The sequence below is a fragment of the Pinus tabuliformis genome, chromosome 7 (genome assembly GCF_031772625.1).
Source record: "Pinus tabuliformis cultivar Carrire ecotype Pingquan chromosome 7, CPIR1, whole genome shotgun sequence".
Classification (NCBI taxonomy): Eukaryota; Viridiplantae; Streptophyta; class Pinopsida; order Pinales; family Pinaceae; genus Pinus; species Pinus tabuliformis.
This window is the reverse complement of record NC_142293.1, coordinates 1,588,338,308-1,588,410,396: the sequence shown is the minus strand read 5'-3', so window position 1 is coordinate 1,588,410,396 and position 72,089 is coordinate 1,588,338,308.

Below are 72,089 nucleotides of genomic sequence, written 5' to 3'. Positions count from 1 at the left end.
AAACTTGTATTATTTTTTTCATAATGTAGAAATCACATTAAATTAATTTTACTGGAAATAGTTTGAAACTTTATCCCTTAAATTAAGAAATAAAATTTAACATGGATAAAAAACCATATTTAATATTTTATTATTATATTAAATATATTATTTTTCAATATAAATAAACATGTATCATGGATAAGGTTTTAAATTAGTTGAAGCAATATTTATTATTAAAATGTTATTTTTATAATTTGGATGGAGTATTCATTTTTCTATTGAAATCCATGTATAATTTAAGTAATAAATAGTAAAATGAATTTTAAATAATATAAATTAAATTTATTAAAAATTGCAAAGAGATATCTTGATATATATATAAATATACAAAATAATCCTCAAGCATTTAGACCTTTTTGAAAAATAACTCAAAATTAAGTAGAAATAATATTTAAATTATATCATTCATAAGTTGTATATTAGTCAAGGTCTCAAGATTAAATATTTCAAAATTTTTAGGAAGCCATTGAGAAATCAACTTAATTTCATCTTAAATCCAAATACATTTAATATTAAAAAGATATACTTTCTACATATAAACATTAAGAAAGTACTATATTCCCCGATCGGGGTGTAAAACTATGCGCAGGAAGGTGGGAGAAGGGTGAAGAAAGGGGGCCTAACCTTAGCAGATATGGTGAAGTCTTAGCCTTGTGGTGGAGCCTTGGGCCAAGGCAATAGGGGTCGCAGACACCAAGAAGGCATAGACAAATAAGTTGGTTCATCTTTCAGATTGATTGTGTGGAAGAGGGGTTGGAAAACGAACAATGAGATTCTTCAAGCCATGGTTTAGGCATACTACAAAGGGACCTCGATTTAAGTGAAACAATTAATCACAACTTGGGAGGCAGAGTTAAACTTGAAACCTGAGCTTGAATCACCAGTCGAAGATTGGGGACAGCTAATCATAGACCTTGGGTACACTCATGGCCATCTCACCCTCTTTAGATAGTCCATCTAGTTCTACTAGGTAATGAAATGCATAGTGGCCAAAGCAATGATTGTGACCACCAACACAAAAACACAAAGTGAGGCTGAGATGAGTCTCTGAGACATTAAAAAAGAGCTCTAGCTTATTCAACTTCAGTTGTAGAATCAGAATGCTCGCCTAAGCCACATCGAGTGGCGTATCCCATGTCCACCACAACCTGAATTGCCAGGATCAAATGCTAAAGATCCTACTCTAGTGGAATCGTCAGATGATTAGTTGGTCGAAGTTACGCCTATTAAATTTGGATTAATTTTGGTCATATATGTTGGGTAGAATTTATGTTTTCAGTGTTATTCTTACAAGTTGGTTTCCAGACTATCAACCTTATAAGGCTTGGTTAAATAGACTCAAACTATTTATGTTTTGGATGGCTTATAATATGATTCGGTGGCCAACAACCCTGGTTTCCCATTAGGTAGGTTGAGGCCATCGAACGACTTATATATTTGTAACTTTCCTGTTTGTAGATGAATGAATAAAAGATACTACTAAGCTTACAAAAAAAATACTATATGAAAATCATTTTTAAAGTGCAAAATCCTAATGAATCCAAATTAGCATCAACTTTAATTAATTTATTATATTCCTATATTGATAAAAATTACTTTTCAAACATTTATATTACTGCTTGGTTGATGGAAATGAGGAAGGAATTGTAGACGAAACTTGAAAGCATAGGTTTACTAGATCAAATCCACCTCTGTTATTTCCTGCCAGCTTCCCGCAGAGCGCCATGGTGTTCAGTTGCCAGGGACTGACCCTCACCTCTCAAGCTTCCATGGAGGAGTCAGAAGATGGCCCCAAGTCCCCCTCCTTCTGTGACATGGTTTCCGGTCGACGGAGGGATTGGGTGTCTTCTTTTTTCACAAAGATATCTTCAAGCATTGCTTTTCATTCGTCCAAAATGAGCCCTGAAGTGAGGGAAAATGGAAGGAAAAATGGAAAAATGTAGAGGCCCAACCAACTATAGGCACTACCTCTACAAATGCTTCAGTAATCCAAATGGAAACCAAAGGGAGAAATCAAACTACAACTTCACTCAAAGGGGTTTTCCACAATCATCTTTGATCTCTTAGACGATAGAGACATGATATTTGAGGGAGTCCCCTACTTCTTCAACTCTGCAGGACTTTATATGAGATTTTGGAAAGAAAACTTCCCTCCATAGAAAGAGGAATTCACTAGGGTCTCGGTCTGGGTACGATTCTACTCTCTGCCAACTTATTACTCAGCTCCATTAATCCTATAAGTCATTCGACACCATCTAGGAGAATACATAAAAATTTCTAAGGGCACACGAAATGGACATTATGTTTCACCAGAATATGCATTTACATAGATGTCTCAGGAGCCCTTCCAGACACCATAAAATTGATATCGAGGGATGATTTTTGCCTCTAGAGTATTGATTACGAACACATCCCATTCCACTATAGGAAATGCCATGAGCATGAACACCTCTTTAGGGAATGTCCACAAAATAAAGATCCTCAAAGCAATGAGAAAGTTCACAAGAAAAATGATTAATGGGGTTTCACTAGAGTAGGCACAAGGAACAAAAATAGTAAGAAGACACAGACAAAGAAAGAGAAGCAGCAAGAAGACAACCTAAACAAATTTAAAGCTATGAACAAAATGCAATAACACCAACTCTCAAACAACTCAAATGACGAGGCCAAAGAAGATACAGAAAATGCAGCAAACCAAAGGCAAGAGGATTAATACTTGGAACAAAAAAATACTAAAGATGAGAATATACAAGAAGACATTGAAATGGAACAATTTTTGGTGGACTCCACCCCAGAGGAAAACACAATAGAAGAAGAATTGGAAGGACTTGAATTCATATCTCTCGCAGAGGAATAGAAGAAAAACAATCCAACTATGATTCTAGAAGACCAAATCCAAAAAATAAAAGGAGTCTGCCCCCAATAGGAGGAATTGAAACAGAGTACAAATAAAGCACCACCTGGAAACAACAAAGTCAATAACATTTTGGCGAATATGGCAGTAGGAAAATACAACCGAAAAAGCCCAGGAAGGAAAAGAGGAAGGGAAATAATTGGTCAGCATATTCAAGAACTCGAGGCTAGACTCATTAATGAAGGAAAGGTAAAGGCCCTAGCCTTAATTCCCACTCTTTATCAATGAATTGCATATATTGGAACATTGGAGGACTCAATGGTCCTGGAAAGAAGAGAGTCTTGAAAAAAAAACCCATAATTGACAAAATGGATATCCTATTAATCCAAGAAACCAAACTTGACATGGCTAATCTTATTCTTCTCCAAAAAAATCGTTTCAAGCATTACAACTATATAGTGAACACTGCCACTGGATCAGCAGGGGGAATCATGACTCTATGGAAAAGCTCTCAATATGATCAAACCTCTTGAGTAGCCAAAGAAACACTCCATCAAAACTGTTCTAAAAATTGTTGGCACCAATGATAGTATTTGTGTCGCCAATATCTATGTTCCATGCAGAGCTGTTGAAAGAATTAGAGTGTTGGAAAGCATAAGTTATCTCCTAGACTCTATCCACCAACCTTTCAAAATTGTTGTTGGTGACTTTAACATGGTGCTAAACCTCAAGGAAAAAAAGGTTGACATCAAAAAACTTGATAAAGACTTCGAAGCCTTCCAATCAACCATCAAGGGACTTAGTCTAATTGACATCCCTACGAACAATGGAATCTTCTCTTGGATTAATAAATGAGGGTGAGATCGGAAAATTACTTCCACGCTAGAACATTTCCTTCTATGAAAACGAACTTCCCTCCTAGGAAACGGAGGCCAGAATCCTCCCTCAATTAGGATCCAACCATTGGCCTATATCCTTGAAGTTTCACATTTCCTCTGGCCCGAAGAAAAGAACCTTTAGATTTGAATCCTTCTGGATGGAGCACCTCGATTTGATGGAAAAAATGAAAGAATGGTGGATTACCCCGATGTCCCAAACCAAAAACAAGATGTATAAATTCCAAAAAAAATAGAAGCTCATAAAAAATGAGATCAAACTCTGGAACAAGGAAACTTTTGGCAACATTACCACGAATAAAAGGAACCTGGAACTTAGAATGGAAATCCTCCAACATCAAATCATTAGCGAGGGCATCAATGAACAAAGGAATCGGGAAGATCTTAATCTCCAAAAATGTTTGGAGGAAAGGGTCTCTCAAAAGGAAAAGTTATGGCATCAAAAATCCTACATTAACTTGCTTAAGTGTGGTGAAAGTAATTCAGTATTCTTTCACCATTCAATTATACAATACAGAAGACATAATAGGGTTTTGGGCCTAAAAAATACAGAGGGAAACCTTATCCACTCTCATGATGACATTGTTGCCGAACTAAATAAGTTCTTCAACAATCTCGTAACTGAGCCTAGAACAGATAGGGCAAGGGTTATTCACGAAATAACCAACAACAATCTGATTATCCTCACCGAGCATCACAATAAAATGCTCTTGAGAAAAGTCTATATGCAAGAGGTGTAGGAATTAGTAATGAATATGTGTAATGGTAAAGCATCAGGTCTGGATGGTTTCACCATAGATTTCTATAAAGCCTATTGGCCCCTAATAAAAGATAAGGTTCATGCCTTAAGGGAGGAGTCTAGAATTAAAAAATCTATTTTAAAAGCCCTAAATGACACTTTTCTAACCTTAATTCCCAATGATGAAGGTGCTGACTCCAAATTTGTCCCTATCACCCTTTGCAACGTCATCTACAAGATCATCTCAAAAGTCTTGGCCAATAGAATAAAAACCATCTTGCCTCTTTTGATTTCCTCTCACCAATCAAGTTATGTGGAAGGAAGTAAAACCTTGTATAGCATCATACCTTCCCATGAATTGATTCATTCCCTTAAAGCTTAGATAAAGCCTGAAATGTTGATGCAATTGGATATGTCCAAAGCCTTTGATAAAATCAGTTGGGAGTATATGAAAGGTGTCTTAGCAACTTTTGGTTTTCACAAGGACTACATAAAATTGATCATGGAAATGGTTTCTAGGGCATTTTCTTGATTCTCCTAAATGGCTCCCCATCTCAACCCTTCTGCCCTTCCAAAGGTATCATACAGGGGGATCCTATTTCTCCTTTCCTCTTTGTCATTATGGTCAAGTGCCTTAGTAGTTCCATCATGGTCTCCTCTTCCAGTAATGCCCTATTTGGCCTCAAGCTTTATGCCTTTGCTCCTCCCTCCACTCATCAAAAATTTGTTGATGATACCCTGTTAATGGGCCTCCCCACTATCAAAGAAACCTTATCCTTCAGATCCATCCTCTCCGATTTTTCTAAAGCTTTTGACACCTATTTTTCTTCAATGCTCCTCTAGCTATCCAAAGGAAAAGTTGCTAGAATCATAGAATTTCAGAGATGCAACCACCCTTCCAAATACTTGGGAGTCCTACTCACTGATAAGAACCTGACTCATTCAATATGGGAATATCTTATCACCAAAATGGAAAAAATACTAGCTAACAAGACCTTCAGAACTCTCAATTCAGCAAGTCATTTGGTTTTAGTCAAGTTTGTACTGCAAGCCATTCCCGAATATATGTACTCCACTCCTGCGACCCCCAAATCCATCTCCAACATTATTAGAAACCTCCAGAGAAACTTCATTTGGAGGGGCTCGGATAAAAATCAGAAGTGGGCACTTCTGGCTTGGGACAAGTTGTGCAAACCTAAAAAAGTAGGAGGTCTTGGTTTGAGGGACCTTGAGCTCTTAGCACAATCCCTTAGAGCCAAAATGTGGTCAAGATGGATTCCAAACCCAAACTCCTCCTGGGGCATTGTTACACAAAAATATTGTCACCATGATTATTTGCAGTCAGTATGGGTCTATCATCACTTGTACTGTCCTCCTAAGCAAGTCTAAGACCTCAGCTCTTCAAATCAAGCTTTAGAAGTGGGAGAAAGACATTAAATATCAATGTAACTCTGGTTCCGCACTTTCTCTCATGGTCACCTGCGGTCCCGCACCTTCTGTGTACAAAAGCTGCGTACCTACCTGCTCTGCTCCTAACAGTGTAGGTGCAGACCCCTGTGAAAGTCAAAAGGCGCAAGTTTTATCTTAAAAAACTCACTTTGGGTTAATTCTAGAGTTTTCTAGAAGGAATTTTGACGTGGATTGTTCGCTCTGAGGTGTTTCATGCATCCCAAAAGAGAAGGAGCTAATCCCTTGACTAAAGGAGCTATCCCTTTGAAGGAGGGCTTTATCCCTTTGAAGGAGGACCTAGTAACTTCCCTCCATTGCACTATAAATACAGGCATTGGGGTGAGGACTAGGGAGGTTAGAAGCTGAACATTTTGAGGGTAAATGCTGGTGAAATTAAGACTCTTTGGTTGAGCTTGAGAGGAGAGATCACATACCTCTTGGTTCTATTGGAGAGTGAGTGAAACTTGTCAAAGTAGAGAAGACATCTTGTTGGACCCTAGGAGGAGCTTGTACAACGTCAAGGAAAAGGTTGTAAGGTTCTTCTTCTTTTGAATTAATACAATCAAACTCATTTTTCTCAACAAGTATCTTATGTTATTTGTTTCATGGACTCCTTGACTTTCATGTTAAATATGTTTTATGCAATTGGCTTTTCAGGTGCTATTTAATTTGTTTGCCTTGTTTGTGTTTGCAGATTCACGAAAAGGAGCTCATTTGGATCAAAGGAGCGAGGGCATCCACAAGCTTGCGTTGGACCAAAGGTAGGCCCTAAAAAACCCTTGTTTGCTATTGCTTATTGAAGCATATTTAGAGAAAGATAGTGTCTGGTTGGTTTGCTTGTTGTTAGGTCTTCTTTAGATTCTAGGAAGGTCTATCTTGTCCGCAAGATCGACACTTTCCGTGCGACAAAATGGCGACTCCGCTGGGGACTTGATTGTTTTCTTTGTCTATACTTTGACCTGAGAAACTGTATTTTCTGTTTCTGTTTTTGACTTGATGATTGTGGGATTGGGTGAATTTAGTTAATTTTGAGTTAGTTTTCATTTTTCATAGTTTTGGGAGAGGTACACACCCTCTGAGTTAAGAACAGTGCGTACCTGTACGCACTTTTTCTTTGTGCACAAAGCGTGGACGCACCTGTGTAAACAGGTTGCCTGCGTACCCTGTCAAAAATTTGAAAAATTTTAAATTTTTTCTCTTTTTTATCAGTTTAGAATTTGTTTATAGGTTTTAGCCATTGCCCAGACCTTCTTGTTCCTTGTCAAAAACTTTCCTTGGTTTAATTTCATTAGCATTAGGGTTTTAGGTGGAATTCCTAGGAATTTTGCTTGTTGGGTTTGTTTTTCGTTTTTGGTTGTGTAGTGGCTCTGAGCTTAGAAGCCGTAGGGACCTCAAATTACCTTGGTGTCTACCAGTCTTCTTATGAGTCTGACCATTTATGAAATCTCCCCTTGTTGAGGAATCCGCTTTGAGTTTTCTCATTTCAAAATTTCGAAAAGCTTGTAGTTGAAAGTTTGGAATTTTCATTTTTAAAAAAGAAAACGAAAGATTGGTTGTTTTTTGACTAATTGTGATTCTGCATAAATTAGTCCTTAGCTCACATTTAGCTAAGTAAAACATCCTCAAAAAGACTTTTAGTAGGCTTTGACTTCAAGTAGCTTTTTATATAGTTTGTAGCTCTCAAAGTTAGTCATTTCCATTAGTTTTGAGTGTTTTATTTACAAAATATAAAAGAAATATCTTTTGGAAAAGTTTGTTTTTTATAGTGATTGAGTGCTTTGAAAAGAAAAGGGAAATTTGTGTGAAATAGCTCGTTGTCTCGTTTTGAGTGCTTTGGAAGGGAAAATCTCTTCTTTTAATTTGTTTAATTGAGAAAGATTTGTGTTTACAAAGTATTTGCATTCTCAAACTCTTTCTTAGTTTAGAAGTTCATCGAAGAGAAAAGATTGTTTAAATCATCTTAAGTGCATCATTTTAGTGATTTCGAGTCGAGTCTTTACACCACGAGTTTCATCTCCGCCACCTCTTGACTTAAACAACAACCACTAAAATTAACGCTTAAAGTAAAATTCACCTAGTAACATTTTCTTTCTAGGGCTCTGATACACCAACTTAGCTTAGGCTAGTGTCTTGGAGTAGGAGAGTAATTAACTCTCCAAGACAGTAAAGACAAACAAGTAGTTGTATCTTGTGGTAGGAAGAAATCCAATTGTTGCATTTATGCTCTGGGAAAGCTCCTCTTAAAGGAGAAGCACGAGATCGTGTCTGAACCAGTGTGGGAATCAATCCTTCCTCATTGGGAACGACGCCAGATATTCATGTATTAAAAACGGTAAACCTCGGATTAACCATTGTCGAGGAGCCTGGGGTCACTTGTTGGTAAACCTTGGATTATGTCAAGGAGCCTTCAAGGGGATTGAGCTTGCTACTCTGCCCTTGCGTGCGTATCGGATCGTAGACTGTTCCCCCAGGTGTATTTGTCTCAGTTGGTAGCCTTAGTGACCATATTCTTTAGGATTCTTCCTAAGGTGACAGTGGTGGGAAGATCCCACAGTACCTGGAGCAGACGTCGGCTAGACTCACTTGGATTTTCTGGGGGGTTCACTTCACTCGAGACGGTTAAGTGGAGGAACTTGGTCCAGTCTATTCATTAAGCAGGTTGCCGAGGTAACTGTTCCAACCGCCATTTCTGTACTGAATTCTGCGACGTTGGATTTCATCACCAACTAGTGTTTTCGGTTCGGAAAGTTACTGTTTGTGTGTGTTTGATCTCTAGATTCTTTAGGCGTGTGATTCAAATTTGTTTGGTTCTTTAGAGGCTTTAGGTGTTTTTCATTGAGATTTTACTTTGTTTGCGTGTGAAGTAGTTAAAAGTTTTTAACTGTGGCTGAATTACCAAGATAGTCCCGTAGACTTCGGGGCCAGTCTCCTGAGGTTGTAACCGTGGCTGATTTACTGAGGAAGTCCCGTAGACTTCGGGGCCAACCTCCTGAATAATTCCCAAGCCAGCTTGAAGGCTTGAAAGTCCTCGTAACTCCTAGTGGTAGTAAAGTTGGGTCACCTGAGGAAGGAGAGTCTTCATTGGTTGTACATCCTGATTACCATACTCTAGTAACAGGCTATAATCCTGAATCTATTTCGGTTTCCGAACTTGCTGGTAGCTTTTCATCTACTAGTGATATAGGTGAAGAACCTGAGATATCTGAACCTGTTACTCCAACATCGGGGTTTGTCTCTCCAACTTCTAGTGGTCCTAATTCACCTAGGGTAGAAAGACTAATCACCAAAAATCTTCCTTCTGGTTTGATAGCTATTGAAGAACTTGCTCTGGAAGAAGAAGTAGGCATCCCTATCCCTGAAAATCAACCTGTTATTGATCTAAGGGAGCGTGAATCAATTTTTTACAGTCCACCTAGAAGTACTACTTGGTATCTTTCTTTGATTAATTATTTGGAAAACCCAGTGTTAAGTTTTTCACCACCTCATGCTCCTTATCACCCTAGAGGTTTTTATACTCCCGTAAATATGTCAGGTCAGTCGTCCATGTTTACTCAATCACCTGAATCTTTTTTGTACGGTGGTCCTTCTGTTCCCTCTGGGTATCAGTCACTTTCTGGTACTTTTTCGGGAGCATCTCCTCAACCTATTGAACAAGGGTTATTCACTGGAAGCAATGGTGCAAAGCCGTTGAGCGTAGAAGACATTCTTATGATGTCAGGTTCTATTCCCATTTCTCAACCTCAAGGTGGCCACTTACCGCCTCGGGGGCAGCCTCAATTAACGCCTGGGGGGCAACCTCAAGGTACAAAATTTGCATCTGGGGGGCAACCTCAAGGACAGTACGTGCCTACGGTACAATACGTTCCTCAAGGTCAACCCCAGACTCAATATGTACCCCAAGGTCAACCCCAGTATCAATTTATACCTCAAGGTCAACCCCAGTATCAGTACGTGCCTCAGGGGTATCTACCCCAAGGTCAGTACTCGAACCAAGGTTTCCAACCACCCCAAGGTCAATCTTATGTTCAAGGAACGGGAAATATACCTTTCAATTATCAATCCTACCCTCAACCCGATTATAGTCCTCAATATTCTCAACCTGTTATGGGTCAGTACCCCGGAATGAACATAGTGTGGGATCCATCGCAAACTCAATAGTGTTGCAACCAAGTGTACAGTTGTCATCTCAAACTGGACAACCCTTAGTTTCTGGTTCACCCCAGCAACCAGTCCAGTCTAATATTCAAACTTCTGTACCTTCGGTAGTTTCTCAGTCTGGGCCTACTGCGCCTCATACTCCATCTCAAACGACTGCTCCAACTGCCGCAACATCTGTTCAATCTACCCCACCTACTTCTGGAGTATCGACAGCTCCGGTTTCTACTGTTCCTGTATCTACTCCTCAGACATCTTTACCACTGTCTGGATCCACGATTCAAACTATGGCTCAGATGCCTGTAGGACAACCTGGTTTAAGTACGTTTGTCACAAGTCAACCACAATTCACCTATCAACGGTACCAGGGACAGTACCAATTCGGTCCTGCTGTCCAGCAGCCAGTTTATCAGTATAAACCGTATCCTGGGTACACTTATCAACAACCTCAACAACCCCAGTACGGTCTGGTTAATCCTGGTTTCCCGGGAGGATACAATATCCCGAATGCGATTCCTATTCCTAGTTATCCTGGATATCCTCTTCCTGGGGCTGGTCTCATGACCCAGAGTTTTAGGGATCCTAATCGGCAGTTACCGTTTATCGCAACTTTGGACTTACCAGACTTGTCGCGCCTAACGAACGATCCAATTAATTATCTTCCGTTTTGGTCGCCAATACCGAATAAGTTGCCCAGTGACATTCCTAAGTTCGAAGGTAAATCTGGAGAGGACCCGTCGAACCATGTGATGACTTACCACCTCTGTTGTGCGTCCAACTCCATCACAGATGATTCGATCTGTCTTAGGCTTTTCCAGCGCACTCTAATTGGTCTTGCGGCCAAGTGGTACATTGAGTTACCGCGAGGCACTTTTTATAATTTTAGTCAGTTAGCTACCTCGTTTTTAACTCGTTTCCAGTTGCCAGTCCGATATGACAATGGCACGGAATTGTTAACTTCGCTAAAACAATCAACATCCACGTATGTTTCAGATCATATTCATGAGTGGAGACGTCGACGACGTTTAGTGAAGGTATTTATTCCGGATCAAATCTTGGCTGAGTGGTTTGTAAAATCTTTGTTGCCAAGGATCACTGAAGATGTTGCTAAAGCCGGAGTTGTTACTGAGGAGCAAGTGATTGCTCAAGCACAGTACCTTGACTTGGTCTATACTCAGTCAGGTACGTTACACGAAAAGATCCCCGATCTTCCCAAGTCAAATCAAATCACTGCAGCTCCTTCGGGATCTCATGCCATTGACGGTATGATTGGTACGGTTAACACTAAAAGTAACAAGAAGTCTTCCAAGAATTCTTCTCCTATCATAACCTTGCCTGATTCCCCGACAGGAGATTCTTCTACAGAGGTTTCTTCCGATATTCACGTTGTAGAATCATCTACAACTAAATCAAAATCCGGTGGGAAGAAGAAAGGAAAGAAGAAGAATAAAACAGACAAAAGTTCAAAGGAGAAACCTGAAAAGGCAGAATCCAATGATGAAAAGCGCAAACCTCGTTATCCATGTCTCATTTGTGACGAAGAACATTTTACAAGAGACTGCCCTCATCGAGCAGAGGTTGCGAAGATCGTCAAAGGTTCCCAAACTCCTGCTGTCTTGAAGGATCCATTTCCAAGTCAAGACAGTAAGATGATAGGTTCTTCCTCGAGTGCCAATGAAGAACCCATATTGATGATGTCCCATGTAAGGATTGCGACTCGATCGCAAGATTATGGTGGTAAAAGTCCTGTTGATGGCAAAGAAGCAGAATCTTCTCATTATAATCCATCAACCTCAGCTCCCGGTTCCGATCCACTACAGATCGAGAAACCTAATCCAGACTTAGTAATCAAACCGCCCGCCAAGGGTATACTTCGAAAGTCAGCTTTCAATCCACATGAGAGAGCGGCTCAGAATTATAACATTGTTGAGGATTTAGTTGTTTCACCCTCAGCAATGTCGGCTTTGGAAGTGCTACAATCATGCCCAGCACAGCGTAAATTACTTTTGTCAGCTATAGGAGCTGTTGATGTTCAGGACCCGAACCTAATAATCTTTGATCTAGAAAATAGTACACCACGTTTGCCTCATCAAATGGCTTTCCAGATCCCAGTGATAGTAAAAAACAGGCCTATTCATCGAACTGTAATTGATGAGGGATCCTCAACGTGTATTATGTCAATACAGTGTTGGAGATCGCTTGGTTCTCCTTCACTAAATCAATCCCCGACAATTCTTAAGGCCTTTGATGGCCGTGGGTTTCATCCTTTTGGCATTCTACAGGATTTGCCTATAGGGGTTGAAGGAAAAACCGTTAGTCTAGATGTGGAGGTGGTTGATGCCCCTCTAGACTACAACCTTCTCTTGGGTCAAAGTTGGTCTTATGCTATGACAATGGTCGTTTCAACGGTCTTTAGAGTCATAAAGTTTCCACATAATGGAAAGATCGTAACAATAGACCAGCTAGCTTACTTTTCATCCGACCCAGCCTCTTCGGAGAGTATTCAGCATGTCGGTAAAACGACTATCCCATATAAGGATGTTGGAGTAGGATTAGTTAAAGATGCCGGTTTACTGGGAACTTTTCCTTTTCCTCCAATCAACGCATCATCTTCATTTGCAACCATTCATATGATTACATCAGACACTATTTTTTATGACGATCCTTGGATCATTCCTTCTGAATCTGAAATAGACTCATTTGGTAATTCCATGCCTTTGAGTCCATATGGAATTGCCTATGAAGCTGTGCAGTCTTTTGCCGACCCGTGTTCAACCGAAAATGACTTAATGAATGTGGTCCATGAGGAATCACTTTTCACATCAACCTCGGATTTAACTACGTTTTCTGAACTTGTTCACTCTGATGAGCAAATTCGTGAAATCCTATGTGTAGATGATTTACCATGGGAAGATCTCCATCATAGATCTTCGTTTTTACCTGAGGATGATCGTTTTGAAAATGATTTCTCATCAATCTTTACGACTGAATATGTCAAGGAACCTCAGAATCCAATGAAACATCTCGATTCAGAGTTAAATTTGGGAAACATCTCTCGAACTATTCCCATTGACATTTCGGTTAAACCCAGAATTGTTGAGAACATTCATATAGGTGCCTCGTGTACAGATGACGAAATTCAATTATATAAGGCCCTATTTCAAGAATTTTGCGACGTGTTTGCCTGGTCCTATGAGGAAATGCCAGGAATTGATCCCGCGATTGTTGTTCATGAGATCAAGAATTACCCGGACGCTAAACCTGTCCGGCAACGTTTGCGTCAAATTCACCCACGAAAAGCTACTGCAATTAAAGCAGAAGTTGAAAAACTGTTGAAAGCAGGTTTCATTTATCCGATCCTGTTAACGGATTGGGTATCGAATATTGTTCCAGTTTACAAAATCAGGGGACAATAAGAATATGCATCGATTATAGGGACATTAATCGAGCTTGTCCAAAGGACAATTATCCAACTCCCTATATCGATCAAATCATTGATGATTGTGCCGGCAGCGAAATATTTTCCTTTATGGACGGTTTTTTCGGATACAATCAAATCAACATTCTACCTGCCGATCAACCAAAAACAGCTTTCATTTGTCCATGGGGGACATTTGCTTATTGTAAATTACCTTTTGGGCTTAAGAATGCCGGAGCAACTTTTCAGAGGGCGATGTCTTATGCGTTTCATGACATCAAGCACATTGTGCAACCCTATCTCGATGACTTGCCTGCTCATTCATTACATCGAGCTGATCACCTCGTCCACTTACGAGCAATCTTTATGAGGTGTAGGCATTATCGTATTTGGTTGAACCCACACAAATGTGTCTTCTGTATAGAAACGGGTCGATTGCTGTGATTTGTAGTTTCGAAAACTGGCATTCGCGTTGATCCCTCGAAGGTCGAAGATATCATCAATTTGCCTCCTCCTTCGAGTCTTCGCCAACTCCAAAGTTTGCAGGGGAAAGCAAACTTTTTACGACGATTCATTCCTAACTATGCCGAGGTTACAAAGGGTTTTACACGGTTGTTGAAACAGAACACTCAATTCTCTTGGGATGAGATAGCTCAGAAATCTTTTGATGCACTCAAACACGCATTAACCCATGCACCGTTGTTGCATCCTCCCAACTACAACCAGGATTACTTTTTGTATCTCGCCGCCTCCCATTCCACTATTGGAATGGTCTTAGTTCAGGAAGATGAATTTGAAACGGAACATGTGATATATTACCTTAGTCGCACATTAAATCCAACTGAGCTAAAATACTCACATGTGGAGAAATTGGCATTGGCAGCCGTTCAAGCTGTCCAACGTTTCCGTCACTACATTTTACTACGTAAAACTACGGTAATTTCGGATTGCAACCCTATGATCTACATTTTGACCAAATAATTGCTAGGGGGCAAGTACTCTAAATGGATCGTTATCCTGCAGGAGTTCGACTTGGAGTTTGAGAAATCTAAGTCTAAGAAATCTTTAGTTTTTGCAGAGTTAATGTGTGACTTCCCGCGTGCTGACACAGAAACTATGGCAAAGGAGCCCATTGCGGACGAATCTTTGTTTCTAATCAGCACTTTAGATCCGTGGTATGGGGATATCATCGTTTATCTCCAGACCCAATCCTTTCGGCCAGAAATTTCAAGGTCGGAACGTCGGAAAATTCGCTTCCAGTCCCAACAATTCAAAATTATTGGAGATACTCTTTATCGTCGTGGGCCGAACTCTATTTTTCGACGTTGCTTCTTTCACGAAGAAGCTGAAAGGGTTCTAAATGACTATCACTCTGGAGCATGTGGTGGTCATATGTCTGGGTATGCCACAACCCAAAATATATTGCGCGCTGGCTATTTCTGGCCGTCCTTGTTTAAAGATTGTATTAAGGTGGTCCGAAAATGCCACAACTGCCAGATTTTTTATCGTAAGATGCGCGCTCCACCTGCTCCTCTCCACCCTATAATTTCCGTTGGTCCTTTTGCCAAATGGGGTATCGATTTTATTACATGTAACCCTCACTCGGCCGGGGGGCATGCGTATATCATCCTTGTGGTAGATTATTTTACTAAGTGGGCCGAGGCGATGCCTACATTCGAGGCAGACGGCAAGACAGCTGCAATTTTTGTGTTCAATCATATAATTGCTAGGTTTGGTGTCCCACAAGCAATAATCACTGATCATGGGCGTCATTTTCGAAACGTTATGATGACCGAACTTACAGGCCAGCTTGGTTTACGTCACGATAGTTCAACTCCTTATTATCCACAAGCGAATGGTCTGGTTGAGTCCATCAACAAAGTTTTAGTTATCATGATCCGACGAATCATTGGGATTCATCGGTCGAATTGGCACAACATGCTATTTTCAGCGCTTTGGGCGTACCGAACTTCAATAAAAACATCAGCAGGGTTCACTCCTTTCCAACTCGTCTATGGTTTGGAAGCTGTGTTACCCATTGAGTGCGAAATCCCGTCACTGCAAATGGCCATCAAGTTACTTCCAGCTACTTCCCAAGAGGAAAAGCATTTGTTATACTTAGCTCAATTAGATGAGAATCGACGTGATGTTGCATTGGCGATCGAGACTCACGCAAAACGTATGAAAACTCAGTATGATCGGAATGTGACCCCTCGAAATTTTTCGGAAGGAGACCTAGTGTTATTGTATGATCAAGCTAATGATAAATTAGGCACTGGGAAATTCGTTCCTATGTGGCATGGTCCCTATATTGTTAAGCGAAAGCTAGCAAAAGGGGCCTATGAATTGGTAGACTTTGATGGGGACTCTTTGGGTAAACCCAGAAATGGCCTTTACTTGAAGAGGTACTATGCTTAAAAGAATGGGGTATGGAGATTTTTAGTCAGGATAGTTTTTCTTTCTAGCTGGTGTGTTTTAGTTTACAAAGTGTGCTTAGTTTAGAGAGTGTTTTTCCGTCATTATTCCTGCTTATCTTGGTTTTACTCTTGATATTGCAGATGTCGATGCCTCTCCAAACATACATTGGATTTTCTGATGGTGCTTGTCGTAATACACGGAACATCTCTTCCGCAGCTTGGGTTATCTATTCGCCCTCTGACGAGTTAGTTTCTATGCATGGGGTAAGCCTCGGTCAAACAACAAACAACATTGCAGAGTATAGTGCAGTGATTGAGTTATTATCTGAATCTATTTCATTTGGGATTCAGAGTTTGATAGTGAGGTTGAATTCTGAACTCGTTGTATTACAGCTTAACAGAGTGTATGCCATTAGAAATCCAGTGTTATTAAGATTATTTTTGAGAGTGCGTCTCTTGGAACGTGAGTTTGATTACATTGAATATCAGCATATTCCAAGGTCTTTAAATACATTAGCAGATGCAATTGCTTCTCGAATGTTAAATAGACATTTGCAATAATCATACATGTAAATTTAAAACCATTCCATAATATGATTTACAAGATAAGCCGGTAATAGTGATATATATATATATATATATAGGAGTGTGTCAAAAAATACATCGTCTTCGATCATAGGTTGAAAAACACCTTATCATCGACAAAAATGATAAGTACAAAAAACAAAAATGTCACATGTGCCCACAAAAGGCGATCATCCTATCACTGGTGATGATCTCTATAAGAAACCACTGCCCAGGCCACCTTGCAAAGGAACCTCCTAAAAGGTCCCGGGACTCCAATCACATAGCGCTGAAGTCGACGAGGAATGTCGTCTATAGTGGTCTCAGGAATATCCCCTGTCAAGCGCTCAAGATGACCCTCCAACTTGGCGAAAACCTCTGCTGATTCGTCCTATGGGGCTGGCGCGGGTGCAACTGGTTGCCTCCTCTCGAAAGGTCGGAGAGTGGCTGGTCGTTGTGGACCCACATCTGCATTTGAAATTTTTACTATCAGTTTTGAGACGATGAAAAATATATAAAAAAACAAAAAATAAAAAAATAAAATAGGAAAAGTTGAAAAGGATTTTACCTGACTCGTCCCACTGCTCTCCTAGTGGAAGAGCCATGTCTGGGTCACCACGGAAATCTATCCCAGCATAAGGGAAATCCTGAATGGAAAAGACCTGGTTTTCCAACCATTGGAAATACTCAGGTTTGAACCGAGCAACCTCTGTCCTCTCGTCCGGGTGACGGGCCATGACTGCGACCCATTGCATCAGTTTGGGCTCTCGAGGAAGCCCAGCTCCAACAGTAACGTGCTGTGGGATCAGCATAGGAACCCTCTCCAGGCCAAAACTCACGACCAAAGCCCCATAACCAAAGGTCTTTAGTCGTCCACTCTTGGCCCTGGTCAGTTGGCCTTTCACATTGGCTAGCACAGCATTGCACCAGTTGAAGATGGTGCCTCGAAAGCAATCAACTACCATACGCATCTAGGATCTGGTGGCAACATGTAATGTGGTAGCTCTGCAAATCCTGGTGATGGTAAATGCAATCACCATGAGCTCAGGACGGGATATGGTCTTTATGTCTATCCCTTTGTCTTTAGCCTGGCTATTGCAGTACTCTAACTGGAGGCTATCGACAGACTGGCCAACTGGCCTAGTCCCGAATAGAGTCAGGTCCTCGCCTCTCTTAGACAAACCAGTCAAGAAATAAATGTCCTCCGGCTCGATTTCGAGCCGGTGCCCGCCAATGAAGAGACACTGGTCCTGTATGCTCCATCTATCAACCAGCCACTGTAAGAAATCCACCTGAGCCCTCATGCCAGGAATGGTCAAGAATTTGTACAGTCCGCATGCCCTCAAAGCATCAAGTGAAGGCTGATGATTCTATGCGGCAGTATCCACGTCCTCATGCTCTCGTTCACGCCAATCTAGCATGATATACTCTCTGCATCAAGTATAAAGATTAATTAAATTGCTAGAAAACATTTTGATTGGTCCATTTTTGAGAAATTTTGGGTTCAAAACCCTTGCGGCGGGGTACGCACCCTCCGAGTTGTACAAAGTGCGTGGGTACACACTTTGTCTACACGGAAGGTGCGGACCCCGAGCTTTTTCCTAATGGAGAAAAAGTAAGGGTCCGCGGGTCTGAAATGGTAAACCTGCGGACCCCCGCACGCGGGTTTTGCGCCTAAAAACCCTCCCAAATAATGAAATGAAGGACTAAATCAAAAAACTAAACGGTTGAAAATGAAGAGTAGGATGATGTGGGTTACCTGGAGAAGACGGCGCTCGATTCCGAAAGTTGGATTTTCCAGAATCTTCACAGGCAGATTTCTAAGCAAAAGCACTATTTTCTCACCCAAACTCGAACGGTAAAAATGAATTGACAAAGGCCCTTTCTATAAGTTTTTTGAGTAAATAAATCGCAAATTTGTTTATGTTTCACTTTGAAAAGGTATTTTGCAATGCTTTTATCCATTTCAAACATGTATGAGTAATGTTTGTGTTTCTGTGCAGAATAAAGGATTATTCAGGTGAAATCTATCATTTTCAACGAAAAAACAAGTAGAGTCATCTTTAAGCCCTTTTCTAACTCCTAAAATATGAAAAGATTGTCGAGCGTTTCTTTTACACTCGTTAAAACGGAATTAAAAGTCGGTCCACTTACAGCTCTTTTCCGATCGTAAAAACATGAAAAGATTGCCGATTTTTGTCGTTTCGAATTCGATATTGGTTATAAAACGACGTGTCGTTGATCGCTTTTTTACTTTTTTGGATCAGTGACACTAATAACGAAAAGTACTCCTTGGTCGTAAAAGATCAAGCGATTCTCTCAAGTATTATTTTATACTTTTTCGAACTTGGGAGACACAAATTTACGAAAAAGTTCAACCCTGGAGTCTTCTTAAGTTTTTTCAGACTCTCTAAAATTGAAAAACGCCGAGTTTCTCCTATACTGGACTCGTTAAAATTTCACAATAAAGGACCTGTTCAATTACAAATAGGAACGAACCACTCCTTATTAGGGTTCGAATCTAAACTAAGTTGGACTCATCCGAAGGATGAGCTTATAATCAAGCAAATGTTATCCTCCTCAAGCTTGTCAAAAATAAAGAGGTACTTGCCAGAAATGGTGGGGGAAGGGAGAGGAAAATGAGTCTATTTGTCATACTTTGTAACCACTCTTGAACACGACACTTTTATTCACCTGGGTTGGGAAACCCTTTGCCTAACAGTTGATCAAACCACATTGAAAGTCTTCAGCCAGTTTCTGGGTATTAACTTTGGGTCAATTGTCACCAAGCCATCTGTCGTGGCGTTATGTGTTCAAGAGGTCACTGCCAATAAGCCATTCATCTGCAAAATATCTGTCATCCATCTTGACCATCCCTGAGTCAGTCCTTGCAACTAAATTTCTTCAACTTGATCTATGATTTCGTGTTGTGGGCTTGCCTACAACGGATCGCTTTCTATCGACATCAGCTCATTATCTAGAAAGATGATCTAGAAATCGTCAGTACCTTGAGATCTGCATGCCTCAATGGCAGGTTTCTCGCCTTTGACGACAGTTTACATCATTGAATTTCGATCGAAGGATTCCGTGATATGTTCGACATCAACACATTTACTCACATCTCATGGATTGTACTGGGTACTTTGAGAGCCATTGACATCACTAGTGGTTTCTCTCACACTTGTTAATAGTTTACATCATTGACTGGTAATCAAGTGGTTTCTACCATGTTCGACATCAACACATTTATTCGCATGGATAGAATCGTACTTTTTCTGGAAGTAGAAATGAAGACCCTAGATCTAGTTTCCACCATCCAGGCTGCGAGAAATTTTGTATTCATTATGTTGTGGACTATTCATAAACAGATGGCTGCATCCATACTGTGTTCACACGAGTCTATACTTATGTTGTTTTACAAGATCATTCCTATATCAGAGCAGTAGATAGTTTTCTAGTTAGTTTTGATCTGAGTATGGGAATGCCTACTTCAGCGATGATATGATCTCATATATATATCTTGCATTGAATGTTTTTACAGGTTCCGACCGAGCTCTCCACAAGATGATCCTCGAAATGATAAAGTACTTCACTCTTCCTATATGATAAATGAAATCCTCATCTACTACAGACTTCGCACTTTAGGGGGAAATCTGTTACACAAAAATATCGTCACCATGATTATTTGCAGTCAGTATGGGTCTATCATCACTTGTACTGTCCTCCTAAGCAAGTCTAAGACCTCAGCTCTTCAAATCAAGCTTTAGAAGTGGGATAAAGACATTAAATATCAATGTAACTCTGGTTCCGCACTTTCTCTCATGGTCACCTGCGGTCCCGCACCTTCTGTGTACAAAAGCTGTGTACTTACCCGCTCTATTCCTAACGGTGTAGGTGCGGACCCCTGTGAAAGTCAAAAGGCGCAAGTTTTATCTTAAAAAACTCACTTTGGGTTAATTCTAGAGTTTTCTAGAAGGAATTTTGACGTGGATTGTTCGCTCTGAGGTGGTTCATGCATCCCAAAAGAGAAGGAGCTAATCCCTTGACTAAAGGAGCTATCCCTTTGAAGGAGGACCTCGTAACTTCCCTCCATTGTACTATAAATACAGGCATTGGGGTGAGGAATAGGGGGGTTAGAAGCTGAACGTTTTGAGGGTAAATGCTGGTGAAATTAAGACTCTTTGGTTGAGCTTGAGAGGAGAGATCACATACCTCTTGGTTCTGTTGGAGAGTGAGTGAAACTTGTCAAAGTAGAGAAGACATCTTGTTGGACCCTAGGAGGAGCTTGTACATCGTCAAGGAAAAGGTTGTAAGGTTCTTCTTCTTTTGAATTAATACAATCAAACTCATTTTTCTCAACAAGTATCTTATGTGATTTGTTTCATGGACTCCTTGACTTTCATGTTAAATATGTTTTATGCAATTGGCTTTTCAGGTGCTATTTAATTTGTTTGCCTTGTTTGTGTTTGCAGATTCACGAAAAGGATCTCATTTGGATCAAAGGAGCGAGGGCATCCACAAGCTTGCGTTGGACCAAAGGTAGGCCCTAAAAAACCCTTGTTTGCTATTGCTTATTGAAGCATATTTAGAGAAAGATAGTGTCTGGTTGGTTTGCTTGTTGTTAGGTCTTCTTTAGATTCTAGGAAGGTCTATCTTGTCCGCAAGATCGACACTTTCCGTGTGAGAGGCATCATTTGGAAAGAGAATTATGCTCCTACCAACTCAAATGAGCATCTCATCAGGCTCAATGGGATCATCAAGGGCTCTGCCATTTGGAGCCAGGCTTGGGACAACAAAGCAGGCATCCAGAATCACAGTTTTTGGGAGATTGGAAACATGGAAAAAGCTCTATTTTGGGAAGATGTTTGGAAGAAAAGGCTAGAAATAAACAAAGAACAATTTAGATAGGTCTGGATAAACATGCAAAACAACGGGAAGAACAAGGTTGCCTACTACTGGAAGCCTAGCAATGACAGGGACACATGGAGGGAATGACTGGATGAAAAATATTGGGACCCCCCACCTAACCTTTTGGAATGGAAGGAGCCCTTGATAGAACTCCAAGAAAAACAAATTCAATATGAAACCGATGAGCATAAGATCATATTGGGGGGGGGGGGGGGGTTAGACTGGTCACTTAAACCTAAAGGAGGCTTATAACTACATTACACACCATGAGCAATGTCAACATGAGCACAAATGGAAAACTCTATGGGAGAGAAAACACTGGCCTAAAATCACCCTATTCTTATGGATCATCATGTATAAAAAAAAAAAACCTTCGACAACTTAAGGGAGAAAGGCTTCACTGGGCCCTCTAGATGTAATATTTGTGAGTAGAGTGAAGAAATAGCTAACCATTTGCTGAACGATTTCGCCTTCGCTAACAATTTCTGGAACTAGGTCTATTTAGTTTTCAAAGTCTTAGATAGAGAGATCTCCTCCATCCTCAATACTATATAGAAATGTAGATCCTCCTTTTTCCCTAATCCCTTGGTGAATAGATCCTGGAATCGTATACCAGGTATCATGGCTTTGTGGAAGGAGCGAAATGCGAGAATCTTAAGGGGAATCCACAAACCGAAAGAAGTTGTTTTGTCCCTAGTCAAGCATACTATCATGGAAATTGTGGCTTCCTCCACTCTTGAGAGCCCTAGTGATCCTCCTAGTCATTCAAAACAATGTATTCTTACCCTTATGGATCTTCATCTCACCCATTACCCTATGGCCTCAAGGATTCCGAGTAATCAGGGAACAATTGATCACCAGTTTCCCTCGGAAACAGGTATTCTCAAATTAAACTATGACGGGGTAGCGAAAGGAAACCTGGGAAAATCAAGCTGCAGTGGTGTTTTCTGGAAATCTTAAGGGAAAATTATATGGATCTATGCAAGTAATCTCAGCAACACTACAAACAATGCAGCTGAATTACAGGCCCTCGAACATGGGTTGGACATAGCCAAACTCCACAACTTTGGTCCTCTAATCATCCAAGGGGACTCAATGTTGGCAACTCAAGCCAGCCGTAGTTTACAACAAGGCATGGAGGCTTCATGAGTGTCGGACAACTGGTGCTAAACAAAATCCTCCAACAGATAAAGGGCCACATAGAGAAGGTCAACATGTTTCATATCTAAGCTTTCAAGGGTAAAGGGAATGACCTTGCTAATAGGCTGGAAAATGAGGGTACAATGGGAAACCTTCATTTACGATCGCTTGCTTGGATTGACTTGGAAAATGGTTTTCTATGTTAGCAGTGTGAGACCATTAATGAAAAGGAAAAACAACACAACAGGTTCCAACTACTTTGAGATATCAAGTCTTAATCATAATGAAAGCAGTCGCTCAACCATAAGTGGTACTAAATGAAATCTTCTCTGAGTTGCAATCCCAATGTCGGCCTCGCTGCTAGTGCAAATATAATCTTTGCATTCCCTCCTTTGCATCATCTATACATCCCTTCATCCCTCTCTGGCACAGCCTCCCTCAATAAATTTTTATACCTCCTATGACCTGCATTCATTCCCCACCTCAGGCCATGCCACCCCTCTATGCTCTTCCACCCCTTTGTATAACCCCTCCCCCCTGCTCCTCCCCATCACCTTGCGTGTTCCAGTGTCTTCTTTCTCCCGTCGCCCCCTTTTTTGTTTGGCCTGGTTATTCCCTCCCCACCTATCATGGTGTCGAGACTTGGTTCTAGCCCTACTCCTCAACATGGTAGTGGCCACAACCATGACCCCTCCCACTAGAGCAACCTGGGCACTCCGCCCACCACTAGAGGCAAATCATCCACTAAGAGAGCTGATCTGAACAATGCCATTGTTGTTAATCCTGAGACACAGAAAAGGATTGCTAAACCTAAAAGCTTAGGCGAGGGTCCTAAGGCGTAGGGTATCCTCCGAAGAGGTGGTTGTGGAATTTGAGTGGATCCCCGACCCGGGTCTCACCAGGAGAAGGGAAAATTTGTATGCTCACGTAATTGACCTCTCCTAGCAACTTAAAATGATCCTCGGCCTTGCGATGTGGGGGCAGGCTGAAACGTCTAATGTCGTGGAAGAAAAAATTGACATGCTAAGGGAAATGTTTATGGTGTATGTTGATTCTATGCACTACTATCTCTTTGTAACTAGGGACTCTCTACATTACACCATGTTGAAGAAGCATGTTTCCATGGGTGTCTGCTCGTCTTGCAAAGGATCTCTCAGTGGCAAGAAGGAGGCTGTTGGCCCTTCCTCCAGTCATCCAATGGCTCCAGTTAGGTAGGAAGATAGTGCTCAAGAAGTGCCCATTTTCCTGGACGATGACCATGTGGAGGGAAACCCTTAGCACCCAGGGTGACCACTCTTTTTATTATGTCTTGAAAGTACCTCTCTTAGGCTCTCGGTCATCGGAGAGCTCTCAATAGTTTGCAAATCATCGAAAATAAGGATTTTAGGGAAATTTTTGCCTTCATCACGGTTATCCCTCCCTTCTGCATCATGGGAGAAATTCTTAGCACAATATCTGAGAATATCTCAGAAATTCTCTCTCTTTTGATTAACTTCAATGTAAAAATTGGTCCATTTGAGGTATGAAGGCCTGCGATGTTGGCTCTAGTGCTAGAGTGGAACCACTAAGTGTGATTCATCATCAAAACTTGGAAATCACTTTTGAAACTTAAACATTTAATAAATCTAAATTAACATCAATATAAACTAATTTAATGTATATCTGACTTATTATATTCTCATATTGATAATTTCACAGGTAAATAAAGATAAACAAATCTAAATGAAGTAATATATTTTACAGGATGATTGTAGCATATTTCTAGTAGACATGTATAATTTTTATTTTTTATAAAAAAATATATTAGAAAATTATAATTAAATTATTTATAAAATAATATATATAATATTTTTATATTAATAAAAATAGTTATAAATTGTTAAATATATTGGACAAAAACCAAAGAAACTATATCTATATCTATATATATGAATTGTTCGCCTTAAGAAGGAAAAGGAAAAATTTGGAGTTAAACATGAATGTAAAAACAGTTCATATTTTAGACTAGGATCATCATACTAGGGAAATGGTGGGAAATACGCATTAAATAAGATTTTAATAGAAGCGCATACGTTTGCAAGGCACATTCTAAGAATGGAGATAATATGTGAACTATGAAACCAAATGCTTTGGTTTTCACGAGGGTGCGTTAACCAGGTTGGATCGAAGGGAGAGGTGTCGGTGGAGATTTTATTTAGTGTCGCAGATGGAGATTATTTTTATTTTTTTTAATTTTGTTTTATGTTAAAAGATTATTAAAGTTTGACATTATGTTTAATTTTTTTTTATAGAAATAATTTTTTTTTATTTCATTGTAGAAATAAATTTGATTAAAAAATTAAATTAATACATAATTTTCATTATTAATATCGAAATTTTTAATTAAATAATATTATAAAATAATTAATAAATAATAAATAATAATGTTTTTACTTTATTTATTGCAATATTATAATGAGGGGTCAGATTAATTTTCATAATATTTAATGGTTATTAAATAATTGTCTACCACTACCTTATATAAAGGTTATTAAATAGATAGGATTGTAAAATATATATTCATATTATGAGGTTTAATATTTCAAAAAGTCAAAATAATATTTTACAGGTTATATATATATAAAATGAGGTGATTGATATGGGACAAATGTGAAGTATGAAATCATCAACCCACCAATTTTAAGAAATAGGAAATGTGGCATTTCCAACACCATGTGATTTCACTGTGTGTATCCCATTAGTCTCAGGTTTAATGCACAATTACTCCACCTTCATTGAGTTGATCATCTCTCTCTAATATATACTAATGTTGGATATCTCTTGGCACTTGCAGTGACATTAGTTTGTTAACTCCTCTAGTACTTGGCTACCTGATGTTGTACGCAAGCTAGATCTCATGCTACACATTGGTTATGTCTATAGGTGCAAAATACACAAAGCCATCTCCTAACATACACAGATGAAAAATTATGCCTTGCATGTAGAATTTTATTGTACATCTTGGTTATAGTGATAAGCACTAGATTAGCACAAACAAATTGGTTGCAAGTATTTCAATGGGGTGACGGAAGCTATTTGCCTAGTTTGACATTTTTCTTTTTCGTGCTTCATCCATTATAGCAAGGGCAGTGGACTTTCCTATTATTTATGTAAGGATGCACCAATATCCATCATTTATATGGGCCTCTTCCATTATCATCACCTCATTCCTTCTTGAATTTATGCGTGGCTCTCCCTTGATAGATCATGTTGACCATAATCCTTAATGTTTCCATTTGTGTTTCAACTCATCTTTTGGTTTATCCCACCTCCTCTACTCTTGTATTTCTATCTTTGTCACCCTCGCCTTAGCTATTTTAGTTCCTCATCAAACCTTCTCCCTAGTTATGCAAATATTCCCTTTCTAGTGGCCACTATGTTGAGAAAATGTGTTCAAGTACGTCAACGTGTAGCCTATTATTTCAAGCTCAAAGGTTCCAGAGCCTAGCAACAGGCAAAGATATTGACCAATCAATACAGGGAATCAATCTTAAGCATATAGGAAGAAATTTTCCAAATAGACCAAGATATAGTGGATGAGTCGCACTGCTTAACATGCTTTGAGGTGGTTGTAGTGGTAGTGGGTTGGGTATGAGACACGAGTATCTCCCTAAGTTGTCATAATCAATATGCACTTAGTAAACTTCTACTGGCATCTAATTTGTTGCTAGCTCAGGTGTTGATGGATAAGAACATTGTTAGAGATGAGATTATCCTCTAAATGGATGATTTGTAGATGTTAGTACATACATTGGATAGCAAACTCGAGAAAATCGAATCCCACCACAACCTGCCCCTTGCTTTGTGTTATTTTCCAGGAGGTAATGAGGATATCATCCCTATTGAAGCCTCATATTTTGGAAAATATTGAATGGTTTATATGTAATTTTTTTTTCACTCGTTTACCTTAGTTTTTCTTAAATGATAGCCCTAGAGTCCATTTATTTTAGACAATTTTGCTAGAATTTCATTTACTCTCAGTAATTTTTTTTTACGATTTCTCATGAAACTAAAATTGTATGCTTGGATTAGTTTTTAGTTTTCACAGTGACATGCAATGACATATTTCAAAGCATCTTGATACATAATAGTGGTTTTAAGAATATAAAATTTTACTTCACAAAAATAACATATATATATATATATATATATATATATATATATATATATATATATATATATATATATATATATATATATATAGATATATATATATATATATATATTATTAATATATATATATATAATAGGGAAGAATATATTAGTTAAGATGGGTGGTGAAGGTGGTGAGTAGGTGGCATAAAATTGGAAAAGTTAGTACTCTTTAAGTTCCACATTAGTGTATTATTTCTCATTAGATGACGTAAATATTATTTCACTGAGCGTTGTCTAGCGAAATATGGAAGAGATGTTGTAACATCCTATCTTGTCCTGTCCTATTAAACATTATGGCTCGATCAAATTACATAAAAACAAAATTAAATTAAATTAAAAATAAATAAAAATAATAATTATAGTTATTAATAAGGAATTTTTACTTATTCAAATTACATTTAAAAAAAAAATTCATATCAAATTGAAAATTACATATATATATATATATATATATATATATATATTTGTAAGTTAAAAGTCTTCCATTAAGCCCATGTTGCATATAGTAGATGGTGATTGGGTGTACTCTTAAGTCACTTTGTGATGTGAAGGTCGCCAATTCGAAACTTAGAGGGAAAAAATCCATCGATGTTAAGGGTTAGTGTGGCCTAGGTCGGGTACGATCCTCGGATGGTTTTGAAGGCTTAAATGCTCTGAGGTCATAGTTTCTCAAGTCAAAGGTTAAGCATGTGGTCATCTCAAGGCTCAGACAATTTGACAAAAAAAGAAAATCTTCCATTAAGAAAAGTTTACAATGCTGATATCATTTTACAAAATTATACCAGTCTCACTCTGATTAGAATTGTTGGACACTATGAGTTGTCCCAATGTTATACAAAAAATGAAAGAGATTGCACTTCCCAAAATCAATGTATATCCCAAGGAAAAAAGAGGAAGCCTAAACAAGCGAAAGCAAGAAACCATTCTAGGACTTTGAAGATGTCACAGGAGCAACATCTTCCAGTCTTGTGTCGGGGTGACTAGAATCTTGAATTTGCATTGGATGTGCTTTTCGACATGAGTCACGTGAGCTTAGAGCTTATCAAGACTATCTTGCATTCATCATTTGTTCTATTGGATGTCATTGAGTAAGGAAATTGTATTATTTCTACCCTCGTGTTTTTCTTTTAAAATCTACCCTAGTAGAATCTTCAATTCCAAGTCAAGAGTAAAAAAATGAATATATTGGTTTCTCTTACCCCTAGTATGCCCTAGGTCATGGATCTAATGTGAAACTTCATCAATAAGGTATGAGTCAAAGAAATCATGTCTATCCCAACAAACCTGCCTTTCTAGCCAATGAATCTATGCCTAAGTACCTGGAGAGGTTATTACCTAGTAAGAAGCAATGGCCTCCTAGGCCAAGGTTTCAGCACGAGACCTACTAGCCCCCCCCCCCCCCCCCAATCACTGAACTAAAAGACCACGAAGACCCAAACTTCATTGAACTTGCAATAAAGGAGGCGGAGGACAAGAGGAACACCAAAACAAAATCTCATGAAAAATACAATACTAAGGAAATACTATTGAATAGATATCAACCTAGGAGGAGGACCCAAATCTAAAGAAACAATAATTCTTGCAAGAAAATCAACTAGAATAATCCCACCATTCCCCACGAGTGATTGAAGAAAATATTTGGTGCTCAAAATTACCTTGCCATGACACCGAGGGAGAGTTGTAGCAAGGCCCATTTGCAAACTAGAGCCTAGGTATTGCACTTTGTATGTCCACCCTTGTAGAGAAGACATTTTCCAAAGAGCCTAAGATAAAATCCAACCAAGAAGCCTGCCATACTTATTGTCATCATCATAGACCCCAGTATCAATTTTTTCAAAAGACAAAAATATACTGCTAGTGCAAAGAATGTAATATTGATAATGTTTGGAAATATATTTCCAATAGAAAATTTCTAGCTCTTCCCACTCACCTTCAACCACACATCATCAGAATAGCTTGAACTTGGATCCAAGGGTGTCAGAAAATCCGACCTGTGCCTAGTGGAATATCTATACACGACACAAAGAGTTGTTTTTAATTGGAGAAACTACAAAGAAAGGTGCTAGAACCTAGTAATCCATCCAACTATATATGAATCACTTCACATGTATCGTTCATGAGAGAGTAAGCCACAGTCACCCCCTCTTTTAATGATCTAAGGAGTGAGTGGGATGGCGAGTGCCACCCCCACCTCATACTCCAATGCTACTCAATCTTCTACACCAATAATTAATAATAATAATAATAATAATTATTATTATTATTATTATTATTTAAACCATCCCATTTCTATATTCACTCTAGATCTACTACAATGATAAGCAATTTGTTACAACAATTTGTTACGATCCTTTAAATTGAAAATTATATATATATATATATATATATATATTTTATTTTTTTCTCCAGAAACACGAATCACATTGCAGTAATCTCGATAAACCAAAATTCAATATACAAAACCAATTTTCAAGGATTGTGGAAAAAATGGGTTTTTAAAATAATCATTTGTATGAAGATCATGCCTATGAATCTTGGCGACGGTTTCCTTTAAATGATTTATGAAGTTATGTAAGGTCGCTATATTGAAAACATATGATATTAAAAAGGATCTAATGCTTATTCACTATATTATTGTAATTATAATCAAACAATTATTTTTATGTTTCGTGGGATTGGATTGTATAATAGAAAAATACATATTTTATATTAATATCTATATTTTTAAATATTCACAATCAAATTATTTAAAAATGTTTTTTAAATAAATTATTTTAATTAGAATTATTATAATGAAATATAATTCAATTATAACAAAATAAATTAATAATAAAATATTTATAATTAATTATTATTTAGGAAGTGTTTTTGAATTATCTTCAAAACATTTGAGTAAAAAGTTGTTTTTTTGGGTAGAAAATCAGTTGAATTTCTGCAAGGAGATAAGGCCTATAAATGTTTCAAATCGTTGACCATATTGAGTTAGACCAGATTTTATCACTTTAATATAATAGAATTTCCTTTTATTTCATTGATCATATTGAGTTAGACTAGATTTAATTACTTTAATAGAATATAATTTCCTTTCATGTCAATATACTTTCGTTAGAACTAAAACATAATTCCTTGCGTATATTTTTCTTTACACTTCATAAGTTAACAAACTCATATTGATAAGATAAAATGTAATGGAATTTTAGTACAACTAAATTGATCGACAATTTTGGTATCATTTTGAGGGAAGTATACATAGGAGTTAGCTTTTAATTTAGATTTCATTTTGAATTACGCAGTTTTCGAAAGGAAAAATGGTAAGACGAAAGGTAAGAACTTGTGCATCGAATTGTGAGGTCTCTACTAACCTTAGTTGTTGAATTTCATTCATTTTTAGTTGCATCCATTTTACTTGCATAAGTAAGAATACATTTATAGAGAAAGAAATTCAAGAGTTAGATTCATTAGAGGTATAACATCAATACCACAATTACCTGCTATCCCCACTAGACCACGGGGTGCAGTAAGAACTGCATCACCACCACATCACATATTCACTCTTTTGCAGCTAGAATAAGGCATCCTAAGGTGTAAAAATATGAAATAAAAACTAAAGAGGAATCAACTTCTTCAACAGAAGAAGTAGTAGACGAACCAACATATTCAATAGTGGTAGTTATGTTTCTTTCTCATTCAAGAGGAGAACAATTATTACACAAGAGCTTGAGATACCTACTGAAAAACAAGAATAAGAGAAGCAGCAAGGAATATTCTTTGGAAGACTAATAGTTGAAGAACCAAAATAAGGAAATCCAAAGGAAGAACCATATTATCTCAGTTTTGAAGAATCAATGGGAGAAGGAGAAGGAGTGATCCAGGTGGATATTAAGATACAATGACATGGAAAAGCTGAGAACCAAAGTGCTCAGAATGAAGTCAACCTAGGACCAGAGCATAGATCTCGTCCAACAACGTGAATGACACTTCAATCCAAGTCCGGATGATGAAGTTATCGCGAAAAGAAGGTTGCTATGTTCCTTAAGAAAATGAGGCATTTTCCTTTAAAAAGGAATCGCATTGGAAATCATGTAGAGGGCGGACCTTAAGACCCCCGATCAGTGATTTTAGAAATATTCGGTCGGAGGAAGGCAATATATATATATATATATATATATATATATATATATATATATCGACGATATTGGAACCAGGAAGGGGCCGACTGCGATTGCGATTGGCATCGATGATCGGCATACCAGAACCCCGGGCCGTTGTATGATATATGTCCGATTTAATATTTTTTGAAGTCCAAGACTTAAGGATTTGGTCGGATTTTTAGTGTACTATGGGGGTTTTTAGATATTATCGCTTGGAACGATAAAAATCTTATGTTGGTGTTTGTTGCACCCACCGACCCTTCTACTAAATTGACCTCTGTTTTATATCAAAACAACCCTGATTTAAGTGGGATTTATTCAAATGACTCATTATAAAAGCGTGATGGTTGGGAAAAGCATGGAGGAGTATTTTCAGCACATTGTTCGAGGTAGGAGAGCTTTTAGGTAGCTGATAGTGCATTTTGTTTGTTTTGGACAAGTTTTAGATGTTTTCAGCCCCTCTCAACGCCACCGATGCATTGGTGCTGCGCACTTCTCCATCTGAGGTCTTCATTTCACAACCATTTTAAAGAATGGAGGTATAAGCCTCTTGTTATGCAAATGATGATTGTAATTCTCTTCTTTTCATGCCATTTAATATAAAGGCCTCCGCATTGTTCGAGCAGGGATTGGAGACATAGTCCGAGTTGGATGAACACCGTTATCAAATCTTGGTGTCTTCTTTTTGTGCCTTTGTCTGTCTTCTTCTTCTTTGTGGTGCGCACATTAAATTTCTATGTTAAGCTACAATTTTCACGTGTGATTCTTTTGATACATCTATAAGCGAAATATCCTTGGATCAAGTGGTATCAGAGCAGGTCTTGTTAGATGTGAATTGCATGTTTGTATGCTAACAAGAGACAAACTCTGAAGAGGAAAAGGGGAATTAGAGCCTTTCAATCCCGTAGCGGGGCATTCACATCAAAGGAGAAACATGGCAGAAGATGAGGCTCATCTTGAAGAGGAGCGCAATTTCCGCAAGACTTTCTATTCAATGGCAGAGAATATCAGTCAACTGGTTTTAAGGCTGGAGAAAGCAAAGGAAAGAAAACTAGAAGGACAAGGTTCAGACCATGGGAATGGTGGAGAAGAACCCCCTCCTTCTGCTTCTAGGAGTGAAGGTTCTCCTTCCTCTTACCACCATAATCGTAGAAATTCAAAGGATGCATATAAGAAGCCTTTCTTTAAATTAGATGTTAAACTTGATCTTCTCATGTTTAATGGTGAAAGTAATGCAAAAAAGCTTAATAATTGGATTAGGCAGACTGAGGTCTCCTGCAAGATTCAACAAATCGTGGAGGATGAGGCAAATATTCAACCAACCTCTCTACGGCTGAGCAGCACCTCTCTCATTTGGTGGGAGAGCAAACTGCAACGCAGTAAGAATGTGGGTAACCTCTTTTCCTCATGGCCTGATTTTATTTTTACGTTAAAGGAACAGTTTTATCCCTTAGGATATAAGCAAAAAGCATTAATGAATTGGCATTATTTAAGGCAAGGCAATGGTCAGGATGTTTAGAGTTTTACAGAGGAATTTAGGAAGCAAGCATTGAATTTGGGTATTGCACTTGATACACATAAAGTTGTAACTAAGTATATTGGCTCATTGCACAGTTATATTAGGCATTCATTGTTCTTCTTTGAACCAACCACTATTGACTCAGCCAGTGTAAAGTCAATTCATATTGAGAATAGGGAAAAAATGAAAGAGACGATCATTCCAGAAAACCACCGTTCAAACCTCCCAATGACAAATCTAAAGCGAAATGGAAGGGAAAGGAGAAGAAAACAGCGACAGCCAAAGAGGGAGAATGGTCGTATTACAATCATTGCAGAAAGGAAGGCCACGATGATGATCATTGTTGGAAGCACCACCCATAAAAGTGTCCAAAGAAGTATGGAGGAAAAGGGAAGCAAAAGACAGTGGAAACAGCACAGCAAGACCTTGGATTAAATTCGGGAGATGAAGCGTTGATCACAGCAGCAAGAACAAAAGGTACTCTTACACCTCATGTCAATTATGAATCACATTAAGGCACCAGTTCTATAAATGAGTCCCTTCCTAGTGACCGAAAGAGAGTTGAACTGTTTCATATCAGAGTTGTTGTAAATCATACTAAAGTTGAAACTCTATTTGATACTGGGTCCCAAGAAAACTTAATTGCAGAATCCCTGATAAAGAAACTTGGGTTAGAAAGAAAACCACACCTGAAACTTTACCCGCTTTGATGGATACATGATAAAGCAAAATTGAATGTAACCAAATAGTGTATGGTCAAATTTGTAATTGCTTCTAAGCTAGTAGATGAAGTAGAACTAGATGTAATACCACCATATATCTGTGGCATGGTGTTATGGAGCCCATACATGTATGATAGAAAGGCAGTCTTATTTTGTCCTGAAAACAAATACCAAATCACAAAATATGGGGTAGAATATATAGTAAGGTATCATCAAAATTAAATCAATGCCAGCCATGTAAGCGCCGGATAGATGAAAAGATTGGTGAATTCTAGTAAGGGTTGCATGCTTATGATCGTAATGGAAAAAGAGGTTGAATTCGCTAATGCTTTCTAAGGCTACGATCAAGAACATAAACAAGAATTATCTGAACGAATTTCTAACTATGCTAAGTTGCTTCAAGAACCAAAGGGATTACCTCCAAAGAGGGAAATCCAACACGAGATCCATTTGCAGCATGACACTCCTCTGCCAAATATTGGCATGTATAGGATGTTGACTATTGATATGGAGGAAATCAAGAGACGAGTGCAGGAATTGCTAGACCAAGGGGTCATCAGGCCGAGCACCTCTTCGTGTGGCTCACTGATTGTCTTAGTGCCAAAGAAATACGGCACATGGAGGATGTGCATGGATTATCGCGCACTCAACAAAATTATAGTGAAAAATCGCTATCCCCTTCCATGCATAGATGATTTATTAGATCAATTAAAGAATGTTGTTTATTTCACCAAGTTGGATTTGCATAGTGGTTATCACCAGGTACGAATCGCAGAGCAGGATGTATGGAAAACCACCTTCAAGACCAAATAGGGGCTACTCGAATGGATGGTGATGCCATTCAGACTTTGCAATGCTCCAGCCACTATTATGAGGGTCATGAATGATCTCTTTCGGCCTTACATTGATGAGTTTTTTCTTGTATATTTAGAGGATATACTTGTCTTTAGTAAGAGCTGGGTTGAGCATGTGTGTCGTGTAAAGAAAGTTCTTGAGGTACTGAAAAATGAAAAACTCTTTGTAAAATTGTCAAAGTGTGAGTTCGTGAAAACCTCTTTGGGTTACCTAGGTCATATTGTTGGTCATAGTCAGTTAAAAATTGATCCCTCTAACGTTGAAGCAATATAATATTGGCCTAAGCCTACTATTGTAACAGAGGTTTGTAGCTTTTTAGGTGCAGTCCAGTATTGGAGGAAATTTATTGCTAATTTCATTGTTATTGCAGCACCTTTGCACACATTTACAAGTGTGAAACAGGTCTTCCAATGGGGAGGAAGATAGCGTTATTCCTTCAAAATATTGAAGGAGAAGATCAACACCACACTAGTTTTAGCCTTACCTGATCTCGAACAGCCATTCAAGATCGAAACTGATGCCAACGGTTATGCCATGGGAGCTATACTGATGCAGCAAAAGAAGCTGATTTGTTACCATTCTAAGAAGTTTTCTCAAGCTATGATAAACTATCCCACTTATGATAAGGAGCTTTATGCCTTGGTGCAGAGTGTGAAAAGGTGAAAACTCTACCTGATTGGCAAGGAGACCATCATCCATACAGATCATCAGCCCTTCCAATACCTTCAGTCAAAAACCAAGTTGCAGTAATCTCATCATTTCAGGTGGATGGGTTTTCTTCAACAGTTTCATCTTGTAATAATGTATAATAAGGGCACTAGCAACAAGTGGTATGCATGGATGCCATGGTAAAGGAGTATAACTCCATTATCAGAAACAATGTTTGGGAAGTTGTCCTAAGACTAGTAGACAAGTTAGTATTGAGTTCTTGATGGATTTACAAGGTAAAGCAAGTAGCATATGGGAATGTGGAGAAACACAAGGCAATATTTGTGGATAGAGGGTTCTCTCAAGTTGAGGGAATTGATTACAAGAAGACCTTTGCTCCAATAGCAAGGTACTCTTCAATCAGATATATTCTAGCACTTTCAGCATAGATGGAATGGAAGATACATCATATGAATGTGAAGACAACATTCCTCAATGAAGTGATTGAGGAAGAGGTGTACATTGACAAACCAGAAGGATTTGAGACCTTCAATTGAGATTCACATGTTTTCATACTCAAGTGAGCATTATATGGATTGAAACAAGCACCCCTTGCTTGGTACACCAGGATTGTCAACTATTTGACCAGGTTGGGCTTCACCAAAAGTGAAGCAGATGAAAACCTTTACCATATTGTGGTTGAAGGTAAATTATTGATTATAGTATTATATTTAGATGATTGAATTCTAACAGGTGATGATAATTTGGTAAAATATTGGAAAGAGGATCTTGCAAAATAATTTGAGATGGAGTTCCTAGGGCTCATGAATTATTTCATTGGTATGGAAGTGCATCAAGGTGATGATGATTTTTTTGTATCTTAGGGAATGTATGGTAACGAGATACTAAAGAAGTTCCAGATGGAGAGTAACAAACCCATGGAGACTCCTCTAAGAGGTAATTGGAGGAAGGAAGATGCTACTTCAGGTGAAGTAGTGGAGGATATTATTTACAGGAAGCTTGTGGGTTCACTTATGTATTTGGTGAGCACACGACTAGACATATGTTTTGCAGTTAACTAGCTTAGTCAAGCAATGTTTAGGAAAACCAAACTCTATTGGAAGGCAACTAAACATGTGTTGAGATACCTCACAGGAACCACTTAGTTTGGTCTTTGGTACGGACGAATAGAGGGAGTGAAGCTACCAAGCTTCATAGATGCAGATTAGGTAGGGAGTCCATCTGAAAAGAAAAACACACCAAGGGGAATATTCATTATTGGGTCAGCAACAGTTTCTTGGTACAACAAGAAGCAAAGATTAGTTGCAATCAATTCAATAGAAGTAGAGTACATGGTTGCTAATTAAGAATATTGTGAGGCTACCTTGATGAGAAAGATCCGTGATGGATTATTTGGTCAACACATAGATCCTACACTAATTTATTACGAAAATCATAATCGTATCAAACTCTTTGAGAGTCCAATTTTTCATGATTGGTCCAAACGTATCCACATCTCGTATCCTGATCTACGAGATTGTGCTCAGGGGAGAATTATGTTGCAAGAGTACATTCCTACAGAGGAATAAGATGAAAACATATTGACTAAGGTATTGTGAAGAGGAAAATTCAAGTTCCATAGAGGCAGGATCGGGGTAGCAGATAATCCCTTTCGTGTTGAGAGGGAGTGTTAAAAATGCAATAAGGAAATCTTGATTTAATTTTTTCCTTGAATTAAATTAAGAATAAAATTGCAATTCCACATCACAAGATGACTTGTATGAGTTAACTAAGTTAAATTGACTTAGTTCGCTTAGTTGATTCAAGTTGAGTGTCTAACTTGAGTCATGTAGAGTGTATCCTACATTATAGGAGCCCCAGTTGAGTTTATTTTGAGTTGTAATTAATTAATTTAGTTTAATTTAGTTAAAATCACTTAAACTAGTTCTAGTTGTTGGAGGAACCAGTAGGAGGTCAGATAGTGGGGTGTTGCTTCATGTGTTCAACTAGTTAACTAATGATTCACTCATAAATAACTCATGCATGTCAAATCTGAGAGTTCTCCAATTGAGATTGGAGTTAAGGGATAATGCACTATCTTTTGTATAATCATCTGAATTATATAGGTAGTGCATGTCGTCAGAGGAAGGCATATGATGATTGTAAAATTAATATTGAGGAATTTCCCTAATTAAAAGGGGGCTAATTCCCAAGGAAATGGTGCAATAAAAAGGTACTTGAGCAAGAAAAAATTTGGTTAATTATTGGCTTCGGCTTGTCTAGGAAGCAGTGAGAAAGATAGAGATAATGCAGAGTTTGCTAGGGCTTGAGAAAAGCATTGTAATATTCTCATATTTTTTTACTAATGAAATATACTGATAGCAGAGGTCCCTAGTTGTGGCTTTCCCTAGGAAATGATTGTGCAATGTGTTGATTTAATTCTTTCTCTTGTATGATTCATGATTTCACAATCATTTAATTGTTTCCACTGATGAGTAGAGTAGATTCAAGTATATTGTTTTAGTAAATTACAATTAGTAGTTTGAATCTACAAGGAATTTCTACGTAAAATATGTTAGTTCTTGTGACCATAGAGAATTGTTGTATTCTAACAAATTTGTTAGTCCAGATTGTAACTTTTTTGAAAAATGGTCATTTATGGTTTTTATAAATCTAAATGTGTCTTGTAAAATCCAAAGAAAAATATATCAATTCTCACTTCTCTTAGATAGTCCCTGTCCTTTATTGAAAATTGAAATTTTTCTTTTTGAAGAATTGAACTATTAGGATTTTCCAGAGTTCAAACTTCTTAAATTCCATTTATGTCAAATAGTTCCCATCATTTCTCGACAATCAGATTCAAAATCTAGTCTTTTTGGAAATAGTTTTTCTTCCCTAGATTTAGATGTTCTTGTGTAGTTGATGTGCCTACTCTCCTTAGGTGGCATAAAGTAGTGGTGATATGTGCGTACAAGAATTACATGTGGCATATGGCGTGGCATAATGTAGTGATGACGGATGGAAATACTAACACATGTTAGTTACTAATGAAGCATACAATAATGAAAATTTTGAAATCTATAATTTTGTATCTAGACCTCAAATTTGGATGAAATTTATACAGTTCGAAAGCTCTCGATGAGCACAAGGAAATGGTGATCTAAAAAATAAGCTTAAGGTGATTAGTAAAGAGTAATTTTGAAAACTCCATCTCCTTAAGATAGATTAAATGGTTGGGACTAAAATAAAACAATCATACTATAGCAAGGAATTGTATATTTAGTTTTGTATACTATCATTCCTTGTCATATATTTGGTTATATTTAGAAAAACTTAAATTTTAATGAATTGGGTGAGTTACATAGTGAGTTTAAAAAAAACTTTCTAGAGCTACGAATTACATGGATAGATTGGTTGTCATGCTTGTGAAACGCTCTTGTGAATAAATCAGTCAAGTGCATGTTTTGAATGCTATTGTGAGAACTATGTTTGCAACTATATTTCTTTTTGAGCCCCAAGAAAGTAGATTATTGGCTAGTCTATGTTAGAACTTTTGAGGGGATGGGGATTGTTTGAGGGGATATTGTATAGAGAAGGAAATTTCATCCCTTTTGTTACGTAGAATGATGGGGAAGAAAGTTGGGTAGTTGAAATTTGGAGTTATGACACAGTGAATTTATTAAATATTAGGATGTGTGAGTGGACTATACACACCCATAGGAGCCTATTCCTCCTTACCCATAGTTTGAGCCCATGGGTGGCTGGCTGCAGAACTAATTGATGCAACAACACATATGGATGGGTGTAATGTGTGACATCTATAGCCAATTGTGTAAATAATTGACTAAGACAAGTGTTCAAGTGACTATTTTTGTTTATTGTGTTAATGTTGTGTATGAAGGCCATGTTTATTCCATGTTCTATACATGTGTTTAGATGTTGTTGTGCATGTTTGATTATTCTATGTTCATGATTTTAATTATTAATGATAATCTCATGAGATTGAATGGTATATTGCACAAATCCATTTAGAAAAAAATTATATGAGATATAGAATTTATAGTAATAGAGTTGAGAGAAGGAGTTAGCTATATTATATGGCAGTCCTCCTTCGATTGTGTATGATTTTGATTTTAATGATATTATGTAGAGAGAACCCACAATATGTGTTTGTTAGTAAAACATGTGTAGATGGAGGATGCCATGAATGCGATAACATAACATTGTACATATGAATTTTCCCATGAATCCCACATGCCTTGGATTGTTAGATATAACAATAACATGGAGGAGATATGAGTATGTTGTTATGGATCCTTTCTCCTACGTGGGTGTGGCTTCTAAGAGAATTGATGTGTTTGAGGCATATATTCTTGTTTCAAAATTGATGGTAATGTTTTAAATGATATTTATAAATATATCAAACATTCTCATATGTTTATATGGAAAGATTCTCAATTCAGACCATCTCACATGGTGTTTGATCCATCATAATTTTATCAATGGTAGTCTTTCCTAAGAATTACACTTTTTCTCCCTAGAGAGAAATCAAAGTGACTACTATCGTTTTTACATCTATTATATATATATGTATCTCTCTCTCTCTCTCTCTCTCTCTATATATATATATATGGTTTTACTAATGGATGACTTGTATGTACATGTGTCTATATTCATTGATGTCTTATACATACATGCATATTTGAGGGTATATGATGGGGAAAATGATTCATAATCATGTTATGTGATTAAGGGATACCAATTTTATGTCAGTGATAATTTGAATACAGCATGTTGTTTAACCAACACTATTTTGGGTTAATCTACGAATCATTTAGAAACCACTGGATAACATTTATGGATTAAATGATTTTATTTTGTGGGTTTATTGAACAATTTAAATGTAACAACCCTGGTGAAAATTCTATGTAATAAAAAGTTAAAAACAATAACCACAGTTGATGGGACACTTATTCCAATCCAAATATTGGACAAGACATATTTTGGTTGGTTGTTGGGTGTTCATTTGGTTGTTTATGGCTAAGGAAATTGGCAAAGGAAATGGATAAGGCTTTGGAAAGGAAAATTGGAATTTTTGGCATAATTATTTTTAAAAATAATGAAAATTGGGAGAAAGGGGATGTGAAAGGTCACAGGTTGCATGTGAGGAGGAAATTGAATGAAAATAATGGAAAATGAAGAAAATGGAGGCCTCATTCATAAGAAGGCTTCTGAGGATCTGTTAGTAACCTTTTGTCAATTTAGCTTTCGAGATCTCTCATTATTCTCTCTCACTCACTCACAATTGGAAACTTAGAGTTTCTTGGAGAACTTTTGCATTGGAGAAAGAAAGGCAAAGAAGGCAAGAGGAAGCAAAGTTCAAGTAGGGAAAGGAAAGATCAAGCAACTACAATAATCTTCATTTCATGTATCGACTTGCATGTGTATTTTCCTTATTAGATTTGGCATGCATGGGATTGCATGTGGTTATTTTCTATCATGGCATGAGTTTTTCCAAGTGTGATAGTGTTCTTAAGTCTAGCCTTGGCATTTCCTAATAGTTTTGGTTAGATGGGTTCTCACATTCATTTAATGTGGGATGGTTGGATTGCATTTGAAACTGAGTGGGGTGGATCTCCGAATTGACAAACACATGGCCTAGCGGTACTTGAACCAAAATGTGGATAATAGTAAATCCACTGGCCTAGCAACTCCTGAACCAGACTGTGGATTATGGTAAAGCCAAATTGTGTGCCTTGTTGAGCCTAAGAATACTTGTCAGTGAATGGTGGGATATACGGTAAAGCCAAGAGGTGGATTTTCTCTTTGTTGGGCCTAGTAGTCCTAGGATGGGATGTACGATAAAACCTAAGATGTATCGGTGTAGGGCCTACTGATACCAAGATGAGACTATGGATTGTGGTGAAACTTGAGAGACTAGGAGGCACTAAAATTCCTCACGTTGTAGGCAGAGAACTCCGATGTCATCCACACTTATTGGTGTTTTTGGTTTGTTTTATGAGTCCTACATTCATGCTTGGAATATCATATGGGGGTGTTTGGGTGAAGAGATACTTGGCTCAGCCAATCTATGGTCGAGTGGAATATGGTAGTCCCATCTTCAGTTGGTTTATTGCATTCATTAATGAGAAATCCATTCCCTTGATTTTCATTTGTAAATGCACCAATGTATATGTGGATTATATGGCTGATATGTTTATGATATTTTTGTTCCTGTTATGCAAGTTATATGTATGTTTTATGACAACAACTATGTATGGCTCTCAGCATGTTTTTACTTGTATACGAATGAATAATGTGTCCATGACCTAATACATGATAATGCCAAAAATGACATGAGGGAACAATGGTTCATAGTGATTCTCAGATAAGTATGAGATCCCTACACTTAATTTTGTTTTTTACACCTGTAGGTTACATTTTGATGATATGTTTGATGAAATTCCTATCATGGCTACTGGGGGTTTGGTTAAGGCCTTGTTCAACTTATTTCTTTTGCATCATTGTTTCCCTGTACTTTTACTCATTTTAAGTTATCACTCCATTCTGGATAATGACGTGGGCTTTGGGCCTCAAAAACTGTTTTAAATCCCGGAGTCGCTAGCACAAACCTAGAAATTTTGGTCTCTGGTCAATGGAAGGAAAGCATGTGAGAGTGAATTTGGGTTTCTAGTCGCCCCCTTGCATATAGCATGAGAGAAACGGAGGCCTAAGATGTACATAACATCAGTGGGACCCAGGGATAGGCTGTCTGAGTGGCTGACATGTCTCCTAAGGATTCTGAAGTTGATGTTGGATGATTTTTTATGGTGTTTCCATTGGTTCCACTTCCTTAAGGTCACATAGGAGGTCGACTCCAATCATAGTGGCCTCTTGTCTCATGTTTACCTAGGTCGGCTAGTTACTTGGGTAGACTTGGGAGGAGGGTGTTACATTAAATAGGAAATCTTTTTTCATTGGTTGGGTTTGTTTCATAAGGAGACATGAGTTCAATATGCCTATAGAATTTTTGAAATAGGGCATGGAAAAATTGAAACATCAATGACACATGTGCTTGTGGAAAAGAGCACCAAGGTGCCAAATGAGGAATGATTTAGTCAACTCAGAATTATACATTGACATAGAATTTAAGCGATGAAGGCCATGAATAGTCAAGGTTGGTGCATAGGTAAGATATTATAATGTGAAAATTTAAGCTTGATTTTCCAAAATAATTTCAAACAAATTCTCAATAGAAAAATTAAATTTGTATTTGACATGATTGAGGTTATTTTCAAATGTTTCACATGGAAATTTGAATATATTGATGCCTCAGTATTTTGAAACTATACCTAGAATGATGGAATTACACTATGGTCAAGGTAAAGACATTGATGACATATTCTTGATCAAAAGGGGAAACTGACCAAACTTATGTGGGTTTTGTCACTACTGCATTTGGGCAGAAATTCGAATGGAAAAATTCAACGAAATGGCTAAAATCGGAAAAAGTGTTGGAAGTTAAATGATTTTTTTTGTTTTTTTTTTCCTCTAAAATCCCAACTACCATCGAATATCTGACGATAATTCTTTATCCATCAAATATTTGACGGAATGCCATATCCCATCGATTATCGGATGTTTTCCTATAATTACTCTTATCGTTGCATAACCAATGGTAGTTCTTTTATCGTCGAATATCCGACGCTCTATCGAATATGAAAATGTGTTGTCCAATTTCCTACAAATGGTAAATAATCATTGCATAGCATTAAATTCCACCATTAATGGATTTTTGCGCTGACAACGTTTAATATGGGACTACTTTTGATCAGTTTGACTAATTAAAATAAATATAACATTAATATTATAATTAAATATAATATTATTAATATCTAATTAATATATATATATATATATATATATATATATATATATATATATATATTAATATTAATAGCTATAATATATTAATATTATATTATAGGATTATAATATAAACTATATATCTAAAGTTATTAAATATATTATTATTATTATTATAAATATATGTGTGTGTGTGTGTGTGTGTGTGGAGGCCCTAACATCATATAGCTTTGACATAGTCGCTATATATATTAGTTGTGATTGTTTTGAAAGGTTGTATTCTTATTTTGAGGTTAATTTTTTAACAAAATCAACACTAAAAGTTTGGTGACAAAAAATGTCACATAACATTCCTGAAGGAGACCAAGAATACATGGGATCGACATCAAAGGCTTGTGAGGATGGAAAATGTTATTTCCCTTGTGGAAATTGCAAGGGCTTGAAGCCAAGGAGAATTATAATAAAATCAACTAAAAACCATTGTAGAGACCATGGACACGCTGAGGGCGGAGATTTTTTTTGTAAATGTTTATATGTATATTGTATTTTAGGTTGTATGTCATTGTATTGTAAATTGTATTATCTTTCTAATGTAAATTTATTTAATAATATTCTTTTGGGAGGTGTTTGAACTATGTTGTCATCTTGATGTGGACTAGAAATATTATTTGATTATTTTCATTAGGGTTGTTTAAGGGGTTAGGTCAAGTTAGTGGTTAATTAATTTATGGGCTAAGGGATAAGGGGTTACTGTTTAAGGGTTTATGGGTTAGGGGTTAATGGATTTTGGGTTAGGGGTTTAAAGGCTTAGGGAAATAGAGTTCAGGTGTTAGGGGGTTAATTTGAACCTAGAGGATTTAGAGGTTAGTCATGGGCTTTTATGGACCATTATTAATAAGTGTTTAAAGTATATTATGTAAAATATGAAATTAAGAAAGAATATGACATTAAAATTTGATGAATGGAAAATAAGATCAATATGTTTTTTACTATGGTCATGGCTATATATCTCAAAAATTGTCTCACTTCCTACATGTCAAAAAAAGTAACATATTTCTTAGATTTTCTCAACATATTCTTAAATATTTTGATAAAATTCACAAGCATCATCACTGATTTATTGTGTTTTTTTTTTCTAGGCCTCACCTAAGTTGTCTTTCTCTTTGTCTTTGTTGTCTTTGTTTTCCTTATATATTATATTTGTAAATTGTTGTTATATAGAAATTTCAATATTCTCTATATATATTAATATTACATTATTGATTGTAATTTTATAGTATAAGATGCCTAGGGCATTGATCGGTGAGAAAGAGGTGGTCATAGTACATGCGCTTGTTCAATAATGTGGATCGATTAATATTTTTCTTCAAGCTAATGATATTATTGAAGAAGATAATGATGTTGATAACATAGTTGAAGAAGATGGGACAAATATATTGATTCAAGAAACATTTAATAATGTTGTGTTACAAAATTATATATTACATATCAATGGATCACATAAAATATTGCAAAAACACAAACACATAAAACACATAAAATGAGAGAGACACATATATACGTGGTTCACCCAATTTGGGCTACGTCCATGGAGAAATATCTAGTCCTTCCTTTATATTATCCAACAAATGGACAGATACAATCTACAACAAATCCATTAAACAATCTCATCTCTCTTTCTCTCTCAGAATACACATATACACAACCGCAATACAATTCCCTTGTATATAGAAAGCGGTTTCCTTCTAGGGAAAAAAACCCTAAATAAAACATAACTTATACCTTCAAATCATCTGCCTAATGAACGATTCAGATTGAATATGAAATTATAATATTTTATGTTGAAAATAGCAACAAGAAATGCTAGAAATAGCATTCAGAATATTCCAATTTTAATTTGTCCTTGAATTAAAATTGTGAATTAAAATTCGAATTTAGTTTCGCTAGTTCTTCGAAAAATAATTAATTAATTCATCCTGAGTTAATTAGTTGGAGAAATTCAAACATGAAGTCTTTGAGAAGTCATGCAACAGTTATCCCTTTGATTGAGGAAGTTTTCCCGTAATTAAGGAGATAAGGATGAGTTGTATTTGAGTTGTAATTAGTTAGCTCAGTTAACTGAGTTAAGTCTAGTTAGATTAGTTCCAAATAGCTTTTGGAACTGATTGTGAGTTCAGTCAGTTAATGCATGTATGCATGAAACTAGCGTACTCCAGATAACAAAATATTCTCTCATAAATAACTCATGCATGTCAGTTCAGAAAAAGGCCCAGTTGAGATTAAAGACAGGGACATTGTACTATTAGCTGGAGGAATTTTCCTATAAAGGAAACTCATCCATGCAGAAGGAATTAAGGTTCCTTGAGGATTGCACAGTTTTACAGTGTGTTGGAGCAGTGTGTGAGACCAGTGTCACACAAAGTTACAACAGGAACACCCATGGAAATCAGTGGAAGGAAATAGGAGGCTTGGAGGCCAGAGGAGAAGATTTGTGAGAAGCTTTGTTTGCCTGTGAGCATCCAGGAGGCTTGTACTAAGAGCTGGTTAGTTGTGGGTGTTAGTTTCAATCTTTGCAGCCTTCCTCCAGTGATCAAAAATGCTCTTACACAAGTGATTTTAAGGTGTCAAGGTCAAATTTTGTCATTTTAGTGAGTCTTCAAGCAAAATTTGGTCACTAGGCATTAGGTCTAGGGTTTGCTTACACTCCTTTCAAAGTTGTCCAGATTTCGGTCTATGTCACTATTCAGCTGAGTCTACCATCATTTAGAGGGTTTTCATCATCATTTCAAGTCCCATTGGGTCATTTCACACCTTGTTCATGTTTCAGTTGTGCCTAGGCAAGGTTCATTTCCCTCTCCTAGGGTTTTGAAAGCTAATTTCTCTTGGATAGTCAAATCATGGGAAAAACTTGTATCCTGATGTTCATACACCTTCCCCTATCCATAATGTACCTTATCAAACTCTTCCCATCACTGAGATCCCCCAAATTCCTCATTTTCGCACAAACCCTAGTTTCTTGCTACAACCTGGCAATTTTCTATGGTTGGGCCTGTGTTTTTCCTTTTTGGACCCCTTCCCCTCACTCAATTTCTGAGATTCCACTTTCCCCTACTTCATAACATCCCTCCATACTTCCCAAAATTTCCTCAAGAATTTAGAAGCTCCCTATCCCCTTCATTTCGCTTCATTTCGGCAAATCCCTAGTCCCACACATTGGGATATGTTTCACTCAAATGATGTTTCTATGCAATCAAAGATGAATTCGGGAAAAATGAGAGAGATTTTTGTCCACAACAAAACAAGGAAGAAAAACCTCCTTCACTTCTTACACAGGTGTCATGGTTTTGAAGAAATGTCAAAAATACAATTGTCTCGGGAGAATTGATGCACCTCTGGAGCGACCTTGGGAAAATCAAGTTTTCTCCTAGATGGGTTGGCCAAATGACTTGTTTGATAATCCAAATGATAACTATAGACAAGTATATTTCAAATCAGCTATCATGAGCTCAATTTGGAGTTGAGGAAGGCATTCCAAAGTTGATTGTAACAGCACTCTGCCTTTAGGCAGCCTCATTTGGCATAGTTCGACCAGTCTTGGGAGATTTGATTTTTGATAGGGCAAATGAACTCCAAATTGCAAAATTCCAGTTGTTTTGGAAAGTAGAGAGGACAGGATTTCCAATGCGCTATCAAGATTTTAATTTGAGATTGAGGAAGGCATTCAAAAGTTGACCGCAACATCACTATTACTTGAGGCAGCCTCAGTTGACACAATTTGACCTGTCTTGGGAGATTTGATTTTTGACAGAGAAAATGAACTGCAAATCGAACAATTATGGTGGATTTGGAAAGTAGACTCAAATACCTTTCCAACAAGCTATATTTTTCTTAATTTGGATATCGGAAAGGCCTCCAAAAGTCACCTGGAAAAGAGCGCGACGCGCAGGAGGAGGAGCACAGCGGTTTTATAAATATTTTCACTCCATATGGTCAGTTATACAAGTGGCAAAGGAAGGCAAAGGGTCACCCAATCCATGTGTCATGTTTTTTTTGCTGCACCTATAGCTGATTCTTGGCTCTCCACCTTCATTTTGTGACCCTTGGGTGTTCTATCTCTTCATGGCACATTCTATATATTGTATGCAAACCATTTGCAAAGAAATTGGGTTGGTTGGCTTGTAACTTCTGGGAGACTGTGGGAAAGAAACTTTGTTTCTGCACTGTATATTTTTACAGAGAATTAATGAAAGGCAGCGGCTCTGTTTCATGAGATTCTTGTGGTTGTGAGTGTATCAAGTTTGTCTCTTATGTTTCATATGTATCTAGTTATGTTCCATATTTCATTTCATATTCATTTCTGGTGAAATTTTTTGAATGAGATTAGGTAGAATTCAATTTTATTACTCTACCTATGGGAAAATTTCATGTACAATGTTCATTATTCTATTGAAAAGGATTCATGTTGTCCATTCCCTTTTCACCTTCTTAATCAATCTCTCCATTCCGCCATATCTTAAAACTAAAATTGCTATGCTTTCCGCCTACTTTGCCTCACAAAATAATCGGTGCCTTTATGTTAAGTTCTCTGTTCATTGAGGTCCAGTGGTCCCATAACATCCCAGAAACATAGTCATTCATAAAAATCCCTCCTTATGTTCATTTTCACTTACTAGCCTGAGATAAATTGTTCATTGGAAATTCATCTCAGTCCTTTTCGTTCATCTATTCACCGAGTGTGACTCGGAGAGAGCCCTCTCCTGTTCTGGTAGGGCTAGCTACCAGACTGAGCATGGTTTGTGGTTACCCTGAATTTTGCCTTCTTTCAGCCTAAGGCAGATTTAGGTGCTAACAATGGGAGCTAAAGCTTTGTGTAATCTTGATGTATTTCCACCTTGTATGATAATACAGATAATGGGGTTTTTAGCCGAGGCTTTCCCCAGAGTATTTTTCTGTGTTTCATGTGTTATTGATTCTTCTTCTCTATTATATTTGTTCTGATTGATCTTGCTCAAATCGATTAAGCTTCCACAAGTTTGATTGTAAAAGTAGATTAAGCATTTTGCTCTAGTACATTGCATAATCAGATTAATCTATAGTGAGAATTTCTACATGGTATCAAGGAAAAGGTGATCACAGTTGTGAATAGTATACTAAGAAGGGAAATTCGGAGTTTGAAGTTCAGGATTGAAGATACAAATCGAATTCATCTCATACTTCAGGTTGGTCAATGGCGTTCTATGGCTTGAGACTCGAGTATGCCTTGGATGGCAGCTTGAATTAAATAGCATGGAAAGATCACATGGAAGCAATATTAGAAGACAATGGTTTGAAGGATTTCATTGATTAAGAAATCCTTAAGCCAGCTGTAGCTAATCTAGAAGAGTTGGTTGAATGGAAGAAGTGTGTGGTGAGGGTGAGACAAATCATCCTTGAGGAAGTTTGATACCATATTGTCTCGAGTCTCCATGGGAAGGAGACTCTGTTTCGAATGTGGAAGGCATTGAAGGACCTATATCAGAACAACAACAACCAGAGGAAGCTGGCGCTAAAGTACAAGCTTCAGAAACTCAAGTGTGAAAAGGGTGACACTATTTCTACATATCTGAACAAGCTAACCACCTGCATAAATGAGCTTGGAAGTGTAGGAATAACGATAGCTGGTGATGATATGGTGAGTCTTGCTCTCCTCCGTCTTCCTAAGAGCTGGCATAGCTACTAGGACCCAGTGAATGGAAGAGAGAAAATGTCAGATTGGGAACGATTGTGGTTAGATCTCATGCAGGAGGAGATCAGGAGGAACATACGAGATGGTTCTTCATCCAAGGAGGATGAAGAAAATTTGGGCTTAGCAAGTAAGGCAAGGAAAGGATTAGGATTCTCATCCCAAATCGAGTTCTTCTCATGGAGGGAAGAATGGTGACAAATCTAAAGTGAGATGCTTTAATTTTCATGAGATGGGTCATTATGCGACTAATTTCCCATCGAAGAAGTCTAGGAAGCGATCCTCGGAAGGATCTGAAGGTGAGGCATTGGCCTCTCAGTTCGAAATGCACTTCACCCTCATCGCATGCATGGTGTCTTTAATGATGGGTTGTGGTTGGTTTCTTGATAGTGGAGCCTCATTCCACATGACCAGCGCTAAAAGTTTATTCAGTACCTTTGAGGAGAAAGACCTCAAGATACTCATAGAGAAGGGTGACGATGAAAGGTATAGTGTTTCAAGAGTGGGCATGGTTGCTTTTCAAAGGGAGCATAGAGCTTTTATCACCTTGACAGATGTGAAGTATGCACTTGGACTAAAGAATAACTTGGTATCGATCGTGATGTTGGAGGATAAAGGCTACGATGTTGTCTTCAATAAGGGAAAGGTTTTCCTTAGACACATCACCATGGGACACGTGAAACAGATCGATTCATGAGTATAGAACCTATATGCTCTTGAGGTTCAAGATGCATGCAAAGCCTTGAGGAGCAAGGCCAATGTTAGAGACATGGTGGTTGAGAGGGAGAGTAAATTACCTCTCAATATGGAGCACCACAAGAAGTCTCAGACATTATGGAGGAGCCACAATTGAAGAAGTCAGCAGAGGGATCACATGGAACCATACCTCCAGGTGTGAGGTGGGGCAATGTGAAGTGATAGTCCCATGAAGGCTGAAATAGGGGCAGGATCCTTGAGGTACCTAGCCTCTTTGATTAGACCTTGCTACGGAAGCCCCGACGAGGAGTAGCAAGATTCACTGAGTGGGTAGAGACAGATGTGGATGGAGTGGCAGATGGAGCTTGGACATCAGAGGGTGTTTCTAGCCCAATAGGGAGGTCAATTAGGAGATCAATTACTTACTTCTCAGTAACTGAGTTGCTGTGTAGTAGTGGGTAGCACGATGCAACAAGATGAGAGGAGGCGTAGTGCGGATGCAATGTTGGGAAATAGGACCAAAAGTAGCACAGATGCAGCATGAGGAATTAGTGGTATTGATGCAGTCAGAGATCAAAGTGATAGAGGATAAAGAAATCAGATACTGAAGAGCACAGAGAAGGATTGACAATAGGGCAGAAAGGCAGAGTCAACAGAAGCACAAAGTTTTTCAATTGACAGAGGCAATAATAGTCAGAGACTTTGATTACAGATGCATCATACTGATTCAGGTTGGATATTTTTTGTTTCTAGAGTTGTTGGAGCAATAAAACTTGAGAGAAGTGTTGCATGCATAACATTCCAAAGGTTCAGGAGCGGGATTGAGTTGAATTCCTTTCTTGTTGAGAGGGAGTGTTGAAAATAGCAACAAGAAATGTTTAAAATAGAAATGCTAAAAAATAGCATTCAGAATATTCTAATTTTAATTTGTCCTTGAATTAAAATTGTGAATTAAAATTTGAATTTAGTCTCACCAGTTGTTTGAAAAATAATTAATTAATTCATCCTGAGTTAATAAGTTGGAGAAATTCAACATGAAGTCTTTGAGAAGTCATGAAACAGTTATCCCTTTGATTGAGGAAATTATCCCTTAATTAAGGAGATAAGGATGAGTTGTATTTGAGTTGTAATTAGTTATCTCAGTTAACTGAGTTAAGTCCATTTAGATTAGCTCCAAATCGTTTGTGGAACTGATTGTGAGTTTAGTCAGTTAATGCATGCATGCATGAAACTAGTGTACTCCGGATAACAAAATATTCTCTCATAAATAACTCATGCATGTTACTTCAGACAAAGACCAAATTGAGATTAAAGATAGGGAGATTGTACTATCAGTTGGAGGAATTTTACTATAAAGGAAACTCATCCATGCAGAAGGAATTAAGGTTCCTTGAGGATTGCACAATTTTATAGTGTGTTGGAGTAGTGTGTGAGACTAGTGTCACACAAGGTTACAACAGGAACACCCAGGGAAAATAGCGTAAGGAAATATGAGGCTTGGAGGGCATAGAAGAAGGTTGGTGAGAAGCCTTGTTTGCTTGTGAGCATCCAGGAGGATTGTACTGAGATCTGGTTAGCTATCGGAGCTTAATATTTGTGTAATCTTGATGTATTTCCACCTTGTACAATAATACAGATAGCGGGGTTTTCAACTGAGGCTTTCCCTAGAGTATTTTTCTGTGTTTCATGTGTGACTGATTCTTCTTCTCTATTATATGTGTTCTATTTGATCTTGCTCAAATCGATTAAGCTTTCAGAAGTTTGATTATATAAGTATATTAAGTATTTTTCTTTAGTACTTTGCATAATCATATTAATCTACAATGAGACTTTCTACATTTTACAAGGGAATTTTACATCTATTTTTAGCTTTGGGGTCACTGCCCCTGAACCCCCACCAAGGGGGGGCTCATAAAATCATCCTCGCTCCTACTGGACCCCCTAACGCTGATTAAATGGCAAGAGTTTCCTCCCCATTATGAAATGGGTTCCAGTGCATTGATATGTTAGGGTCCAACCCTAACCCCCTTATTTATGTAATAGGATTGAGTCATAGTTATAGTTAAGTAAAGAGTCAATAAAGCCCATATTAATAATTGTAAGTGGTTGACCCGCATTTAAATAAGGGACCACAGTTAGTTGCAAATGGGCCATGGTATTAGATAGATGGTATAAATAAGAACCATGGTATTGACCCATGGTATTGCATGTATTAATCCTATATAAAGGATAAAGACTCCCCTCGAAGAGCATCATGTCTAATTTTGTAATTAAGCCCAGCTCTATTTGAGGTCACCCTCTCGAAGAGGCAAGTGAACATTGCTTTCCTTTATGAATAATAAAATACTTGTTGATATTTCTTATTGTTCTGTGCTCTAGGTATATTTCTTTGCATATTTGGTATTTTGGTATCTTCTTGCAGGTCCATAGCATAACAAGTGGTATCAGAGCACTTTCCAGGGCTGGTGGGATCTCCATTCTTAGCAAAAAAAAAATTGGCTAGAGACGTGTTTCGGCGTATTTAAACCACGGGATCTGTCACTGAGCACATAAACCTACGGATTTGGGGAGGCATACAAATAGGAAATACAAGAGGTGGTCATGCTTGTTGGACTCCCTTGTAACCCCCATGGGTACCCCTTCGAGTAGTAGTGCATTAGACAGAACCTCGCATGGACTGTCTTCCAAGTACCCTCTGGGTATATCGAAAGCCCCCTAGGATCTCTTGAAACCTCTCCATATATAAACCATCAGCCATCTTGCTGCTACAGTACACTGAGAACATCACTCGGGGATGTTACTCACGTGTACAATAGGGTAGTTGGGTTGTAGGGCTAAGGGTACGGTTGATCCTCCTTGGTTAGTACCCCGAAAGATTGGTCTGAGTACTACTGTCAGACCCTTATGTATATTGTGATCTGTAGCACCTGACACTCCTTGAGACCATAGTTCCTCGGTCTCTCTCTATATCACACATCATCTTTGCCAGATTAGATCTAGCAGGTGGGGTTCTGTCACAGCCGCAACAATCAATTCCGCCATTGAGATCTATCAAATCGGCCAATCAGATTTATCAGATCCGCCATTCATATCTAGCTATGGGTTCGGTAGCATTCGCCACAATCAGATCCACCATTCAGATCTAGTAGCAGGGGTTCAATCACTGCCACATTCCTACTCATACTCTGCAGTTGAGGGAGCTGACAGATCAGACTATTTGTGTGGGCCCCTATACCTAGGCGAGATTCTTGCACGACATTGGGCAAAATTGAATTTTCTGGGATTCGGCTATTGCATTATTCCCAGGATGCTTATTGGAGACTTAGCCCATAAGAATCAGGTCGACGAGATAAGAAAGGTGGTACCATTCACTTGTTAGAGTCAAAAATTTTGGGCAGTCCCAAATTTTAAAGTGCACCGGATCAGTGCATGGTACAAACTAGAGCTCAAGTTATGGCGATTGAGAAGATTGACACCCTTGAAACAAAGTTGGGCACAGTACTGTTATCACTCAAGACCATAGCTAACACACTCACAAAGGGCAAGTTGGAGGAACACTCAGAAGCATATGCTTTCAATGAAAACATTAAGGGCAAGTCTAGCCATTCTCTTCATCTCTTTGGAAACCACCAATAGTCCTAGATGCAACCACTCAAGCTGGGTATGTATAAATTTGATGGCTCTCATTCGGCCACATGGCTAGCACAAATGGAGCAATATTTCACACTCAATCACATCAGAGATGATGTGACTCAGCTTAGTGTGGGTAGCATGTACTTGGACAATGAAAGATGGCAATGGTGGCAGTGGCATCAATGTTGCTATGGAAGGCCCGTGACTTGGCAGACATACATAAAAGCTCTTATGGATCGCTTTGACCATGAATCTAACTTTTTGGGTTGTCTCACTAAGCTATGATAGACAGGAACAGTGAACGAATATATTACAACCTTTGAAGCCTTAGCCTTCCACACAAGAGGTCTACACGATCAGTTCTACTTGGAATGTTTGGTCAGTGGTCTCAAAGAAGCCATACAAGCCCACGTCTGACTGCAACACCCAACCTCATGGTTGGATGCTTGCAAGATAGCTCGTCAAGTAGAATGTGTGTTAGCGGCAAAGTCTCGTCGCCCAAATTTCATAGCCAAGGGAAGCCCCACCTAGGCTCAAAGCACTACCCAAACACTCAAGGTTCAAAAGGTGTCCCCAGTGGAAATGGCGGAAAGAAGAAAGCAAGGATTGTGTTACTACTGTGATGAGAAATACTCCCCTTGGAATAAATGCAAGGAGCCCAAATTCTTTCAAATTGATGTTGCTAATCACAGTTCATCGGAGGAAGCCCCACCACTTGAGGAACCAGAGGAGGAAGATGAGGACAACCAGCTGGACAATGTAAGAACTAGTTATCTCGCTTCATGCTTTGGAAAAGATTTCTTCTCCCCAAACTCCAAAATCAGAGGTTTTATTAATAGTGGTAGTATGAATAATTTTATCCATCAAAGAGTCATGGAAAGCAATGCATTGTTTTGTCAGAGTAGTCTCTAACTTCCAGGTCCAAATTGCTGATGGGGGGATAATGAAATGTGAAGTCCCTGTGAAAATGTCAAACTTCAAATGGGGGATTATTAGTTAAAGGCCCACATGTTTTCCATACACATGGGAGGGTGTGACATTGTCTTGGGTGCTGAATGGCTCTGCACACTCGGCCTAATCACAATGGATTTCTAGGAGATATATATTAGCTTTAAGAAGAATAACCACACACATACCCTCCACGGACTCCAGGCGGGTGATCCCTCTATCACTAGCTCACATAGGATGGAAAAATTGTTAAAAAAGGGCCACCCTAGAGTTATAGCCCAATTTAATGCCATCCAAGCCTTCGAACCCACTTCTCTTCATATTCATCCTGAGATGCAACAGATCTTAAACAACCATCTGCCAGTCTTTGACAGACCTCATGAGCTTCCACCCTTGAGAGGGGCACATGATCATAGCATTACTTTGGTCCCAGGTGCCCAACCACAAAATCTGTGCCCATACAGATATCCGTTCACCCAAAAGAATGAAATTGAAAAAATCATCAAGGAACTCTTGGAAGCAGGCATCATTCGTCCTAGCATTAGTCCTTATTCATCGCCTGTTGTCATGGTGCTCAAGAAAGATGGGGAATGGTGTATGTGTCGAGACTTCAGGGCCCTCAACAAGTTGACAGTCAAAGATAAATTTCCTATCCTAGTTGTCGATGATTTGCTAGATGACTAAATGGGGCTCAATTCTTTACTAAGCTCGACCTTCGCTCGGGCTATCACCAAATTTACATGAAGGAAGTAGACATTCCAAAGACTACTTTCCAAACTCATCAAGGCCATTATGAGTTCCTGGTCATGCCATTTGGTCTTTGTAATGCCCCATCCACTTTTCAGAGCCTCATGAACCACCTGCTCAAACCATATCTCAGAAAATTTGTCCTTTATTTCTTTGATGACATCCTCATCTACAACCGCACCTGGGCCACACATCTTCAGCATGTAGATCTACTCTTGCAACTACTCCGGAAGCATAAATTATTTGTCAAGATGTCCAAGCGCTCTTTTGGCATGGAAGAAGTTGAGTATTTGGGCCACACTGTGGGGCGTGAAGGTGGACCCCAAAAAGATCCAAGCAATGCATGATTGGCCTCAACGAATGACCTTGAAGAGCTTGAGAGGATTTTTGGGTCTCACGGGCTACTATCACAAATTTGTTCGTAATTATGGTCGCATTGCTAGACCCCTCACTCACCTCCTCAAGAAAAATTCATTTCTATAGAATGAAGAAGTGCAACAGGCATTTATAGCTCTCAAACATGCCATGTGTTCCACTCCCATATTAGCACTACCCGACTTCACCAAATTGTTTTGTGATTGAATGTGATGCTTCAAGTATGGGTATTGGGGCAGTCTTAATGCAAGAAGGTTGACCCTTGGCCTTCACTAGCCAACAACTAAGTGGGACAAATCTGGGACAATCTACCTATGAGAAGGAGATGATGGCCATCTTACATGCAGTAGATACCTGGTGACCATACTTATTGGGGCGGCATTTCCAAATTTGCACAGACCATCAAATCCTTAAATATTTTTTGGAGCAATGCTTATCCTTGCCACAAGAAAATAAATGGCTCACCAAAATGTTGGGATATGATTATGAGATAATTTACAAGAAAGGGCGCAAAAATGTCGTAGCATATGCGTTATCATGCGAATTTGAGGAGGAAAGCACCCTGCTCACAATCTCCCTTTCCATTCCAGAATGGATTGAAGAGGCTCGCAAGGAATGGTTTTCACATCCTTTGCTGTCCCAACCTAGTAATAAATTGCAGGTGGATCCAAATTCCACAGCGGGCTACTCTTGGCAGGATGAGATTCTTCGCTACAAGGACAGAGTCGTGATATCACCAACATCCACTCTCAAAGGTCACATTTTGGCAGAGTTACACTCATCTCCCACTGCGGGCCATTCAGGCTTTTAGAAGACTTATGCTCGCACTCGACGTTCATTCTTTTGGACAAGCATGAAAAAGGACATTCTTACTTTTGTACCTGAGTGTGACATATGTCAGCACCACAAAGGAGAAACAATCAAATCCCCAAGCACATTACAGCCATTGCCCATCCTGGCCTTAATCTGGATGGAGGTTTCTATGGACTTCATTACAGGTCATCTGAAGATAGGCAACAAGTCAGTCATCATGGTTGTTGTCGATAGAATTTCTAAGTATGCTCATTTTTGTGCCCTACCCCACCCTTTTACACTGAATTTGGTAGCTCAATCTTTCATGGACCAGATCTTCAAATTTCATGGCATGCCCACTTCCATTGTGTCTGATCATGACCCGATCTTCACCAATAACTTTTGGCAAGAAATATTCAGGCTACAAGGTACCCAACTACAACTTAGTACTTCCTATCATCCCCAAACTGATGGTCAAACTGAAGCAGTCAACAAATGTCTGGAGACCTACCTTAGGTGTTTCACTTCAGAAAGGAAACATCTATGGGTACAATTGTTACCTTTACCCAAATGGTGGTATAACACCAACTATCATGCCACCACAAAATGACTCCACATGAAGCAGTTTATGGTCAACTCCCTCCTTCACCTATTTCTTATATCAAGGGGTGCTCGAAGATACAAGCAGTGGATCAACTCCTACAGAACCGCACAACCATGCTGGCCCACCTCAGAGAGAATCTCCATCAAGCTCAAAATCGAATGAAGCAAGAGGTAGATCCATATCATTTAGAATGCTAATTTCAAGAAGGGGATCAGGTATTTTTGAGGCTACAACCATATAAGCAAACATCACTCAAAGACAAGGGTTGTCAGAAATTATCTCCAAAATTCTATGGACCGTATCAATTACTTCAGTGCATTGGAGAAGTCTCCTACAAGATAGCTTTGCCAACCACTACAAAAATCCATCCAGTCTTCCATGTCTCATGCCTCAAGAAAGTGATTGGGAACCATTGCTAAATTCAAACCAGTCTACCCAGATTGGATGAAGAACGGTCAATCTGGCTCCAACCTGAACAGGCTCTTGACACACGAGAACAACACCTGGGAACCAACCACTTTCCTTCAACAGTTTCCACAGCTTCAGCCTTGAGGACAAGGCTATTCTTATGGGGGAGGGCATGTTAAGGTCCAAACCTAACCCCATTGTTTATGTAATAGGATCGAGTCACAGTTATAGTTAAGTAAAGAGTCAATAAAGCCCACATTAATAATTGTAAGTGGTTTACCTGCATTTAATGAAGGGACCATAGTTAGTTGCAAATGGGCCATGGTATTAGATAGATGATATAAATAAGAACCATGGTATTGAACCATGGCATTACATGTATGAATCCTATATAAAGGATAGAGACTCCCCTTGAGGAGTATCATGTCTTATTTTGTAATTGAGCCCAGTTCTATTGGAGGTTTTCCCCTCGAAGAGGCAAGTGAACATTTCTTTCCTTTATAAATAATAAAATACTTGCTGTTATTTCTTATTATTTTGTGTTCTGGGTATATTTCTTCACATATTTGGTATTTTGGTATCTTTTTGTAGGTCAAGAGCATAACATGATACCTCTGAGTAAAGAAGATAATCAGGCTGCACACTCAATAATCTCCTATTTGGACACTGATTATAGCAACTCCACCACTGCTTCATTTGTTGGACAATGCTTCCACTTTGGACCTATTTGTTTCTCATCTTCATCATCATACTTGAACACCAATTGGAACTGACCAGAATATTAGTTTCTCCCTAGTTACAACTTTGGTTAACATATCTGTAGGATTCTGGCTGGTGTGTACCTTTTCCAGCTTCAACTATCCATCTTCCAACACTGACCATATGAAATGGTACTTGAGCTGTATATGTTTAGCCTTGGAATGAAATTTTTGAGTTCTTTTCAAGATAAATGAGACTCTGAATTTCATTGTATAACCTTCCCATCTCCTTCTTCTTACCTAATTCATCCATAAACCTTTGCAACCAAATCATTTCTTTACTAGCCTTTGTAGCAAAAACATACTCTGCTTGCATCATTGAATGTTCAACAACACTTTGCATTTTTGAAACCCAACTAACAATTGTTCCACCTACAGTAAACACATACCATGTGGTTCTCCTCTCGTTATCTCTATCACCTGCCATATATGCATAAAAATATCCATGTAGAGCAATGTTTGAACCACCAAAGCATAATGCTTTATTTTTAGTACCTTTCAAATACCTGAGAATCCACTTCACTACCATCTAATGTTATTTTCCTGGATTGTTCATGTACCTGCTTACAACTCCCACTAAATGTGAAATATTAGGCCTTGTGTAGATGATTGCATACATTAAGCTTCCAACTGCTAATGCATATTGAACTTTAGACATGTAATCCATCTCTTCCTGAGTCTTGCGACACATCTCCTTACTTAGTTTGAAATGGCTAGCTAAAGGTATCTTAACTGGTTTTGCATTCTCCTTATTAAATATTTCCAACACATTTTGTAAGCGCTCACTCTGAGACAATGTTAATTTGCAATTTTTCCTGTATCTAGTTATTCTCGTACCAAGGACTTATTTTGTAGCACCCAAATACTTCATTGCAACTGAATTTGCCAATTTCCCCTTGAGCACATTTATTTCTTGCATGGTAGACCCTGCAATAAGAATGTCATATACATACAATAACAATATAATATAACTACCATCATTTTTCCTTTTGAGATAAACACAATGATCAGAGTGACATCTATTATAACCTTGTTCAACATAAACCTGTCAAATTTTAGATACCACTTCCTTGGAGCCCGTTTTAAGCCATACAAGCTCTTCTTCAACATGCACACTAGTTTCTCCTTCCCTTTGACCTCATATCATTGTGTTTGCTACATAGATATCTTGCCCTCCAAATCACCATGGAGAAGGGTCATATTTACATTTAATTCCTCAAGATGAAAATTTTCTACTACTACTAGACTTAAAATAGTTCTGATTGAATTCATTTTAAAAACACGAGAAAATATTTCATCAAATTCTATACCTTTCTTCTATCCAAAACCTTTCACCACAAGTCTAGTTTTATACCTTTTTCTACCTCCATATTCTTCCTTCAACCTATAAAACCATTTAATTCATAATTTTGTTTTACCTACAGGCAACCTGACTAAGTCCCAAGTCTCATTATGTACTAAGGAGTCCATCTCTTCTTTCATGGCTAGCTCCCACTTCTTCCTGGTTTCTACCTACATGACTTCTTTGTAGCATTTTGGTTCACCCTAATCAATCAAGAATACATAATATAATGAAGGAGAGTATCGTTCAGGGGGTCTACTTATCCTGGTAGATCTTCTATCAAAAATTTCAGTTGTTTGAGGTGCATATTTCTATTGTAGTTGTAGTTGTGGTTGTGGTTGTTGATCATTATGATTTTCATACACCTTTACTTTTCTTGTGATCTCATCAAGCACTGTGTATTCTTTGTTTTCTTTTTCTTATTTATTTTCCTGCATCTAATCCTTATATAAGACCCTTTCATTGAATATGACATATCTACTCCTAATGATTTTTTTTATTTTCATAATCATACAAGAGACAACCAAAATCATTAACATGATATCCAATAAAGGTACATTTCTATGATTTTAGGTAAATATTTGTTCTATTTTCTTTATTAATGTGGAAAAAGGCTTCACAACTGAAAGTCTTTAAACATGAGTAGTGTACCTTTTTACCTATCCATGTCTTCAATGGAATACCTCCATCCAAGGAACTTGAACGCCCTTTTTTATAATATAAACAACAATATCTACATCATCTTCCCAGAATTGTGAAGGCAATCCTACATATAATCTCATGCACCTTTTAGGCTCCGTGATTGTCCTATTCATCCTTTCTGACACACCATTTTCTTTTGGTTTTCTTTTATCTATATTTTCTCTGTGAATTCTGTGCTTGGAACAATACTTATCAAACCCTTTGCTGCAATATTCACCTCCATTGTCTGATATGAGACACTTCAACTTATTTCCTGTCTCATTCTCAACCAAAGCTTTCCATTTCCTGAAAGTATCAAATACATCAAATTTATTTCGAATACAATAAATCCAGGATTTTCTGGTTGCATCATCAATAACAGTAACATAATAACGAGAGCCACCGAGAGATGATACCAGAGCAGGTCCATATACATTTGTATGCACAAGATCTAATTATTTTCTCTTCTTTTATTTCCCAACTCTAAGTAATATGACTCTCCTCTATTTTCCATAAGCACAATTCGCACATAAATCCAAATCAACATACTTCAAACCTGGCAAAAAAATTCTTGAGTGAAGAATTTGCATCCCCTTCTCACTCATGTGCCTGAGCCTATGATGCCACAATGTTATATCCACTCTTGTGGAGGTTAAATCATTAACGAAATTATAAATACCATTGGATAAATATAATGTACCAACCTTTTCTCCTTTTTCTATTACCAAGGATCCTTTAGTGACCTTACGGGTTTTGTTTATAAAATTAGTTACACAACCTTCACCTCCCAACTTCCCTATTGAAATTAGATTTTTCTTCAGATCTGGGACATGCCTTACCTCCTTCAATAGACATTGGTTTCCATTCTTCTGTTTTATAAAAACTTTACCTATTACAATTATTTTACAAGGTTTATCATCACCCAAATGAACCTATCCAAAATCCTTGAAAATAATCATGAAAATGTTTCCTATTAGGTGTGTCATGGAATGAGGCCCCTGAATCTATCACCCAAGCATCAATAATATTTTCTAATGAATGAATCAAAGCATCTTGCAACAAATCTCCTATCACATTCACTTCATGATTTTTTTCTTGTTGTGCATCTCCTTCTTTTCCCTTCTGAGACGTATAGTCTTTCATTAGGTGTCCTTTCTTCCCACATTTCCAGCACACTATACTCGATCTAGACTTGGATTTTCCTTTCCTTGACATATTATAGTATCATGGGCTCTTTCCTTTTTCCATTTTTCTTCCCCTAGTCTCTATAGTGAAAGCATTACCTTATGTCTCACCGAATGATCCAAAATGGGTCTGATAGTTTAAGTCAAAATTTTTCTTAACAACCAAGATGGTCCCATGTAGCAATTTTTTATCGACTTGTGAAGAAAATGGGTAGTCCTAGATCATCCCAAAAACAACATCACTTGGAAGTGTTCGTCGTTTTGAATCCGACACTTCTTACAGTTTCTCATTTGGACTTCGGATGATGGAGAAATCATCCATCGAAGTTTATGAAGCACAAGCACAAAAGAGGCCTAGCTGCTCATATGGAATTCGATCGCTCAACATGGTATTTCCATCACTTGACACGTGGCATCAAGTCGAATCCTATCTCCAAAATCTTGCAAAAGAACTATGGTAGGATGTAGATGTTGATTAGGTGCAATAATGTTAATGGTTTCAAAACATTACAATAGGTGCACATTTTTACCTAAGGTACTAAACTACGGTAGCAATATTTCATAACCGAAGGTGGAAATATTACATGTTATATCGTCAAGTTTTATAAACTTAAAACTATACAATGGAAAGTGGGCACATGTATAGTAAGTGGACCATGGTGGGTGCATTAAATAGCCTAAAGACATAGTTTATGAACTATATGCAAAACATAATGTCACATTGAATTTAAAAAAAACTATGTCATTATAATGGCTTATTCATGTGACAGAATGTAATGTCAATTTTCAGACGGAGTCCATTGTGAAAAGGCTAATTCAAATATCGTTACAACGGGCCAACAAAGCAGAGGTTAGCACGATCAAAGCCATAGGTCAGCAGGCAGTTATGTAGCATGGAGGTGGCACAGTGGAGCAGTGCGAGACCGCCGGAAGCTATAGATATTCCAAGCACCAAATCATCGATGGATTGCACCATTATCGTAAGATAAGGCAACAATATTTCATGCACAAAGATCTAGCTAGATTGGAAGCACCAAAACTTGTGTGAATACACCATAGATAATGTGATGAGGGTTAGAGAAACCATCGGATGTACTAAGTTTGTTACGCTATCATCGTTGAGAGGTAAGCACCATCGAAGCCACAGGTCAGCAGACAATTGTCGCACAACTCAGAGATGATAGATCAAGCTTACAATGCCGAAGGGTGATGTGTCAATATTTACCACCCAACGAAACCACCAAGTCAGCTAACTATCGGACGTGGCACCGCGAAGTAGGTCGAGACTAACATGAAGGCAGCACGTTAGTGCACTACTCAGGCATGCAACGATTTCACATCACCAATGCTGATGCATGTGTCACCACCATGAGTTTTCCATCCTATGTACCACGTCACATTGGAGCTAGCGGAGTAATCAGGTGTGGAGATGTCTATGGCATAGTTGGATTGCCATGGGAGCACAACTAATGGAATTAGTTGCACACTGTCAAGTCATCAGGTTTTGGTTCAATGGAGGATCTCACTGCAACACAGAGTTGGTGTTTACAACTAATTCCATGGGGAGTGTCATAATCACTGGGTATCGGGCCATGGAAAATGAGCCATGAGATATGACAGTTAGAATCATTTGAAACTTTGGTTAAGCATCAAAATTTGGGTGGAATACCAATATTGTTGACTCCATCCAAATGCGCTATGCATCAAACAGAACTTAGGATAAGGGTTTGTTAATATGCATTAATGCGCCATAGTAATTAGAACTTAGGGTTAAGTTTAGAATGGTGGTCCAATGTTTTATTAACATATTGTTTGTCAAAAAGGGTCGAGAATGATCATTTCACCCCATGTGATCATGTGAATTTGTTATATAGTTTGAAACTATAAAAGCATCGAGTATTGGCCCACTTCTAAGTTTGTGAAAACAAACTATGCTAAATGTAGCATTCATCCATCCTATAAATGCTTCGAATGCTTAAATCATAAAGGACACACTTGTGGAGATCACATATTCAGTGTCAAAGTCCTTAAAAGTGTTCAGAGCTCTACTTCGAAAAGATTGGTCATGTTGAAGCCAAATTGGGTGCAGAGACAGGTGATGGAAAGACAAGTCAGAGAGCCATCTGAACACAAAATCCAATGGTGCATGTGTGCATTAGTCAGTTGGGTCAATTTGTGTGTAAAGAAATCAACCATAGTTTTTCCTATTCAGCACTTGTTGTGGTAAGATTGTTGATGTAAGTTGGTCATCAGAAAGCTGAGTTAAATAATTTTCATTGGACAGAGCCAACCATGTCAAAGAACATGATTTAGTTGGACTCTCTTTGTAAGAAAATTTGTCAGTGCCTTCCTAATACAGTGGATGCTCAATTAAAAGCAGACCCGGAGATGTAGTCCAGGAGGGACGAACTCCATCAACAAACTGAGTTACATATTTTTAACTTCCTCTTATCCGTATTTTACTTTAATGGTTTAAAGTATAATGTTTGTTGAAGTTTTATCATGCATTTTTATTGAGAAATCGCCTACCAGTTCCATTTTTAGCCTCACACACATTGAGAGAAAAATCTAATTTTCCGCATTTTACATCATCGCAGATTTTCTGTCACATTTCCTTCCTAAGGACTCCACCGACAACATCATCAAACTTTAAAGTACTAGATCTAGAGAGAAAATTACTAATTCCCATAACTAAACCATTCCGACCATCTGGAAATGAGCATAGAAATAACAGAGCCCTAACTTCATCATCAAAATTTACCCCTACAGAACTTAACTGATTTGCAACCATATTAAATTCATTTAAATGATCAGCAATAGATCTGCCTTTTGACATCTTTATATTAAATAAATGCTTCATAAGAAATACCTTGTTTTACGCTAAGGGTTTTTCATATAGTTTCACCAATGTCGTCATTAAACCCTCTGTTGTCATTTCCTTTGAAATATGAAAGGTTTCCGACATCACTAGGCACAATCATATTTTTCCAAGTGACTTTCAGTCGAGAATCTCTCATTTAGTGTCTGTCATACTTGTCAGATTCTTTGTTTTTCCACTCAGTGGTAGGTACAGATCTTTCTGATACAAATAATATTCCATTTGCATCTTCCACAACGGGTAGCTTTGGCCATTAAATTTCTTGACCGTAAACCTACCATCTTCCACCATTTCTCCCACTCGAACTACAACTTTGATAACCAAATAGGCTTTCGGCTCTGATACCAGTTGTTAGAAAATTATATATTACATAGAAATGGAACACATAAAATATTTCAAAAACACAAACACAGAGAACACATATCATAAGAGAGACACAGATATACGTGGTTCACCCAATTTGCGCTATGTCCACAGAGAAATAACCAGTCCTTCCTTTATATTTTCCAACAAATGAAGAGATACAACCTACAACAAATCCAATGTAATTTCCCCTTCACTCTCACATAATATCCTCTCTCTTTCTTTCTCAGAATACACATATACACATCCGTAATAAAATTCCCTCATATATAGCAAGGGGTTGCCTTCTAGGAAAAAAAAAAAACCCTAAAGTAAACATAACTTCTACTGTCAGATCGTTTGCCTATTGAACGACTCAGATTGACTACAAAATTACAATATTTTACAAGGTAATTTTACATCTATTTTTAGCTTTAGGGGGCCTGCCCCCGAACTCCCACCAGGGGGATCTCATAAAATTGTTGTCACCACCCTAGACCCCTCTGATGGTGATTAAACAGGAGGCATCGCCGGCCCATCACCAAATGGGGTCCAATGCGGCGATACCTCTGAATAAAGAAGATAATCAGGCTCCACACCCAACATGTTGGAATGGATGATGATGACAACTAGTATGATGGTCATACTTTTGATTTACCTATACTTAGATGGAAAGTAAACATCTTTCTAAAATCTGAAAAATATCTCTTCTATCTTCTCTATTATTTCTAGTCAACTTAAAGGTGGTGAATGATTTTTCAAACACATGTGTGTCACAACTCCTAAGGTATGTAATATATTTTGTGACATTTATTACTATATACATGATAAAGTAATTATTTTTTCCATTATTTTTAATGTTAGTAAGTTGATCTGCATCATTTCATTAATTTGTAACATTTTGAATGCAATATGTATGATTAAAATTGTTTAGTACATTAACCAATACTATTTTTTTATGTCATATATTATTAGGAGAATTTATGTTACCACCGTCAAATGTTTTACCTCTTACGTTCCGAGATTTACATGACGTTATGAAATATATTGGAATGGAGTATCAAGCTATTCATGCATTCCCTGACGATGATATTCTTTATTATAAAGAACATCTGTTGAAAGACAAATTCCCAAGAATATGATGAGAGTAGATATAATCAAACTGATAAAGTAACAAAAAATGTGTCTCGTAAGGTTCTTCATTATTCCCATAATTCCACATCTGTGACAATTGTTCAGGCGCAAAAGCATATCAAAACTTATGGATGACTTACCATGCAAGGAATAGAAGTGAAGATGGTTTTCTTTTAATTCTTGCAGATGGATCTCGATTTAGGAATATAGAGGAAAAGTGGCGAGAGTTTAAAAGAGAACCTTGTAATATTAGGCTTTCATTAGCAGTTGACGGTGTCAACAATTTGGAGGGGCCAAATATACTTACTCAGTGTGGCCAACTTTTGTTATAAACAATAAAATTCCACTATGGAAGTCAATAAAGAGGGATCACATAATGTTTTTTTTTTTTTTTTTCTAGTTAAGACTAACCTACGTACCCACGGGGGATTCGAACCGGTGACCTATCGCAAGGAGTGCCTTAACAGCGCACCCATTCACCGTCAATCCAAAGCCCCGTGGGCAGGGATCACATAATGTTGACAATGATTGTTCCATGTATTTATTTGTTTAGAACAATTTTTTTAGCACAATAACATCTTATTTAATTTTTTTGTTTCATAATTATGTCCTATAGATTTTGTTTAATTTACTCATATATGTTCAATTATGCCTTATAGTTATGTCTTATAAAAAAAAATTACTCATATATGTAATAATTATGTATTGTATGTTCAATCAATTAGGTAAGTACCTTGTCAAATATATGAATATATATATCGAGCCTCTTATCAATGAGTTAGTGGAGTTATGGAAGGATGTCACTATGTATGATATCTCTATACCAATAGTTGCACAAAGGGAATTTGAATTCATTCAATGCTTGTATAGAAAAATTATGATACCCCGGGGATGACACACTTTTGTGATATCTTATAACATGACCCTGCACTTTAATAATGTTTAATTTTATGATATTCATTTCAAGTATGTTTTTTAAATAGTTTGACCTTCATCGTACACACTTAAAATAATTGATATTAAATTTTTTCCATCTCTTGCAGGTCTTCAATCAAAGGGTAAAGTTTCTTGTCCAATTTGTGGTCCTAAGATTGAATATAATCGTTCAAGAAGCTTAGGAAAGGATGTGTTTTATGAGTATAGGAACTTCCTTTCTAAGAACCATAGGTACCAAATTACTAGAAAAACATATTTTTAATGGGAAAGATGAGACTGGAGTAAGACCACAAGGAATGACACCTTGTTTATGGAAGTTGTAATATAATAGTGTCTCTCAAGGTATTGATCGAATTTTCTATGTATCAATATATATTATATGTTTGGATTATTTTATCTTTTTATGGATTTTTCTTCACTATACTAATTGACAGATTATGTTGTTGTTATAATATTGGTTCTCCCTACCTATATAAATACAATGGATGGCTGCTCGAAGATGCTTATTATGATCAACCAATTAATAGGGAGGGCAAGAGGAGAAAGAAAGAAGCTAACTTATAATAAGTATCTATTTGATTCGATTATTTCCAAGGTCTAATACCTTATCTATGTTTCACTTTGTAGTTCGTGAAGGCATCAATAACAGGGCACTTCCACGAGCAATGAAAAGTTATCCCAAGAAATTCAATAGACTCCCGTACTATGAGAACCTGGAAATTTTTCATTTGTTTGATAAAATTCACATCGGGAAGAATGTAACAGAGACCTTACGGTGAATCTTAGATGGAAGGAGAGATAAATAAAAATTTGTCAAGATTTGCAATGACATTAAGGAGGCCGACCATGCATTGCAAAGTGTGATTCATTCAAATAACGATGGAGATAGCTAAAATATAAGCACCCTTCCATGGTTATTGACAGAGAGACAAAGAAAGCATGTTAAAGAGGTTATTGAAAAATTAAATTTTCAATTGGATTTTTTTCAAACTTAAAGAATATACTAACAAAGAAAGGTGAATTAGGTGGGGTAAAAACTCATGATTGGCATATGTTCATTTATAACACATTTGACTTATTTGTTTTAATGTATGTCATACACTTATTTAATTTTTAGTCGTCCTGCATAATCCATTATTATGAAGGTATAACATGGTAACTAATACAATGTATGTGAATTTTTTTATTTTAATGTATCCCATCGAGAGTTGTATGCAATACATTTATACATTGTGAACAATAAAGATTGAATGAAGGTATGGATTAAATGATGCAAACAAGTTAATAATGGTAGGTTATCATGGTATGGTGTGTCTTCATTGGTAAAAGAAGCTCAACAAAGTGGAGATACCAATCTTACACAAAGGAAAATTGATTTCATATGCTTTAAAATATTATCAGGAAAGCTTATTCACCCAAACTATTAGTTGTTTTACAATTATATTGATGCAGCATATGACGTGTTTTTTTCTTAATTTTCAAAATTTGCAAGTATAAATATGCACGCTTATCAATTGACAATGCATCTTTTATGTGTTTGATATATTTCAGTTGAAACACCACAACAAAATGCGGTGTAATGGCTACAAATTTTGCATCAAAAGGTTGGATGAAAAGATGAAAACTTCTGATAGTGGGATAACTGTAGTATTTTAAGTTATCAATGTTCCCTTTAGAGGTGACAAACATCCAAAACTCTCTGAGAATCAATACTATGGGTAGCTACATGATATACTTGGGTGTGACTTTGAATCTTTCAAAATAGTTCTCTTCAATGTCGAATGGTCGAGGCTACGAATCCATGAACGTGACCCTGATAGAATTGTTATTGAGAACGCTAATGGATTTACCATGGTTGATATAAGGAATGTTAAGCCAAGATCTAAGTGATATATTCTTCCAAGCCATTGTGAACATGTATTTTATGTAGATGTTCCAGGTAAAATGGGTTGGTCATATTTTGTTAGATATTATAGCAGAGGAAGGCCCATAAAGTATAATATAGCAAAAGATGATGAAATTGAAGATGAATATGATGTATAAGAGTAGGAGGTTCATGCATCTTCAGATGAAGATGTCAAATAATTTCAAGGAATATATTTTAATCAAGACGATTTTAATTTGGATGAACTAGATGATATTAACATTATGTAGGACAAAGAACTTGAAGAACTTGAACCAAATGTAGAAGAGCATGTTCTAGATGATGATATAGATTATGATGATGATGATGATGATGACAATGATGCTAATGCTAACATGGTGAATCTTTTGTACATGAATACTGAAGTGGATGATACAGATGATGAGATGCATGAGGAAGAATATTAATGATATCAAAATGTTGAAAAGTATGAGGTATGCACTTATATGTTTTCAGTTGATTTTTTCTCTTTCGTTCACCTTAAACTTTTATTTTCCCAGTTTTTATGTTTGAATGTTACTATGTTTTTTTCAAATATATTGTAGTATATAGATTGGGTATGGAGATTTGAGAGTGATGTGAGGGGGGTGGAGGGGTTGGGCCATATGAGCTTCCAACTTCACATGGTTGGCCTTGCTAAGTAGAGAATATATTATTCTTGAAATGAAGAGAAGCTCATTTACGTTTATACCATTATTTCCAATTTTCACTTAATGGTTCGTTAAGGAGACATGCCAAATGAGTTAGATGATGGGTGAACCAAGTGACGAAATGGTCAGGAAGACATGAAAAGTAAGTTTGGCCAATGAATTCCCAGGAATTGAGTTCCAAACAGGGTGTATCATAATGAGTTTTAGAAAATTGACTAAATTAATGTTTAGGTGTTAAAATCTAGTTTATAATTGATTGATTATGTAGCATGGACGCACTAACAAATGATAATATTTTGTTCTTATTGATGAGCTAATAATTTTTGTTGATTGATTTTCACATCAGGGCAAATTCCCGCACCCTAGACACATCTGCATGAAGGCTAAGCGCCCGGGTGCCCCTGGGGGCATCACAAGCTGGGCATGACAGGATGTCTCCTCAGTAGGGGTGCCCGTGTGATGAGTTGGTGGGTTTATCCAACTTGAAAAGGGGCACCTGCATAAAAGAAGTAAGGTTCGCATATGGTTGCCCATAAATAGATTTCCCACTAAGGGGTCTGATAATTATTTTTAGAAAAGTGACTAAAGTGATGTTTGGTTGTTAAAAGTCAATTTTACAATTGATTGATTATGCAACATGGTAATAATAAATTATGACATCTTTTTATCATTAATGAGCGAACGAAAGTGAGATTCCCGTGCATCCATAGAGGTTTCACGTGTTGGCAATGCTATGGATCCTAACACCCAATGGGGCATTTCATACTTGGCATGCTAGGGTGCTTGACACCCATGGGGGTCTCTCGTACTGGGCACACTAAAACAAGTTTGGGGGTTAAAATTTGGTTTATAATTGACTAATTATGCAACATGGTACTAACAAATTATAATATTTTGTTATCATTAATGAGCGAATGAATGTGGGGCACTCGGGCAGCCCTGGGGATGTCACGTATTGGGAATGTTATGAAACCATCTCAGAAAAAGATAGAAAAGATAGATCAATGCCTTAGAAACCAACCTGTTCGAGGGGGAAACCTCCTTTACGTTACAAAAATGAACAATTCTTGGATGATACAAATGACAATACCTCCTTTCTATTTATAGGACTATAAGGGGTCATAATATAATCAGAGCCACCATAACAATAATAATGTAAAAGCACAAAAATAACAATAGTGGGCTTCTATGGGGCACAATAGTAACAATATGGGGACTACATGGGAACAAAAATATGATAAGGGGGTTGCACTAATAACAATAAGGGGTTACATTAGTAGTATAGGGACCTAAAATGCCCCTCTCCTTCAAAAAGTGTTGTCCTCAACGCTTGAGTAGTTCTCGATGCCTCTATATAAAATTATCTTCTTCCCATGTGGAATCTTCAATGGGTAAGTTCTTCTACTTGATGAGATACTCTAAAATTGATCGATTTCATAGCTGTCGATTTCTTATTTCTGTGACTGCTTCAAGTTGCAATATGATTTTTTCTTCATCAAGTTCTGGCAATATTGTTTGAACTGGGATCTTCTACAACTTTTGAATTACTGCCCATACTTCTTCGTCATTGTTTCATTCATCCTTCACTTCTTTTATCCAATCTAGTTGGACAATATAAATTACACAAAAAAATGCTTCCACATCCTCATCCTTTCTTGACAGTGCATTTGCAACAACTTTTTTCTCCCCTTTTTTTGTAGATAATTTCAAAGTCATAGCCCAACATCTTTGTGACCCATTCTTTTTGTTCTTCTGAAGATACTATTTGTTCTAAAAAGTATTTAAGACTATCATCATCTAATTTTAGCTTTAAGTTTCTTCCCATTAGGTAAGGTTTGATGTTTGGAGGAACACTTCCTGGAATAAAATGAATAGCATAATCATGATCACGAATAGGTGGGAGGTATTTGGGAGTCTCAAATACCTTGTAATGATTGTCCAAGACTTTTTTAAGATCTGGAGAAATAGATGATTTCGATGTGGGAACCTCTAACGAACATAATTCTGCAATTATGCCTCGTTGTTCTTTCTTTAAAAGCTTTATCATTCCATTAGAGCTAATTATCTTTCCCACTTTCCATGCAATACCCCTTAATTCAACTTCCTTTCCGTCTGAAAAAAAATAAATAAAAATTGATGAAAAGTTCTTGAAAATTAAAAGCTATTGTACCCAAGGATTGTAGCCATTGGATTCCTAGTACAACATCAACACCACCCATTAGAATGGAAAGCAATGGGCTATTCAATACATATTCTCCCATGGATAGCTTGATATTATGGCACTTTCTAGAGCAATTTATGGTTCCTCCACTTGCAACCATCACTTGACACTCTGGTGCTGGACATAGGAAATAATTCAATTCCTTGGCTATCTTACAATGAACAAAATTATGGGTACTACCCGAATCAATCAACATTATTACCTTTTTCTTCATGATATGTCTTTCTATATCTATAGTTTGAGGAGTGGTAATTTCAGCCAATGAATTACAAGATATGGTTGAATTCATTTCTTCTTTCTCCGGGGTTTGTTCCTGGTGAGTATCCTTTTCTTTTGACGTTTCTTGATCCTTTTCTTCTTGATATTTCACTGCTTGAACCTTCTTCTTCTTGATATGTCCTTCTATCTTGAGATTTTGAGGAGTGGTAATTCCTTCCAATGTAGTACAAGATATGGTTCGATTCATTTGTTCCTTCTCTAGGGTTGGTTCCCAGTGTATATCCTCTTCTTTTGATGTTTCTTGATCATTTTCTTCCTCCTATACACAATCTATGTAAAATAATTTCTTCTCAGCACACTTATGACCTTTAATGTATTTTCTATCACAATTGTAATAAAGCCCTTTTGCTCTTTTTTCTTCCAATTGTTTTGGTGTCAACCTTATAGGTTGTGGAAGGCTAGGAGAACAACACTTCCATATTTATAGTTGTGAGGGGTAGACTTCCTTGTTTCCATAATTTTTCTTTCCATTTTTCTTCCCAACCTGTATGCCTTCTCCAATGAATCACATTCCCATAGGCGAACCTCATGTTGGATGTTATCTTTTAATGTCCCTATGAAGGCATCAATCCTCAGCTTCTTTGGAATATAATTTACCCTTATATTAAATTCCTCAATGTTCTCTGATATTGAACCCTTTTGTTTGACATTTATCACATGGATAAAGAAGGTGTTTCTCTTTGTATCCTCATAATGTGCTATCATTTCCTCCATGAAAATTGACCACGTGACAAGTGGTTTACGAGAACAAAGCCCTTTATACCATAAAAATTGATTGGGTTCTAAATATAAAGATGAAATACATAACTTTTGTAACAGTTTCACCTTAAGTAGATCAAAATATTTCTTCATATGTAGGATCAAATTTACCTGATCTTTGCCATCAAACTTCCTCATATCATTTTTTCTTGATTTTAGGAGCTTGATCTTGAAATGACTGAAAATTTGCAATTTCAAATGTCTAAGTTTTGAAATATCAACCCATGATATCCCTCTGAGTCCTCTTTCTAACCCCACAAGTCTGATCGCAATTGGATTCCTGAAGAAAGAGTTATTCCCAATCTCCCGCGATGACCTAATTATAGACTAGTTCAGTTGAGCAAACTTGTACGACATGCCATGTGTCACTGTTTTGACCTTAGGTTCTAAAACTGATACTCAACAAACTACAACCTGTCTTCTTTCTGTCACTCTTTACGAAATTTTAATCAAATTCTCTGAGAGAGATTTATAACAATTTCCCCAAGATCACCTATTTGGGATGTAATTAGGGAGCCTCGAAAAACCGTAAATATCTT